This window comes from Raphanus sativus, chromosome 8 (assembly GCF_000801105.2).
Source record: "Raphanus sativus cultivar WK10039 chromosome 8, ASM80110v3, whole genome shotgun sequence".
In the NCBI taxonomy this organism is placed as follows: domain Eukaryota; kingdom Viridiplantae; phylum Streptophyta; class Magnoliopsida; order Brassicales; family Brassicaceae; genus Raphanus; species Raphanus sativus.
Genome location: NC_079518.1, coordinates 15,629,366 through 15,696,858, shown reverse-complemented (window position 1 = coordinate 15,696,858; position 67,493 = coordinate 15,629,366). Strand labels below are relative to the sequence as shown.

General features: G+C 34.8%; 12 protein-coding genes and 1 long non-coding RNA gene across 24 annotated transcripts; 5 read left to right on the top strand and 8 right to left on the bottom strand.

The window, feature by feature from the left end:
• Positions 1 to 734: 734 nt before the first annotated feature.
• Positions 735 to 2,421, bottom strand: LOC108835428 (UDP-glycosyltransferase 75C1-like). The gene is made up of 2 exons (XM_018608686.2): positions 1,370 to 2,421; positions 735 to 1,242 (listed from the first exon to the last, which is right to left on the bottom strand). Exons 1-2 carry the CDS (start codon positions 2,352 to 2,354, stop codon positions 845 to 847), a joined length of 1,383 nt encoding a protein of 460 aa, XP_018464188.1. The 5' UTR covers positions 2,355 to 2,421; the 3' UTR covers positions 735 to 844.
• Positions 2,422 to 2,942: 521 nt separating this feature from the next.
• LOC108835427 (COP9 signalosome complex subunit 8) lies at positions 2,943 to 4,469 on the bottom strand. Its single transcript, XM_018608685.2, has 5 exons — positions 4,311 to 4,469; positions 4,131 to 4,210; positions 3,777 to 3,958; positions 3,374 to 3,481; positions 2,943 to 3,251 (listed from the first exon to the last, which is right to left on the bottom strand). Exons 1-5 carry the CDS (start codon positions 4,392 to 4,394, stop codon positions 3,112 to 3,114), a joined length of 594 nt encoding a protein of 197 aa, XP_018464187.1. The 5' UTR covers positions 4,395 to 4,469; the 3' UTR covers positions 2,943 to 3,111.
• Positions 4,470 to 5,044: 575 nt separating this feature from the next.
• On the bottom strand, positions 5,045 to 6,274 carry LOC130499238 (xyloglucan endotransglucosylase/hydrolase protein 15). The gene is made up of 3 exons (XM_056993296.1): positions 5,894 to 6,274; positions 5,620 to 5,813; positions 5,045 to 5,531 (listed from the first exon to the last, which is right to left on the bottom strand). Exons 1-3 carry the CDS (start codon positions 6,170 to 6,172, stop codon positions 5,132 to 5,134), a joined length of 873 nt encoding a protein of 290 aa, XP_056849276.1. The 5' UTR covers positions 6,173 to 6,274; the 3' UTR covers positions 5,045 to 5,131.
• Positions 6,275 to 17,705: 11,431 nt separating this feature from the next.
• LOC108827062 (uncharacterized) lies at positions 17,706 to 20,026 on the bottom strand. 11 transcript variants are annotated; one of them, XR_008938121.1, is made up of 6 exons: positions 19,749 to 19,982; positions 19,477 to 19,670; positions 19,249 to 19,348; positions 18,691 to 18,855; positions 18,483 to 18,595; positions 17,706 to 18,400 (listed from the first exon to the last, which is right to left on the bottom strand). It is a non-coding gene; the product is annotated as an uncharacterized LOC108827062 (long non-coding RNA). The 11 variants fall into 11 exon arrangements; XR_008938123.1 differs by having other exon boundaries at positions 18,691 to 19,377; positions 19,749 to 20,026; XR_008938125.1 differs by having other exon boundaries at positions 18,691 to 18,826; positions 19,040 to 19,670; positions 19,749 to 20,022.
• A 1,206-nt stretch (positions 20,027 to 21,232) lies between these two features.
• On the bottom strand, positions 21,233 to 22,486 carry LOC108838287 (uncharacterized). The gene is made up of 4 exons (XM_018611244.2): positions 22,280 to 22,486; positions 21,791 to 22,003; positions 21,557 to 21,683; positions 21,233 to 21,469 (listed from the first exon to the last, which is right to left on the bottom strand). The coding sequence occupies exons 2-4, from the start codon at positions 21,976 to 21,978 to the stop codon at positions 21,392 to 21,394; spliced, it is 393 nt and encodes a 130-aa protein (XP_018466746.1). The 5' UTR covers positions 21,979 to 22,003; positions 22,280 to 22,486; the 3' UTR covers positions 21,233 to 21,391.
• A 749-nt stretch (positions 22,487 to 23,235) lies between these two features.
• LOC130499001 (uncharacterized) lies at positions 23,236 to 25,215 on the top strand. Its single transcript, XM_056992882.1, has 2 exons — positions 23,236 to 23,770; positions 23,867 to 25,215. The coding sequence occupies exons 1-2, from the start codon at positions 23,236 to 23,238 to the stop codon at positions 25,213 to 25,215; spliced, it is 1,884 nt and encodes a 627-aa protein (XP_056848862.1).
• A 2,548-nt stretch (positions 25,216 to 27,763) lies between these two features.
• Positions 27,764 to 30,435, bottom strand: LOC108851166 (uncharacterized protein At3g43530-like). The gene is made up of 4 exons (XM_056992881.1): positions 30,199 to 30,435; positions 29,117 to 29,836; positions 28,881 to 29,048; positions 27,764 to 28,774 (listed from the first exon to the last, which is right to left on the bottom strand). Exons 1-4 carry the CDS (start codon positions 30,433 to 30,435, stop codon positions 27,764 to 27,766), a joined length of 2,136 nt encoding a protein of 711 aa, XP_056848861.1.
• A 6,516-nt stretch (positions 30,436 to 36,951) lies between these two features.
• Positions 36,952 to 39,685, bottom strand: LOC108820137 (DUF724 domain-containing protein 2). The gene is made up of 5 exons (XM_056992880.1): positions 39,622 to 39,685; positions 38,602 to 39,056; positions 38,082 to 38,495; positions 37,916 to 38,000; positions 36,952 to 37,804 (listed from the first exon to the last, which is right to left on the bottom strand). The coding sequence occupies exons 1-5, from the start codon at positions 39,683 to 39,685 to the stop codon at positions 37,137 to 37,139; spliced, it is 1,686 nt and encodes a 561-aa protein (XP_056848860.1). The 3' UTR covers positions 36,952 to 37,136.
• A 949-nt stretch (positions 39,686 to 40,634) lies between these two features.
• Positions 40,635 to 41,863, top strand: LOC108822655 (acyl-CoA-binding protein). Its single transcript, XM_018595789.2, has 4 exons — positions 40,635 to 40,786; positions 41,151 to 41,268; positions 41,390 to 41,452; positions 41,601 to 41,863. Exons 1-4 carry the CDS (start codon positions 40,775 to 40,777, stop codon positions 41,684 to 41,686), a joined length of 279 nt encoding a protein of 92 aa, XP_018451291.1. The 5' UTR covers positions 40,635 to 40,774; the 3' UTR covers positions 41,687 to 41,863.
• A 119-nt stretch (positions 41,864 to 41,982) lies between these two features.
• On the bottom strand, positions 41,983 to 45,344 carry LOC130498924 (protein LUTEIN DEFICIENT 5, chloroplastic). Of its 2 annotated transcripts, none has more exons than XM_056992770.1 (15): positions 44,997 to 45,344; positions 44,556 to 44,772; positions 44,396 to 44,467; positions 44,197 to 44,307; positions 43,925 to 44,116; positions 43,667 to 43,828; positions 43,498 to 43,593; positions 43,322 to 43,423; positions 43,207 to 43,239; positions 43,043 to 43,123; positions 42,884 to 42,966; positions 42,658 to 42,789; positions 42,528 to 42,588; positions 42,384 to 42,449; positions 41,983 to 42,282 (listed from the first exon to the last, which is right to left on the bottom strand). In XM_056992770.1, exons 1-15 carry the CDS (start codon positions 45,233 to 45,235, stop codon positions 42,145 to 42,147), a joined length of 1,785 nt encoding a protein of 594 aa, XP_056848750.1. In that variant the 5' UTR covers positions 45,236 to 45,344; the 3' UTR covers positions 41,983 to 42,144. The 2 variants fall into 2 exon arrangements, with proteins under 2 accessions (XP_056848750.1, XP_056848751.1); XM_056992771.1 differs by having other exon boundaries at positions 42,658 to 42,747.
• Positions 45,345 to 52,640: 7,296 nt separating this feature from the next.
• On the top strand, positions 52,641 to 54,323 carry LOC130499000 (uncharacterized). The gene has a single exon (XM_056992879.1). The coding sequence runs from the start codon at positions 52,641 to 52,643 to the stop codon at positions 54,321 to 54,323; it is 1,683 nt and encodes a 560-aa protein (XP_056848859.1).
• A 3,539-nt stretch (positions 54,324 to 57,862) lies between these two features.
• Positions 57,863 to 59,885, top strand: LOC108839081 (uncharacterized). Its single transcript, XM_056991857.1, has 6 exons — positions 57,863 to 58,061; positions 58,280 to 58,486; positions 58,555 to 58,687; positions 58,761 to 59,060; positions 59,145 to 59,378; positions 59,449 to 59,885. Coding segments are annotated over exons 1-6 (1,143 nt in total). The 5' UTR covers positions 57,863 to 58,059; the 3' UTR covers positions 59,716 to 59,885.
• Positions 59,886 to 60,476: 591 nt separating this feature from the next.
• LOC108821262 (glycine-rich protein A3) lies at positions 60,477 to 62,331 on the top strand. Its single transcript, XM_018594308.2, has 3 exons — positions 60,477 to 60,637; positions 60,750 to 61,018; positions 61,924 to 62,331. Exons 2-3 carry the CDS (start codon positions 60,751 to 60,753, stop codon positions 62,160 to 62,162), a joined length of 507 nt encoding a protein of 168 aa, XP_018449810.1. The 5' UTR covers positions 60,477 to 60,637; position 60,750; the 3' UTR covers positions 62,163 to 62,331.
• Positions 62,332 to 67,493: the final 5,162 nt, after the last annotated feature.

Here is a 67,493-nt window from a genome sequence, read left to right as displayed (position 1 = left end):
TTTTTGCAATCTTGGTTTTACATTTTATTTATTTATTTTTTGCAACCTTTTTTATGTGTTACAAAAAAAGGTTTTACATTTAATTTTTATTTTTTTGTAACACAGTTTTACATTTTACTTAATAATTATTATTCAATGTTTAAAAGATAGAAAATTGAAATTTGCAGTGAATAGAAAAGTTGGAGAAGAATGAAGAAGAGATTTTTGAACAAAAAGAAAAATGAAGAAGAGACCATATGTTCTCATCTTTCAACACATAGTTTCCTAAACTTTTTATCAAACCTTATACAATCTAAACAGAAGCCAATGGCTCTTCAATAAATTCTTGAGATTCGAATCTGAGTGTCCATGGAAAACTATTGATAGAAAAGAAAAAGAGAAAAAAGGAGAATAAAAAGATTTAGGATTAGTTGGGTTGGATTTCGGGTGGATCGGATTCTAAGTCAGATAGTAATGACATGAATTAGTAAATATGTTTTCTATAGATTTTTTTAGTTATTGTTTTTTTTTAACGCTGATTTATTATGATATTACAATTACAATTATTAGAATATTATATAGACGATTCGACAACCTGGATTTGAGAAAATCTACAATAAATTGCATAGTCTGGGAATCGAACACCAGATCTGGGTGTAGAAGACTTTAGACCTTAACCATTAGGCTAAGGTGCTTCCACAATTTTTTTTTTTAAGTTATTGTATCAAGATTTTAATTTAAAATTAATTGTAAAATAAAAAGGAAAATGCATAGGTCTATTTGATATTTTTTTCTTGGCCATTTGGTCTTATTCTACCATTTGATCCTTCAAATAGTTCTTAAACTCTTTGTTAACCTTATATAATTAAAAAGAAGCCAAACTCTCTTCCATAAACCCCTTGAGATTCAAATCCGACGGTCCACCTTCCTTCGCGGCATCAACGGCCAGCGTCTTCCACCTCGCCGCATTCCTCCTCATCTCATCCGCGTCTTCTCCGCCACCCATCACCTTCTCCAGACACCGTCTCATCTCATTTCCATCCACGAGACCTTCCTCATCTCCCTTCACTCTCACTCCGATCCCCCACACATCCTCCACAAGCTTCGCGGTCGTGCACTGATCCGCGAACTGAGGAAACGCCACCACCGGAACACCGCTCTCTAAGCTCTCCAACGTCGAGTTCCAACCGCAATGAGTCACGAAACACCCCACCGAGGGATGCGCCAAAACCTCCGTCTGAGAACACCATCCCACCACCAAACCTATTAGAATAAATAGGATACCGGTTAACATATTGATTAAACCGGGTCAATTACTAAATCAGTTACTATAAATGTAAAACCATATTGTAAGTTAAACCGGGTCAATTATTATTTATTCTAATAAAACCTTTATCATCATCTCCTCTGATCAAATCCACGAAACAACTCTTCTTCTCTTCATGTTTTGTCTCTTTCACCACCCACAAGAACGGTCTCCCCGTTCCCAACACTCCGCTAGTGAGCGCCTCCATGTGTTTCTCCCACAGACCGTCCCCGTGCGAGCCTAGGGACACGTAGATCACGGACTTCTCCGCCTTCGAGTCTAGCCACTTGATGTAATCCTCGTCCGATGATCGGAATAGATCGGCTTTATTGTTGTCGGAGGAGGAAACCAACGGTCCGACCGGAATCATTCTGAGTTTCTCGACGGAGGTTAACGCTTCCGGTTCAAGTTCGGAGAACGTGTTCACCAAGATTCTCGGGTTCGACTCCTCCGAGGAGTCGAGAGCTTCGATGTGTTCTCTCAGCGTTACGAGAGCGGACGGTAACATATTCGACGGCTGGAGAAACGACGGGAGGTCTCCGGTGGATAACGGGGGCAGTTTCGGTAGTTTGATCGGTTCTTGTTCGAAGAGGTTGTTGTGAGAGGCGTTGAAGTAGTAGTAGTAGATGTCGAGTACAGTGGCGGGCTCGATCCAGAGAAGCGTACTCGGGAGGTGAAACTCACGCGCTACGGTAGAAGCCCAAGGGACCAGCACCGAGTAGATAACGCCCGTGAATGTTGGCTCTGTTGTGTCGAGGTTGGATCTGATGATGTCGCTCAGGGCGTCCGAGCCGCGGCGTTTGAACTCGGACATGTAGTTTTTCTGGTCCTCCAAGGACTTGGGACCTTCGTCGAATCCGTCCGAGAACCAGGCGTAGGACAAGCCTTCGGTGGAAGGTGGCTCGCCCATGCGACGGAGAGCTGAGATGGTGGTCGCGTATGTGATGGTTGCTCCGTGGTGGATGAGGCGGTTTGCTAGCTTTAGGGCTGGGTTTATGTGGCCTTGCGCTGGGAAAGTTACAATCAAGTAGTGAGGACGAGGGCAACTATTTTTAATGGAGTTGGCCATTTTAGTGTGTTTGAAGATGTTGAAGTTTTAAGGAACACACGAAAGGCTTTTTATAGATAACTAAGAGTATGCAAACTCTATTATTTATAGCAATACAATTATTTATAGTTAATCAATGATTAAGTATAAAAACGGTATAGGATTATTATGACTAACTAATTGATCATCTTTACACTGTTCTGTCCTGGGACATAACCGGTGGTTGAGAAAATTCTCTTTGTAACGACCGATGAGTAAAAGAGCCAACCGACGCGACAAGTAAGAAGAAGGTATAAATAATAATATCTCAACCTCCACACCCACCAACCAGACCTTTGTGTAGTATCACGGGAGATCGCTTCATGCAAAAACTATATCGACAATATTGTTAACTAAGATAAACCATGTTAAATTAATAAATTAGTGAAGAGAATTCTCCAAAAACTGAAACTAGTGCCGTTGTTTCGAGATCGATTTTGTTAAGTTTTCGAATTCACTAAATCTAAAACGCCTAATAAACAGCGTTATTTCAATTCACTTAGCATGCCCGGTAGATGAGAAGAGAGTCTTTGTGATGAGTCTAACTACTTTTAGCATGCGGAAGATCAATTTAACACCGAAATCAGCTCATCATATCAGTACCAGGGTTTGGTAAACTACAAACTTGTCAAAATAAATCTCCCATAAAAAAAAACTGAAACTAGAGCCGTCTTGAAACAGAATCTGGTTTGGTAATTTTAGTTTTTCGCTATCTGAAAACCCTCTAAAATAGGAGAGCTTAGTGTTCAAGGTGGAACACATACTCTGTCAAGCGTTGTAGCTTGGATGAATCCACCTTTTGCTCTCTTTTAATCGCTTGCTTCTTCACAGTCACCATTTGAGATGCTGCATCCACTGTCCATCCTTTCTCCACAACATCTGTGCATATCCAACATACAAAAATACAATTATAACTTTTTGAGTCTAGTTTTGTTATAAGGATGATTCAGTTGAAATCTGAGAACTGATGAGGCGGAGGAAATTGAAGAAATAGAGCTTACAAGTAGTGGCATCATCTTCTGTCATGCCTAGGAAAAGAGCCAAATCAGGGATGGCAATTGTGGAGTAGGCAGACAACAAAAGCTGAAACATCCTTTTTGTGTAAACATCTTCTCAACCAAAACCAAAACACAGAAATTGTTAAACACCACAAATCGAACAATCAATCTCCTTAAAATGTACAACTTTAACACAAATCCGATCAATGTTGGACAAACTCTAACAAGACAAATCCTAAACTAAGGTCTTACAAGATTAACACGACAAGACAGCTACTCTCAATCAAAGTTCAAAACTAGAGAAGAGGAATAAACAAATCACTAAACGTTTTGTTTCTAGAGTAGACAGCCAGATAAGACCTCAGCAAGCTTAGTAGTAGCTAAGAGTAGTGAAGACAGCAGGTACCTGAGAAGGCAGCAACCATATCTTTAGCTTCTTGACTCCAATCAAAACCACGGATAGCTTCATAGACACCAGAATAGTCACGTGTCCAGAGCTTCTGACCAATCCTCCAAGCAGCAGCAACTTCAGGCTTGCTCTCCTTCACACTCGTAGGTATTGTTTTCCATAAGAAACGTGCACTATCACTGCAATTGTTTTATCAATTCCAGAATTATCCAAACAAGCAACAATAATAACACACATCAAAATCAACTTTAAGAAAGTCATGTACAGCAAAAAAAACATAGCTCTACATCAAAATCAACTTTAACGGCGCAGACAATATTAATCAAAGAAGGAAAAGTAATTTGAACAGACCAATCGTCAACGAAGAAGTGACCGAGGAGATGGATTGCGTAAGGCCAGTCTTCCTGGAATGAGATTCCTTCCGCAGCAACCTATTTGATTATTTATACTCACGAAATCAACTCTTAAGATTAAAACCCTAGCGAACCCCCCAGTAACATTGATAATAACAGAGAGAGAAAAAATTGGGACCTGAAGCATGAGACTATCGCAGATGTCAGCGATTTTATCAAAGGACTTGACGGCTAAAGCATCGGTAACAGGAGAGAGATCCATGACTGCCTGCTCTTGGAGATTTGCGAAGGGGAGACGATCGCTCTTCACAAACCCACTGCAAGGAAAAAAAAATTGTTCTCTACATGTCTTTATTTAAAAAATTTCAAAACGGTTTAGTTTAAACCGATCCTAACCCAATTTAAACCGTGTCAAAAAGTTGAACTAAACCAAAGTGATATACTATACCATGGCGTGGATATATATGAACTATGAAGCAACTAGAGCGATTAGGAAACATGGGAAGACAGTTAAGCATTGTACTCACTTTAAATCATTGTTATCCTCAGAACTTCATGTTCTGTTATATCACTTAAATTCAACACAAGATACAAGTAATATGAAATGAAACATACTGATCAACATGTCAAATCTATTTAACATAAAATAAAATGTAATTTGATACAAAACATTTAACTTTCAAAAGCAGTGGACATCATCATCATAAGAGTCTTGTTCCTCCAAGACTAAAGTAGCAAGTGCGAGTCTATAAGCACAAGATCTTAGGTTTCTAACCAAAAGCTGAGGCTGTTAAATGTTTACTACACATGTTTGTTTGTTTGTCTTCTGTAACTTAATATTCGGTTTTTTATAGTTTAAAGTTTAAACGCTGGTAGGAGACTTATTGACCTTGAGAATGTACAACGGAAGAATAACAACAGAGAACAAAACAAATCTTATAACTCAAAGAAAGGAATTACAACATTAAGCATACACACAATCATATTGGATGGTTTCCCTTAGACTCTTGACCTCCTGCACTCAGGAGGGAATCCTCGAGGGAACCTTTTGAGATCAGAGCAATAATTATAGATCATAAAGTACTTCTGCACCCATCTCAGCCTCCTCCTGCCATATGCATTGAGCTCATTTGCCGTTTGCAGCTCACTATCACTTAAAGAAGTCTTGAATTTGGGATCACAGCCTGAAGAGACGGTGCAAGCCGCAGCGTTGAATCCTCTGTAGTAAGCTGTGAAAGGAGCCTTGGACCAGTCAGTCTTTACAAGACCACCTCTCGTAGCCCAATCATCTGCATTCCACAGGCTCGAGTAGATCCTCATTGGTTGGTTCTTTGGGAAAGGAACACCAAGCTTCTCTGCATTGTTGAACACTCTTATAGGCAAGTTGTCCACCAAGAATCTGCACAGAGAGAAAGAGTAAGAAACTCAAGATCTTTTTGTATATATTATCATTGCATTTAGAAACAAAGTGTTGAATTATTAATTACATGATGTGTTGAGGTCTCCAGACAATAGAGTAAGTGTGGAAGTTCTTGGTTGGATCGAACCAGAGATAAAACTGTTGTTCTCTGTTGCCTTTCCCTTGAGCAAAGACATTGGTGTGAAGAACATAAGGTTTACCTGTCTCGTTTCCAAGAAACTCGAAATCTATCTCATCATGTGTTGCTCCTTGCGACGACAACTGCAAAAATTAATTTAGAAAATATTTAGAAAAAGTTTGTTCATGTTTTTGTTAAACAGTGCGAGTTTTGAGAGCTTTACGTAGTAAGCAGTGACGGTGCCGGCTGAGTTTCCGGCGACGAGTTTGAGCTGCATATCGATCCGTCCGAATAGATACTCTTTCTTGGATTTGAACCCCGATCCGGAAACCCTGTCCAGAGACAGGGACAACATGTTTCCTCCGTTGAAGATTTTACCCCTGTGGTCACCCCACGTGAGGTCGAACTCGTCGAAGAAGTTGCCTGAGTAGGCTGAACCGAACATCATTACCAGCAGAACAGCTGCCACGATGGTGATGGTGAGGCTCGAGCTTCGACCCATTTGGGTTTAGATGATAGAAATGAGATTTAGTAAGATTTGAAAGTAAGTTGAGAAGATGATGAGAGATTTATGTATTAAGTGTGAGATGGTTTTTGAGAAGAGGATATGAATATCTATTTATATAGCTGGAGCCTGAAGAAGTCTTGGGAAGCTAACTTATCTACAGTTTTTAATACTTACACACTCTATGATTTGTTTGATTCACTGTTACAAATGGTTGATGCAAAGTCCATCATTGGTCTCTACGGATCTAAGTTGATGAAGTATTGTTTGAGTGCCATGATGGATTTGCATGTGTAGTAGTAGTAAACTCAACAGGTTAGACCAAAAGTGTATAGACCAATTACTAATAATGTATCATCATATTCTGAAATGTCATGTCTTTTTGTAGATATGTTTCTTATACAAATTATACATGAACGCTGCAGATTAGACTTCAAAATGGGAACTAACACCACTGTTCTACCATAGTGTTGGACAAATTTTTGTAGATGTGAATGAATTGACTTTTGAGTTTGAGGATACAGTTGAGATCGGATCATTTGTGAAACTATCCTAGTTACTTATGGAGTTCTTTGAGGGCTTCTTCAAATGTTTATTGCATTATTTATACTATTATTTAAGAAATGGTTTTGTTTATTTGTCAGTTTCTCTATAGTATTAGGTGAATTTACTTATTTTTTTATTGTTTATTTGTCATATTTTCCATAATTTAAAATAATTTGTTTATTTTTTTTTATAGTTTTAGTTTTTCTTATTTTCGATACTCTCTGTAATTTAGGTTATTTATTTATTTGTCATATTTTTAATTATTGGTAATTTTATTTACTTATCACCTTTATAAATAATTTTAGGTGGTAACTTTAATGTATTTTAATTTCCATGTTCTCTGTAATTTTATATTATTTTGCTTATTTAACATATTTTATTATTTTTAGAATCTTAGTTCTCATATTACATGATTTAGATTGAGTTATTAGTTTTAATAAATAACTTTTTGAATTGCTAGTATTTCTTGTAGTCTCATGAAAGCCGAGTATATAGGATATGAATGGATTTACTTGTTGTACTGAAAGGAAAATATGCCTTTTAAAAAAAACCTTATTGAATTGTTACTTTTTAAACATTTGTATTGATTATTAATAAATATTTTTATTATATTTAAAGATAAATTATTATTAACGAGTATTATCAAACTTTAGCATAATTTTATATTTTTATCTTATTTTTATTTTAGTAATATTAAATCGTTTCATATTTTTTATTTATTATTTTAGAAATAATTTTTGTTCTTTTTTATGCCACCAAATTATCTTACCAATTGAAAGAATGCAATCTCTTGTTGTTATTAAACATACTTATCTGTTATTATAAATTATTAATAAACTTTTTTGGTTATTACAATGATGATATGTTTACATGTGTGGTTTAGTGGTAAACTAGATTACGTTAAAACAAAAAAAAATAGAAAACAAGATTTTATAAGTAGCAAACCATTATATATGTTACATTAAAATAGAAAACTAGATTTTAACAAGCACATCTGTGCAAATATTTCCATTTGATATAAGTGTTTGATATTATTACAAATGTTTTAAATATGTAATTTTTATTTTAGTGTTATATATTGTGTAACTATATGATATTATCATTTATATTTTCTAAATTTTTACTTTGTTACTAATTTTTATTACTTAATAATATATTTTCAAAAATATGAAGTAATCATATAGAGAACCTCCTTCAAAAAAATATTTTTAGTTTAATTCATACATTTTGCATATAATATATTTTAAATTTATTTATTTACATTACATAAAAGAAATATGTTTAAGATAATTTATACTTACATGTTGTGTTTAAGAAATATACTTTAACATATATCATTTTAGTATTTTACGGGATTTATAAGAAAAAATCATTTTTTTGTTTAAATAATATAACCTTAGTATTTTAGTAAATTTTATTAATATAGGATATTTTTGATGTAATGATATTAAGTTTTATTTTTTTTTAAATCAAGACTTCAAATATTAGATTGGTTTAATTTTTACAACATGTAAAGTTATTTTCCTTGGTGCATTTTAAAAAATTATTCTTTATTATCTATGATTTTATCTTTTGTAAATTTGAAATATTATCATTTTGAGTTTGAATATTTATTTTCAAAATTTATATTTTTTGTTAAGAAAACTTTAAAAAATTACACAACTATTTTTGAGTTTGGAACATTACATGAGTTTTGATTTTTTGATATTATTTTATAAAAAATTCGAATTTTAGGTAATATTTTTAAAAACAATTCTCAACAGATTTTATAACTAAATTAAAAATAAATTTATAATTAAAAATTTTATTTTTATTAATATTTAAATGAATTACTAAAATTTCAAAGTTCTCTAATAATATATTTTTAAATAGTTTATGAGCTAAAGGTAAACAACATATTGTAGAGATTTTTATAATAAATAGAAAGATAATATATAGTTGTAGATATAAAAGTTCAACATATGTTAATACATTTATTTTGTATAAAAAATATTATATAATTTAAAAAATTTAACTAATTTAAGATTTTTGTTAGATTTTTGTCAATAAATTTTGTTATAATTAAAATAAAATAAATTTCAAATTTTTAGATGTTTTATTATAAATAGAAATAATCAAATATGTCATATTAATTATTTCTTTAAGCGATCCTACAATGACTTGTTAATAGTAGATAAAAATATGATTATAAATTAATAAATTAGAAGGTAAATTAATATTTTGATTAATTTAATATTTGAAACTAATTAACTAATTAAGATTATAATTCAAAAAATTATGTTAAAATTTGATTTAATTGAATACTCCCTCTGTTTTTTAAAGATGTATGTTTTAGAGTTTTCACACATATTAAGAAAACACATTAATCATGCATTGTTTTTAGAAAATATCAAATTTCAATGCATTTTAACCAATAGTCTTTCAATAAATTCAATTAATTTTATTGAAAATTGCAATTTTTATATAGAAAACATAAAAAATACATCTTTTTGAAACAAATATATTTTCTAGAACATGCATCTTTTAAAAACAGAGGGAGTATATATTAATTCACACAAGACGTAGAACACAGTGCCGGTCCTGAAAATAATAAGACCAGAAGCAATTAAAAACAATCAAGGCCTGTTAGTTGATAAAAAAAATTCTAAAATGTAAGTGAGAAAATGATTACTGACGTTTCGAACCCCTTACCTTTCCCACAAAGGCACAGCTACTTAAACCACTGGACTACTAAAGAACTTTAATTATTTAGTGGCCGAAATATTATCTATAAAAATAAAGGCCGGAAGCCTGAGCTTCCTATGCTTCCCCTCAGGGCCGCTACTGTAGAACATCATCTAATCTGATGTCATCATTAGCAATTTAGTATTTCTCATGAAAGCCGAATAAATATGATATGATCGGAATTTTTAACTTTTATAATGAAGGGAAAATAGAGAGAATGAAAGCTGTCTAAAAGAAAGACAACAAAAAGAGTATGTGAGACAGTGAGAGTACTTGGTGACTAGTGAGTACGACGTAATCACTCAGTGGATAGCTGTTGCCAGCTCTTCTGCTTCACCAATTAAACCTCGAGCCACCGTTGCATTTATCTTTTATATTACTTTTACCTTTTTTTCAATCTACATTGAAATGGATCACCAAAACATTTGTCTTTTAAATTCTTTTTTTTTTTTGAGAAAATTGTCTTTTAAATTCTTTCTCAATTAAAAATGATTTTGTAAACTTTTACACATTAAAATCTAATTTTTCTTGTTATTTCCAGTTTAGTTTTAATTAGTTATAATTTTATATGTTTTCCGATAAAGTTCTACAAACCATATTTTACATTATAACATATGATAAAAAATGCATTAAGTGAAATCTAAGCATTAATCTAAAACCAAAAAGTTATAACATCCTTCTTTTAGTTATACAGGAAATATATATATTTATATAAAGTTTGAAAAATTAGTAGTAATAGCATGCCGTTTAGATACATATTTGGATTCAGATGAGCACTTTTAGATTTTTGAATTATTGAGTCCCACCTCGTAGGCTCCTCTCCACTCAGGTTCTACATATATTTTGGTCGGATTCAGTTAATAATTTTTCGGTTTTAGATAATTTTATAACCTTTTTGAGCAATATTTTATTTTTACATATTGGATCAAAATGATAATATAAATCTGATTATTTTTGAAATAATTTATTTTAAATTTAAAATATTCATTTTGGATGCTAATTTGGATCGTCAAGATCAGATTTTTTTTTTTGAATTCTTCTGGGTACCGCTATACAAAATACGTTTAAGCAGTTTTACAATTTAGTTTGGATTTCGGGTACAATTACAAATGCCTAAATTAATATTTTATTTAAGGAAGGGATACGACTTTTTTTTGGCTAAGAAGGGGATACAAAATTCAAAACAATCAAAACCCATTATGTTGCTATAAAGACGAGGACACATGTTTATGGAGAACCATAAATGATTAGTTCATGCCTCTTGTTTTAGGCTCTAATTACGGATTCTCGATTCTGCAGATTGCTAGAGCTTTCCCATGCATTAAAAATTGAAATCAATCAAACCCACTGTTCTGTATTTAACTCTCTTCTTATAAAAAGCTTATAACTTCTTGGAAATGAGAAAGTGAACAAAACTAAAAGGCAAAGAACGAATGGGGTGACAAGCTGGCATGGAAATGGTGTCTCTCTGTCCTTTGGATTTATATCTCGTCTCAGTTTTGCCACGTATCACCTCCCTCATACCTTCTTCACGTGTGACTGTGACCTAGCGTTCTCTTCGATCTCTATCTTCCAGCCGCATGGGCATGCCCATCAAGTAAAACTTGTTAGAAAGCTGGTTGTATATTCAAGAATATAACGATACTTCACATTTCCAAACAAATGTCTTGAGAAAGTAGAAACTGTAAAGGAATAACAATTAGCGTCTTACATAAATTGCCTTAATCAACATTTACTTACTTTTAAGTTACAAAAAAAAAACATTTACTTACTTTTCCATTTAGCAGTCTACTATTTTCACTTTAGCATATGTAACATTTCATAGGTTTGTTAATAAACATCGAATACACGAAAAATGCACACGAACTGCTTTGTGTGAGGCCATTGGATAAATTATTGCCAAACTGTAAATTGTAGTAGGCCAATGGAGTATTAATTCATAGAGCATATAAAATTTCATGCATGACGGGTGGATTTTGTTTGAATGTGGGCATTTAAAGAGGCAACACATTCTGGTTATTAAAAAAATTATGTGCAATTTAAAAATTATATGGTTCCTGAAATAAATAAATGAATAGATAGCTGGCAAATAGAGGAATATGGATAAGTTGGTGTGGTGTGGTGTGGTCCAATCAATCCTTCTCAACTCGAAATGCATGCAGATTCATGGAATTGGCAAGTATTCGTATATATATATATTTTTTGATTAACTAGGTGTTGGCCCATTCGGGATCCACCACCTAGGCCCGGCGCCAACCTGCATCTGTACCGGTTAAGACCCTGGACACGTTTCCCCGTCCGAGTTTCGAACCCGCGTTCCCTCAGCCGAAGCCTCGGAGTACCACTGGACTAACTCGTCCGGATTGGTATTCGTATATTATGTGTATATATTATATACTGAGAGATTCATGATCACACAATTTCTTTTTGGATAACTGATGTTATACAAACATATTGTATATTTTCTTTTTTATCAACAACATATTGTTATATATTTAAAGTATTGTTATTGATGTCAATCACCACAATTTTATCATTAAAAATAAAATATATATTTTGAATCTATTATCATTAGAAATATAAATAGTAAATTTGACGTATTTTGGTAGAACTTATCAATTGAAATATCAAAATAGAAGAGTTTAAAATATTTAACTTAAATCTCAATTATCATAATTAACTTAAATTATCTAAAAAATTTCAATAATAATTTCAAATGTTATATTGAATACAATTTCCTTGTACATATCCCAAATTTAATTATTATTTTAAAATTTATACCTTAATAGAATACTAGATCTTGATTTCAAGTTTTATATATATATATATATATTTGTTTATATAATAGTATATATTTTGAAGGTTACTTATATATTTAAATGTGTATATAATTTTTCAATATAATAATTTTATATTTTTCATGCTGTAAATTAATTAAATATTTCAAATAATAACATATATATATAATATATATATATTTATTAATATTGTTTAAGTTTTTTTTTTAATATGTTGGGTTTATAGTCGAAAGTTAATTTGGACTATATCTTATACCAAATGTGATAAGTCGATTTTAACAAAAAGATACACCACTCACATTTTTTTAAATGGTTAAAGCAAGTAGATATAAAATATATAATTAATATTAAGTTAGTTATAATTTAATTAGAAAAAATGAATAAACAAGGGAAAAACACTTCCTAAATCTAACGATGAGAATAAATAAGAGAATTGAAAATATTGTTAGGATATTATTATGCAAATACAAATATATTTATATATATATATATTTATATAATATTTTTATTGTTTAATTTTTTTTATTGATATGTTGGGTTTATGTCGAAAGTTAATTTGACTATATTTTAACCATATGTGATAAATCAATTTTAACAAAAGACACACCACTCACATATTTTTTTTAAATGGTTAAAGCAAGTAGATATAAAATACAATGATTAATATTAAGTTAGTTATAATTTGATTAGAAAAATGAATAAATAAGAAATAAACACTTCCTAAATTTAACGATGAGAATAAATAAGAAATTGAAAATATTGTTAGGATATTATTATGCAAATACAAAAAAAAATGTAAATAAATTTTTAGAGGAAAGTCAATTTTAAATATCACACATAAAAAAGTCATGACTTCTCTTTTAATATAATAGATAATTTAACTAACATCTAAAAACTGACATATTTATGTTTTTTTAGTATTAACATATTTATGTTTTGGCCCAAATTCTTCTTTCTTACCATTTACTACCACTATTTGGTTATATATATTGGGTTTTATATATTTTATAAGACTTTAACAATGCATATTCTACTAAATAAATGTGCGTAAAAAATAAAATAAATAAATGTGCGTTTAGTAATGAATCCGAATATAATCTGCCAATAGTCTGAGAAGATTTAGCTTGTAGTATTCATATCTTATTCGTTCAAAAACACTTTTTCGATTTCATTTTATTTGTTGTTTTAAATTTGCACTGATAAATAAAATATATGTTAATTTTATATATATTTTATATAAAAAGTCATATTTTATACACCTAATTTTATTTCAACTAATAAAAATAAAATAATATATTTATTAATAAATTTTACAATTAAATTATAAAATAACATTTATTTAAAACATAATTTTCCTATATAACGAAAACTAAATTAAAATAGAAAGAGTATATAAATCCAGTCGACAAAGAACCCATAATGACCACAAGTTTAAGCTCACAAAGTGTGTAAAATTTTATTTCCATGAAACTTAAATAGATGATGTACGCTTTCTAACGTACAAGTTTATAATACTAGGGTCGGCCCGCACTACGGGCGGGAAGTTATATTTAAAAACTATTTTATTATGTTGAATAGTATTTATCTTTGTGTTTACAAACTATTTTTAAGTTAGAACTTAAAGTTTTGACCTAAAATAGTATTTATCTGATAAGATAATTCTATTTGTAGTAGTTTTATAATGCTGTGATGATTTTATATTAGTAGTTTGATTATTGCTGTGATTTGTTTAAAAGAGAATTATTATTAGAATAGTCTCAACACTTTTGAGAGTTACATATTTAGTTCCCATTAGAAATTCTATAATATAGGTGACAAAATATTATCCCTTCTACATTATTTGCGAAGTGATTTGACACATGTCACTTCTACAATCACTTTCACCGAAAAATATGACATGGCAAAGTATAATTGATGACATGGCTAATGAAAAATATGACATGACAATTACATTTAATGTCGGTTTTCTATTTTTGGTAAACTTTATAGAATATGGAAATAACTCTTAATCATTATAAAATAAATATATTTACATAGGATATTAAATAATGTAATGAGTAAAAATTGTTTTGTAAATTTCGAAATATTATTTAGTTTATTTTGTATTACATTTAATGTCGGTTTTTTATTTTTGATAAACTTTACAGAATATGAAAATAACTATTAATCATCATAATATAACATTAAATAATGTTTTATTATATTTTATAAATTTTATAAACAAAAATATTTTATAAAATTTAAAATAGTATTTATTTTATTTTTATAACCAAGCAATTTTTTATTACTAAAAAGATTTACAAAATTTTATACAATTATTTTTTTTCAATATAAACGTAACACAATTTATTTCATATATATATTTATAAATTTTAAATTTTTGAAATCCTATTTAATTTTTTTTATACATATAAAATATCATATCATTTTTAAAGAAAAAATACATATTGATTTAATATAAATGAACAAAAAGAAATAATGAAATTTATCAAATATTATAATTTTTAATTATATATTTTCTTAAATATAATTGAATAAATCTAAATGTTATTTTATCTTAATTTTATGTTTGACTAAACTAAAATTTATATTAAACTACTGATAGAAAAAAAATATGGAATATTGACATAATTTTTTTTTTAATATAATTTTTTTTATAATTTTTATTCCTGCACATGGTGCAGGAAAACACCTAGTTTATTGATAAATGCAACGTGCATATATTTCTTGTGCAGCAAACAATGTAAGTACTATTTGAAAACATAAACGGACTGGCTAATAGAGATACAATTAAATATAAGAACTTAAAATCTCAATGGCCTGGAGGCAATGTTGTACAGTAGTAAAACAGTACTAGATTTGACCCGCACGCCCGTGCGGGTGTATATTTCAAAAATATATTTCTATTTATTTTTTATGTCAATATTAAAGTTGGATAAAAAATTCAAATATGAAGAACCAAACCGATCACGATCCGAAATAGTAATACCAAACCCGAACCAAAATTGATTAAATATCTAAATTATTTAAAATTTTGATATTTAAACAACTGAAACCATAACCAATTCGAACCAAAGTATTTTGAATATCAAAATGTATCCAAAAAAGATTTATATACTTATATATTAAATATTTTTTGTTTTAATGTATATAAAAACATACAAACTATATGTTACTTTTTGATTGGTTTAAATACTTGAAAATATATAAAAATAGTCAAATATAAATATCTAACATAATGGAAGTACATTCAAGACACCAAAAAATAATTGATTTTTGATCCAAAATTTAAACCAAACCAATTTATATGTTAAGTTTAGGTATTCTGACATATGTTATTCAAATTTATATATAATATATTATTTTATTTATAGATTTTAAGAAATTCACAATATATATAATGAATTTAAAAAAATAATTTAAATGGATTATCCGAATCCGAACTTAACCCGCAAAGATCCGAATTTTATTCGGGCTGAAGTTTAGAAATATCTGAATGGGACTGAAATATTTGACCCCGGAAACCCAAAACCCAAACAGAACTGAAATGAATCTGAATGGATACCTGAACGCCATCCCTAGTCATAATTCGAACTGAAATTTAGAAATATATGAATGGGTTGAAATCTTTGACCCCGGAAACCCGAAATCCAAACAGATCCGAAACGAACCAGATTGGATACCTGAACGCGCAACCTTATGATATGCCATCATATAATTAATTGTATTGGTCTATCATATAAATAATCATATAATTAAAAGTATTTTATATGTACCATCTTGTAAATAATCATATATATTATCTTCATGACATACTTTTATCCATATTTCAAAATTTTAATTTTTTTGCATTAGTTTTCTCTGAATTATTATTAATTTTATGATTTTTTTTGAAAATTGAACTCTTGATTTTTTATATTTGACTAAACTAAATAAGGTAATAATATTGTTTATAAAAATGTTTTATATAATATACTATTTATATTTCAGTTTGTGTTTTTATTTTCACCATAAAAATTTGTAAATAAAAAGAATTATAAATATAGTGACAGAATTGTAAATAAAAAGAAATATAGAAAACAGTTTGTTTAATTTATTATAAAAACAATGGCTAATATTTAAATAAAAAGAAATAATAAATATGTTATTCATGTTTTTAAACAATTCTCATTTGTTATTAATTTATTGAAAATACAATGGCTAAATGTGTAAATAAAAAAAAAGTATACATCTCTACTATCCATGTTTCCAAACATATCTCATTTATTCTATTATCCTTGTTTCAAAACAATTTAATTGTGTAGTTCAACTTTAATAATATAGATATTCATGTTGCCAAACAAAATCTTGACCCGCACAACTGTGCGGATGCATGTTTTACAGTATATACAAATTTTAGAAAGTTAAAATTTTACGGTTTCAGTTTTACTACTTTTATTTATTGTTTAAACTATGTATTTCATTACTGTGTCGTGTAATAGAGACGTCTGTAAAATATTGTGAACCGTAAACATTGTAGTAAGAATTTTACAAATATATATACTTTTTGTAATTTAATAATTTTGTAACTTCATAATAATATATCATTCTTAAATACACTTAATAGGTGGATCACTATATAGTTATACTGTATTTGTTAAATTATATATCAAGAAATTTTGGGAAAGATATTTAAAATATACAAAAACAGAAAATAACAATATGAAATATATATTATATAGATTATATTATGTTCTTTATTTATTAAAAACCCCCTTAGAATGAAACTATAAATAATTCTAATATTTTTTTTAACAAATTAATAACAATCATCTGAACCCCAAGAATAAATATTAATTGTACTTTGGGTTATAATAATTTATGATTCAAGATAAGTCTATTATTTGTTCTTTAATATAGTGTTATCTATGTTTCCAAACAACACTATTTTTTTTACTATTATCATTGTTTCCAAACATTTCCAAAAGGTACTTCTACTTTAATAAGATAGATGTGTATATTTGAAAACACTTGTTACAATGTCTTTTTAAAAAAAAAAATCATACGCAAATTAAAAAATTATTGTTAGAGATTGGAGCTGAGATTGGAGCTGGTTGATGGTTAGACATAAGGCTACCCAACTAATTGTTGATCGATTTTTAATATGAAATACAGAAGATAAATCCTTTTAACCATAATATTTTTGTCGACAGCATAATATAGCCCATAAAAATGTTGAAAAGAAAACGTATTGGGCCTTGATAATGAGAGAATGCAAGATGAATATTTAATCAAAACTCAGAGTTTAATGCTAATGGCATTCTGTTGTAAATAATAAGAAGAAATCAGGGTAATTTCCTATTTGTACTTCACTTTTAATAGGATAGATACTAATTTCCTTTCCTATATCTATATTAATTTGGAAGCCAAAATGATGATTGTGTTATTGAAAGTAAAGAAAAGGCAACTATGTGGCTCATAAGTGGAGCAAAATATCTTAAATATCAACTAAAGAGTTTATGGAATTATTTAAAGGGAAAAAGACTTGAAACAAATTCTAATAGGATTCACGAACTTCACGGTTATAGAAATTATCGAAGACACAGAAATTATAAAAAGATGACTTATTCCCAAAATAGCTGCGACAATCAGAGAAATTTAACTCAGCCCAGCTCTGCTTAGCGCTAGGTGCTTCCTCTTCAGCTAACTTCTTTTCTCCAGTGTCACAGTCAGTTGCAGGATCCTGATACATTACATTATCAGAGACAGCTTGGCCATCAACATTCACATTAGCTGTGAAGTTGTTAGTGTTCATTCAGCCGTTCAGGTGAGGATCAGAGTGCCCACAGGAGCATGTGTTTTGCTCCAGCACCGGGCATATCATCTCCAGGGTTGTCATGTCCTCCTTGTGAAAGTGAAAACTCAGTCAAGAATACTTTGCAGAGCAGCTAAACCTATCATCAACATTCCTACTCACGTTTGCGTCAAAATTAGGTAGAGGAGGGAGCTGGTCGCATTCAAAGATGGGAGCTGGTTGCATCAGCTAAGCTCTGATGTTTTCATGGGAAGTTGAATTGGGTGGGAGCGCGAGATGGAAGGTTAATGTGCTTCCAACAATGTCTTTGAGGTATTGGGGAAGTGCTAATTCTTGGATGTCTTGGTCGCTCTCGCCCTCGCCCTGTTTCATGGTTAAATATTAGTTAGCTAAAATAATCCTTCTACCACTGGGAGAAAGGAACAGACAAAATTGTAAAGCAAACCATTAGCTGAGATATGTCTGCTGCCCTGAAATTTGTAAGCTTGGTCATTTCACTGTCAAAAGCTATTATCTTAGCAGTTATACGCATCCAACACATTCATTTGCACACGGTACCTAGGCCAAAAAAAAATATAAGGCAACGGATGATAAGTGTGAGGAGTATATAGTTTGGGTTTGCTGTCAGCACAATTTTTAGCCTACTAAATTACCTTACAACAACCACTGCATTGTCAGCTTGATATGCAGAGCATGTGAAAGCTGAGAATCCACGTTGGAGCTTTCGGTAGCACTTCCAGCATGAAATATAGCTCCACCCATTTCCCGTCTCAATACCATTGACAACAGCTGTGCAAAGGAACTCTACTTCCTGAGAGCTATACAATGCAATCATCTAAAACAACCAAATGATTTGTATTCATTCGTTGACTAAAAAGTGAATAAAAATTTGGTTGTGTAATGCTTCTTTCTCAACAATAATAAAGCATAGAAAAGAAACGAATTCCACTAATTCAATATGACCTATGATACGTGTATACGAATGAATACGAATATATATACCAGTTTGAACACTGTTTACATTTTTCTCTGGCTCATAAAAGATCAAGCAATTTTGTGGCAGTTGTATATCTGACTGAGAGTATTGGACACAGCTACAAACAGGTGTGAGCTTATTCAATGATTACAATACCACAAAGGTTTTGAATTTAGCAGCAATATGAGTGGAAGAGTTTAAGAAATATGAAGAGTAACAGAGATAAGTAAGTTACCTCCAACTAACTTTGGGTTAATATTGGTTGCAACTACTACCTTTAGGCTTTGGTTCAACACCAGAGGTTAGCAATTTTTTATCCTGAGAAGCATCAAAACCTTCAAAAACAGTAAGGCAGACAGAGTTCCTAATTTTTAAATTATTAAAATGCATATCATCGTGTGAGAAATAAGTCTCATATTTGTTTAACATAAACACTCAAAGAAGAAGGTGATTTGTGAATTACCTGTCAAGCTTACTGGTAGCCATGAGGCGTCGAGCCGTAGCTTGACATTCCAAGACCATCAGATTTTTCTCCTCCAGCACCTGCCGGAGATCCCTGAGCGGCCCATCGGAAGACGGTAGCTTGACATCCCTGAGGAATATACTGACCCCATCGAAGATAAGGTAATCTGAAGTTATGGAGTCGTTTCGATCTCTCTGGCGGAATGAATTCCATTGATTGAAGAATTATAATGTATTGAGAGTGAGAAACTGATGAATTTTACATATACTTACCTCCTTATTTATAGGTTAAGTTTCTCAACCTTTTAGAACGTCAGGTTTCATTGCGAGTCAGTGAAGCTCGTAAATTAATGGAGTGAATAAGGATGTAAATGATGCAGATTGAATGAAATCATAGACTGTTGCACTTCTGTACGGTAAGAGGCGGCTTAGGGGCCGAGATTTAGTAAAGTTTCAGCCCAATAAATAAGATCGACTCTTTGTTTTAACGCCGAGTTTCATTGATCAATGACACGTGTCAACGTGAGAAAGTTTGAATTTCTTAGCTGTCATCCTAGCTGGACACTGTGGGAGGGATTGAAACCCTTCTTTATATAAATAGAATTGTGGTGTGTATCTGTACATGTTGAATACGACTCTATTAATAAAATCATTATTATTATCAATAATAATGATTTCTGAATAACACAAAAAAATAAACAAAAAATCGTATATTAATTATCAAAGTATGAAAAACATAGAACTCTCAGCTATGTTTATACAACTTTTCATTTAGACAAACCCTAATAAGAAAAAGAAAATATAAATATATTCTAAAAAGAAAGTAAAAGCTTAAAAGGAAAGACAACAAGAAAACCAAATCATATTAACTAAAGAATTTTGAATGCATATGATTGCGCCAATGAAGTAAGATTAATGTTTATGGAGTAAAAAGAAAATGAAAATAAAGACAATGATCTGAAGCGTTCAGCATAATCTTTATCTTCAGTTCTCGTATATAAGATATAATGATGTGATGCTCACTGCTAGTCGCATGAATACTCTTAAGAAATGGCTATAGGATTGAAGACGGGACAATTTGAGGTTTAAGGCGATGCTTTTACATGATGGTTTAGAAAAACTACATCACTAACACAAGTAATGCGTTATCATGGTACATAAACCAAAATAACATATCGTATTATGGTATAGAAATGCGCTCTACGTTGAACAAAAAAAAAAGAAATGCGCTCAACATGTCAAATCTAAAAAGTTCAGTCTTCTTTGATATATTCATCATGAAGTAGCAGGAGCTTATACAATTACCTTAAAACAATATGAATTCACAATCAAGAGTTAGATAAGGCGCTTGTATCAAAATAAAAAAGTAACTTGATGTTTTACATAAAGCTTCATCGGAAGAAACTCATTTGTAATTCCAGAAACCCTCTTAAAAAAGCAATTGATGTTTTCAAAATGAGGACACAGAAGCTTGCGCTTTTTTATATTGTCTATGAAAATATATCTCCAGAAGTTAGATTAAAAATGGCCGTTGGGCAGCATTATTGTAACAATATCGTATTATGTTATAGAAATGCACTCAACATGTCAAATACTATAAAAAGTTTAAGACATCTTTGATATTTTCATTATGAAGTAGCACTTGATATTTTCATTATGAAGTAGCACGAGCTTATACAATACCTTAAAACAGTATGAGTTGACAATGAAGTGTTAGCTAACTTGATCTTCTTTGCTTGAATAAAAAGAATCACACATGCAGAGAACTAATAGTTATTTAGATATTGTAGATGAACACAAGTATTATTATCAACCCACATCTGTTAATGGTTTAGAAAGGCCAAAACTAATACAGTTTATGTAAAGAGTTCTTTAAAAAAGCTAAAACAGAAACACATCTAAGAAAAGACTTCAACTCAACTCGACTTGCCTTCGTTTAGCTTTGGGATTTTCTTGTATTCGTACGAGTTTATGTCCACCTTCCCTTGCATAGCCTGCAGTGTGAGAGTAAAGAAAAGCCTGTCAAGATTAAAGTGTTCTTTCTAGATCTAACCTCGTTGTTAAATCAAAAAGTAACCAACCTTGAGTTCGTCTTCGATGGAAGTGTTTTTAGGTTTGTAAGCATCGACAGGTCCAGTTCTAGAAAGAGCCTTTCTCGTCTCGATAATCTCCCATTCCTGGTCGTCTTTTACCTTTGCAATGTCCTTACTGAACAAACCAAAATAAAACCAATCATGTAGAGAATTCTAAACAGATACATTGATAGATTGAGAGCTTCATAGTAGTCAAGAAAAAAAAGAAGAAGGTAAGCAGACCTGCCTTGGAGGAGTTGGCTGAGTCCAAGGGCTCCAAAAACAGTGAGAGAGATCATGGGAAGTCCGTATCTAACAAAAGGGTGTCTCCTTCCCCACCTTTTAAACGATGAAGAAGAAGATGGTTGCTTGAGAGTAGTGGTAGGAGATGATGGCTTTTGAGTTTTTGGACCTGTTTCGATTGTTGTCATCTTTGTATATCCACAAAGAAAATGACTGCAAGTGGAAACTCAAGAGTTTAAGACATAACACAACATAAAGCTATAACAATAAAATAAAGTAGCAATTGCACATTTTCTTATGCTGAACTATGCAATTTTGTTAAGAAGAAACAGATTACATGACTTCAATTGATTCCAAGAATTGGTCAATCACAACAAATCAGCCAATCAATTTAATCCTATTTTTTTTTTGGAAAATCGCAGCGTAGAAATCGGAGAAAGCATCTATTGAATCAAAAGCAAAAGCCCTAAAACAATGAAATTTGCATACCTTTGCTTGGCGTCTCAGAGAGAGAGAGAGAGAGAAGAAGAGAGTTCGAAAGCAGAATCGGAATTAGAGATCGAAGCTATTACATGCATACAACTAGTCGCGATCGCAAAACAGAGATCAAGGGGGGGAAGGCGGCGGAGAAGTGAAATCCGGTCCAGATTTCGGGACTAAACCGGATGCGACCGCTATTAAATTGGAGTCGAGTGCTCAGGTACTCTTAATGAGGGAAAAAGTGATCTAGCATACTCTCATGTAATCTGTCATACTCTTATTTGTTTTCATACTCTTCAATCTGATGGTGAAAGTCGAAAGTGCCCTTCTCTACTTGACCAATGAAAACCCTCTCTATTTGACCAATAAAAACGTTCATTTACTTGACCAATCAAAAAAAAGCGCGGTTTATCTCTCTCTCCTGTCCAGGTGGATTTTCTCATTTTCTTAATTAGTTTTAATTTTTCTCTCTCCTCCCTAATTCGAGTCTCTCTCTCGACGGACGATTGACGAAGAAAGCGAATGAAAGCTAGAGCGATCATTGAGTGAGTTTCGATTGTAAAGGAGATTGCGGCTCGCTTGGGTGCTGAAATTGACCCCCAACCCAGGTCAGATAAAGTTCAGGTGAAGCATTGTCTTTCTCTGTATCGAATGAATGAAGTCAATGCGGCTCGTTAGGTTGGGATTTTTAGACAGTAGATTTCGAATATATGGGTCTTTGTGTTGTCAATTGAGAGCTGTATGGTGTGTTTGTTATGGAATTGGATTATGAACAAGAAATGTCGGGAATCAAAACTGAAATCCGGAATGAAAAGGGTGAAACTAGTAGACTATAAAAGTGTAAATAGGTGAAATTTACTGTTGAGAAAAAGTGTAAACAAGTATAAATTAGTAGGACTATAATAGCAAAACTGTATAAGTAAGATTAACTTCAATTGTATACTTTTTATTTGGTACAACAGATAATGGGTTATTCTTCTACAAACATACACTTTGACTATGATGGACAATATGCGAAATCAGGAGATGATTATGAATGGATTCCAAGCGATGGTCGTTTGTATGGTATATCCTTTAAGACATCATCATTGGATGAGATCACTTATTCCTGTTTGAAGGAGAGGATATGCAAGAAGAAGAGGATAGATCCGTGTTTAAAGAGGATGAATCTGAGTTACATTCCACTGGTAGTAGAACCTAAGAGGCAATCATATATTTTGGATGATGAAGATGTGTATGTGTATCTGACATCAGTGGATAAAGAGGGAAGAAGAAGTATTTTGCATGTAGAGGTCATCGAAGAAATGGAGCAACAATCAGTAGTTGAGAAAGAAAGCTCATATGGTGGGAACTATAGTGAGCTTGCGAGTGGATTACCCGAAGTTGAAGGTAATCCGGGTGCACTCACTCTAGTTCCTCGCATTGAAGAAGCAGAACTATATCTGCCGGGGGCTGAACGGGTGGAGAATGTTGTTATAAATGGAAAAGCCGAGGAAAGGGGCATTAATGTTGTTAATGGAGAAGCCGAGGAAAGGGGCATTAATGTTGTTAATGGAGAAGCCGAGGAAAGGGGCATTAATGTTGTTAATGGAGAAGCCGGGGAAGGGGGCGTGGACAGTGAGGGCGACGTGGATAACTCTATGGGTGTTCGTCCTAGTTCGTACTATGTTGAGCTCCCACGTGTTGCAAAAGAAAAACCAGTGGTTAAAGAGTGGGAAGATGGTTTGGGTCTTCAGTTGTTTCAAGAATTTGAGAGTAAAGAAGCTGTGAAAGATATTATTGATAGAGCATCACAAGAGAACTGTTTCGGAATCAGTATTTGCAACTCGGACAGGGGTCGATATGTGGTAAAATGTCGGGGAGCAGATGAAGGTTGTAAATGGAGTGTGAGAGCAACAAAGATAGATAAATCTGAAGCGTTCTCGATTAGAACATACAGGAATATGCATTCATGCTCTCGCGTAACTTCAAGTACTGGAAAGAAAAGGAAAGTTACACCAAGATGTGTTGCAGCTATAGTGCACAAGGATTATCCGGGACTATATGAGACACCAACAGCGAAAATCCTGGTCGGTCTGGTGCAAAGGAAACTGGGTGTGGAAGTGTCGTATACGACATGTTTGAGAGGAAAAAAACAAGCTGTTGCGGATATTCGTGGTGATCCGGAGAAGGGATATATAATATTGCCTGCTTATTTGTATATGTTAGAGAAGGCGAACCCGGATACAAAAACAAGTTTGGTAGTGGATAAAAACAACCGGTTCAGATACCTATTTGTTGCGTTGGGAGCCTCCATTGAAGGGTTTGAATACATGAGGAAAGTCATCACTGTGGATGCAACTTTCCTGAAGACTGTTGAAGGTGGTTGTTTAATTATTGCCACGGCTCAGGATCCAAACCTTCACCATTATCCAATAGCTTTTGCTGTGGTTGATGGGGAGAAAAACGAAAGCTGGAAGTGGTTTTTCACGACGCTGAAAACTGTTATACCGGATTCGACGGAATTGGTGTTTGTTTCAGACAGAAATCCAAGTCTGATAAAAGCTGTTGGTGAAGTGTATCCGATGTCTAAACATGGGTATTGTATCTGGCATCTATCGCACAATGTGAAAGCTCATGTCAATCAAGGCAGGGACGAGGTTGCACTACAATTCCGAAAAGTTGCATGTCTTTATTCAGAGCATGAGTTTAAAAAGCAGTATGACGATTTTAGGGAGAGGTATCCATCGTGTGCTAGGTATCTTGATAAAAGTGTCGAAGTCAAACGGTGGGCGAAGTGTCATTTCCCCGGTGCTAGGTACAACATAGACACCTCTAATTGTGCGGAGTCTTTGAATGCGCTATTTGAAAAGGCGCGAAGGATGTCTTTATTGCCTATGCTTGATACAGTTATTGATAAAATGTCTGAGTGGTTCAACAGACATAGGAAGGATGCAGCAGAATGACCGTCATCTCGAAAATTGGTTCCTTTGGTGGAGAACAAATTGCATAAGAGAACACCGAAAGGTTCAAAACTTTCAGTGACTGTATTGAACAGTTTTCAGCTTGAATACAGTGTTATTGGAGAAGACGGGAAGACTTATTCTGTGGATTTGCAACAGAAGACGTGCAGTTGCAGGAAGTTTGATATAGATAAATACCCATGTAGACATGCAATAAGAGCTATCATTAAGTGTTTGCAGCATGATAAACCATTACAGTTGAGTGACATGTACGATTTCATCTCGAATTATTACTTCATTACAACATGGGCGAAAGCGTATCGAAGGACTATATATCCAGTCCCTCATATAACTCATTGGCTGGTTCCAAAAGAAGTCGCGGCGGCGAAGTGTCCTCTACCTCCAGACTACAAGAAAAAAAAGGAAGACATCAGGAAAAAAGGCATCCTTCGGCGGGAGAAAGTCGGCCCCGTCCCCGTCCTAATAAGTATATCCCGAATAGGGGTCTGGCTAGCTATTTCAACTGCTCGCAGGGTCCTGAAGGAACTGAAGGAGCTGAAGGAAATGAAGGAACTGAAGGAGCTGAAGGAGCTGAAGGAGCTGAAGGAGCTGAAGGAGCTGAAAGAACTGAGGGACCTGAGGGAACTGAAGGAACAGAAGGAACAGAAGGAACTGAAGTGTTATATGAATGTGAACCTTAGTGAAACCTGATTAAAGTGATTTCGTTTTATGATTGTAAAACTTGGTGAAACTTTCGTTATGTAACCTTTCGTTAGTTGATGACTATGTTTTTAGCTATGTTTTTAGCTATGTTGAGAAATCCGAATACATCAATGTTAGCTATGTTTTTAGCTATGTTAGCTAACAATGTCACGATTTTGATACTTTACGAAATGTTAACAATGTTCTGTCGAATGGGAAGAGAATACATCATTGTTAGCTATGTTTTTTGTAAACACTACCTCGTGGGATTAGAAAAGATACATATGTCACAAAATCAAATTTTATCATGCATGAGCACATCTAAAACGTTGATAGAAAATAGAATATATCAGGTGTAACCATAAAATCAATCATCTAAGTACAGTAAAACCAACAAAATCGGAAAAATCAGAAAAGTAAAACTTTAAAGGTTTTTGTATAACTACAAACTAAGTGAAACTATAAGCACGAAAATCCTACACGAAAAAATTCCCGCCCATTTTTTCGAATTTTGACTTTCCACAAAATCGATGCGGAGGCGACGTAGAGGTGTATTAAACCCATTATTTTTAATGTTTTCGCCATTTACCTCAGCCAATCTCTCTCTCTACTATTCAATCTCTCTCTAGATCTCTCTCTACAATCGGTCGCTCTTATTTCTAGATCTAGGTTACTCAAAATCATGACTCATCCAGACGAGGAGTATAGCCAGATGAAGGCTTTGAAGAGAGACATCAACATGCTTGGCTGCGTGGCGGATGCCGGGTGTGGGATTCCGACCAGATGCCCTTGTGGGGGGACAATCATCAACGAGGTGGCTCGGAACCTGAAGTATCAAACCGATTTTGATACTTTACCGGGGAGAAAATACTTCACTTGCAAAAATTATGAGGTAATTTATAGAAAACGCCCAGATTTATAGATAACGCCCAGATTTTTTATTGATACTTTCGGATTCTGATACATTCCCGTTTTACGTCTAGAATGATGGCTTCCATTTCCGTCAACCATGGGTCTTCGGAGTCCAGGAAGAGGTTGAAATGTTAAGGAAGCGCGTGGATGCGATGGCTGCAGAGATTGCTGAACTGAAGTATAATCTAACCCGTCAGAATCCCACCACTCCATGAGATGCGTCCGGTCCATGACATTAGTCTACTATCTGTTGTTGTTGTTTGCTTGAGATTATGTTCCCTTGTTGTTGTTTGCTTGAGATTATGTTCCCTTGTTGTTTGCTTGAGATTCTGATTTACCAAGACTCTTCGGATTTACTTAAGTTACACTAAGTTGGAAGTGAAACTTACTAAAGTTTCCCTATTCTCCCTCCTTCACGATCTACGAAATATCATAAATTCACGAAGTTACACTAAGTTGCAAGTGAAACTTACTAAAGTTTCCCTATTCTCCCTCCTTCACGATCTACGAAATATCATAAATTCACGAAGTTACACTAAGTTGCAAGTGAAACTTACTAAAGTTTCCCTATTCTCCCTCCTTCACGATCTACGAAATATCATAAATTCACGAAGTTACACTAAGTTGCAAGTGAAACTTACTAAAGTTTCCCTATTCTCCCTCCTTCACGATCTACGAAATATCATAAATTCACGAAGTTACACTAAGTTGCAAGTGAAACTTACTAAAGTTTCCCTATTCTCCCTCCTTCACGATCTACGAAATATCATAAATTCACGAAGTTACCGAGAGAAGTTACCCAATATATAACATAAGTCTTAAATACCAGTCTTCAACATCAAACAAGAAAGTCACGGGAATTTAAAGTCATACAGACCGAATAATTCGAGTTCATCCACATTAAAACAACCACATACTGGGAATTCACTCCGTCTTCTTACCTACTTTTTTTTGTCTTCGGCTTCTTCTTAGCCGCCGCCTTCTTCTTACCTGCTGCCTTCTTCTTACCTGCTGCCTTCTTCTTAGCTGCTGCCTTCTTCTTAGCTGCTGCCTCCTTCTCAGCTTCTGCCTCCTTCGCTGCTGCCTTGCTTCTTAGCTGAATGGGACTCCTCACAGTTTCACCAACCAACTTAACCTTTTTCACAGGAACTGTTTCTTTCCCATCATCTTTTCTCGACCTCTTTTTTTTCGTGTTTACAGACATTAATTTTTTTTCGACCTCCGCAGCATGGGCATACATCTCCGCATCATCATCATCCACGTCAACATCACCATATTCCCTCTGTACATCCTTTGAAATTTCGAGAATGGCATCTTCAACATTATTGTCCTCTTCCTCCGGCTCGTTATTGTCACCACCATCCTCTTCCTCCGGCTCGTTATTGTCACCACCATCCTCTTCCTCCGGCTCGTTATTGTCACTACCATCCTCTTCTTCCGACTCGTTATTGTCACTACCATCACCATCATCTTGGACCGCCGGATTGTCACTTCCGGGAACACTCAACCTAAGACTTTTCACTTCCTCTTCTAGCAGACCTAGCTGCGTAGACAATAAAGTGACTTTTTCATTCACTCCCTTCATAGCATCTCGAACTGCATCTCTGACTGCATTCATAAGCCGACCTTCCATAGTTTTTAAAGCCTCAGCTCCAGGAGTAGCTCCACTAACCTCCACCGAATCAGCATTAGCCTGACCAGATTGTGCATTATTCGATGGTCCTCCGATAGGATTGGTGGGACCTTCAATCTGACCTGTGCGAGACTCTAAATCCATGCGGAACTGTTCTTCAAAGAAAACTTGTTTCTTCACTTTCCGTATTATCTTCGTCCAACCATCAACTGCTGCATCATCGGCGTCATCGGCCCAACAACTCTCCTTGTCCATTCCTATGGTTTCCAGAAGTTCCTCCTCAGCTGCTGTTGCTACCAAGATACTCTCAATATCCTGTGGTAAAACACACAAAAATACTAATTACCTTAGTTTCACCAAGTTTTCATAAGTCTCATAAGTCCCTTCTCTTCAATTCGATTCCACATAAAACATCAATTACCTTTGTATTATTACCAAGTTTATCGTTCACAGCTTTCAGACTGAATTCCTTGGTTCCACTTTTCCGTTTGTACTGCATCTTGCACATCCGCGGGCAACTACTATTTGCACCATTCACATCTTCTCGGAAATGGTTCCTCAAGCTTGGAATTGCCTCAAAGGCCAACAACTACCAACACACAACAAAAAGACATTAACATCAATTAAACAACTATGTTGAAGAGAGCTTGAGAATACCTCCAGAAGGATAGGAAAGCTTGTAAAAACCCAACTCGTCAGCGCAAGCCCGTCGCATTTTTCCAAAAAGGTAGAGACATCCTTCAAGTTATGTTCGAATGCATACCGCCCCAAAGGGAACGTTACACACGCATCTAGGTCATCAACAACACTCAGGAAGAAACTGTCCACAGGTGATGCTCCCTCACCACTCTTTCGGCCTCCGACAAGGATGCTGGCTAAGAAGAACAGAACGGCCATCTTCTTACGATCCTCAGATGGCTTTGATTTCATCGCCAACATCTGCTTCTCCAGGTCAGCGTATGTTACCCTTTTCCCTCCAAAATACTTGTTCATGAATGTTGTACCACCCAACCTCTCATGGTTGGGGGGATACTCATGGCAGTATAGTCCAGAAATGAGTCCTAATTCTCTAAGAGAATATCGGATTGCGACGCCATTAACGACAAACCATAACTCATGCTTCTTCGCAACACAAGCTGATCGCAAAACGAGAACCCACATTCCCATCCACTTCTGCTTTCGGTTTTTAATATGGAAGAAATGCTGGAATTGTGGGTGCTCTATGAACCATTCCACCTCCTTCGCTTTCAGGATCGTTTGAATAGTTTTTATCTCCGAGTCAATATAACATTTTCCTGAAAGCTTTAAAGACTTTTGATATTGGCTTGAAGGAAAGTGTAGTTTCGGTAGCATGCCCTTTTCTTCGTCATCTACAACCTGCACTCAAGTGAGAACCGGATCACGTACGACATCTTACAACCATCAACATATAGTTTCACAAACTTCGACTTAGTTCAGCAATCACTAACTCTAAATTCCACTTAGTTTTCCACACTTATCTAATCTTTCAAATCATCTATGTAAAAAATTTCAATTTCAATACTTACCGAATCTGCATGCGACTCAGTTTCATGATGTCGTCCAAATAGAATTATCTCCCTTTCATCAGCTTCTTCGTCGTTTCTTCGGGGTTCTATTTTGTCTCCGGGTTCCTTCTCTTTTTCTCCTTCGTCTCCGACTTCCTTCTCTTCATCTCCTTCGTCCCCGACTTCCTTCTCTTTTTCTCCTTCGTCTCCGACTTCCTTCTCTTTTTCTCCTTCGTCTAATTCTCTTGATTCCTCCCCTTCATTTTTCTTACTTGATTCTTCCTCTTCCCCTTTTCTATTTCCACTGGCATTGTCTTCGCTTTCATTTGCATCTCTGGGACTTTGGTCGGTTCCTGGGCCGACAGGTTTCTCGATAATCCTTGGGTTTGCTTCATCTCCTACTACACTACTCGAGCCGTCTTCTTTTGCCTTCGTAACGTCTGGATTCATCATGATTTGTGTTTTTGATTGTCGATTGAGGATTCGAATTGAGTAGGGTTTTCAGATAACTCGAATAAATTCTACTTAGTGAGAGACGGTGAACTTTATGTCTTTTCAATCAACCAATATGGGGAGAGAGGGGAAACGTATTAGGGAATTCAATTTCTGGAAGTGGATATCCGATTTGTTTGGGTCGGTTCTGGGCCCGGGTTTGAATAGTCCTAGGTAGAGTTGTAATTATAGAAGTTTCTCTTGGTTTCGTTGTCCTTTTATAAATTTTCGTGTAAAAATAAGGATAAATGAATTTTTAAATCCGGGCAGTTTCGGACATGAGTATCTCAGCTCTTTTTTTTTTCGGGCAGGAGTACCTGAGCTTTTGATTCATTAAATTGCTTGTATCGTTTCCGGACTAAACCGGATACCACCGGTTATTCTGCCTGTTTGGTTGGAAATCCGGTCCAGTTGCAAACTATAACTCAAATGTTCAATTCGCTTATTGGGCCCAGCAATAATGTGTTATGTCCATCTCTTAATTTTTTAAAAAGAAAAAAAATTAGTTCTTATATTAATATATTTTCATAAATTTTTAAATATAAGAATTACCTGTAACTAATTGACTTTCCCATACTCAATTCATATTTTATAAATACTTATCAAATAGATATTTATAATAACTAATCAATATCTAAACTATATTTAAATGATGTTACACAGTATTCGTATAAAATATTATTTTAAATAATAGATTTGTATTTAGTTCGATGTGTGATTTTATGTAAGATATTTAGTTCGATGTGTGATTTTATGTATGATATTTAGTCATTTCGGTTATCATACATGATTTATGTAGTTATTTATATCATGTGTATATTATATTGTAGAACATTTTTTGTATTAAATCCAATTCTTTTCTAAATATTCTAAGATTACTGCTGTTAGTTATTATAAAAAGACTAGTATTGCTAAGATTAATGTTGGTTTAAATCTATATATACTAAGATTTATATTTGTTTTTTAGTAAAAATAGAAAAGAAGATGAAGTATTGATAGGTTCAGAGTTTGATAACCAAACCAAACATACAATCTAATATATTTCTTAAATGGTTTTTTATTTATTAATTTTATAAAACTAAAATTTTAAAATTAAATTAAAAGTATTAAGCAGAAAGTATCATTTTAATTAATGACATAATATTGTATTTTTAGTTATTAAAATATCTCAACTTATGTTATCTAATTAGTTATATAACTATGTATAGTAGTTTTTGTTCACTAAAACTATTAGCTTATGTTATTAGAAGATTTTCTTCTCTATTTTATTAAAAGTACTAGATATGAGCCCGTTACGTTGCAACGGGTTTTGTCTGATGTTTAATTTAATAAAGAACATAAAATAATAATCAATTAATTATAATTTTATGATTGATTTGCATATATTTTGTGAGATTTATTCTATATTTAAAAAATTATTTTCATACATAAGTTCAAGTCAAAACTTGTATTTTATAATCATGGTACATAGATGAATTTTATTTATTTATGTAAGAGATAGTTTTTATTCATGATTTTTATTAAATAATTTATTGTACTTGTTGCATTTTATAATTTATTTTTGTTTGATATTCTTTTCTTAAAAATTGTTTGGTTCTTCAAAGTTGATAATTAATATGATGGCGACACATGACAGTTATATATTTAAAATATGACTTGTGCTAATATATCTCATAATTAAAAGTATATATACTAAGGTAATAACCAAAACAAATTTTGTTAAAAAGTAATTATTAATATTATTTAATAGTAATTTTCCATTTTTAAAATCTTAATCAAAAGATAACTGCAAAAGATTATTTGATAGTAATTTTTTTTATAATATTGTGATATGTGTTTAAATATGTAATGATTAAAAATATATGTACCAAGAAAATAAAAAAGTGAAGTTTGAAACAATTAATTTTAAAATTAATTAATACTTTGTAGAAGTTTTCCTTTTTCAATTAACAAAAAAAAACAGATTTGAAAAATAATTTATTTAGTACTAATTTTCTTTTTCTAAAATCTTAATGAAATGAAATCTTATTATAAAAGACTATATTGAGCTTAGTTCTTCAAATTTATAGTTAACATAATTGTGATACATGATAATTATATATTTAAAAATGGGATATGCATAAATTATCTCATAAATATATATATATATATATATATATATACTAAGATAACAAAAACAATTTTTTGTTAATGATAAATCATAAATATTATTTAATAGTAGTTTTCCATTTTTAAAATTTTCAACAAAATATAATTGCAAAATAAGAATATTTTATGATTAAAAATATATATACTACGAAACTAAAATTTAATTTATTGAAAAAATATTTCAAAATTATAAAATATTATATTTAAATTGAGAAATTATTTAGTAGTAATTTATAAGATAAATTTCATTTTAAAAATGTTTAAGAAAAATATTTCTAAAATAGTTTCTTTAATAATAGTTTAATTATTTTAATTAAATAATATTTTTCTATTTACTATATATTTTTATTCTAAATTTTGTTAAAGTAATGTCATTTGCTAAATTATCTTATTCTCTATCTTCTTTTCTTTCGTCATTTTCATCTCTTTTGAACAGGTTTTTTCTAATACATGTTACTAACATAAAACAAAAAACTATTAAATATTAACTTTTAAGAAACAATTACTAGAAGCAACTTTTAATGATATTTTGTATTTTGTAATTATCTTAAACTTTATTAATAATTATTTATATAGAAACATATTTTTTCTTTTCAGTTTTTTTTTGTTTACGACTTTTAAAAAAAAACAAACTACTTAAATTCTATTGGTTTAAGTTAAAAAAATTGTTATTTAACACATATGATAATCATAAATATATAATTACCATGTGTCATGATTATGCTTATTAGGATCTTTGGGTACCAAATTTTATATAACATAAAGCTCATCTTTTAATTATTTTGTTACTAAGAAAATTCTTCGTATTAAACCAATGTTTACTGATTTTGTAATTATTTTAAATCCATATATTTTATTCGACCTTGAAAATAAAGTTCTTTAACAAATGAATATTATAATTAAAATAAATTTATAGGTTTTATAAATTTTTAACCCAATACTTTTTTGTTTAACTTATACGCTTTTTTACTGTTCTCTTTAATTTAATATTTTTAACATGAAAAATACTATTAAATATTTATAAGAAAAAATATTTTAATCTGTAACAAATTATCGTACAATATTTTTGTATCTTATAATTATCCTAAACTCACGTTTGCAAAAAAAGAAATACAATAAATAAAATAATTATTTATATGGTAATATTTGTTTCTTTACAGTTTTTTTGCTTAAGACTTTTTTAAAAAAGGAAAGTAAGTTTTAAATTATTTTGGCTTAGTTATTTAAAAATAAATTTGTTATTTAACACATGTTGTATCAAAATATATTGTTGCCATGTGTTGTGATATCGAAAACTTTGAAGAATCAAGCTTTATATAATAAGTTTATTTTGAAAAAATATTTTAAAAATATTTTAATCTGTAACAAAATTATCTTACAACATTTTCTGTATCTTATAATTATTTTAAACCCACTTTTTAAAAAAGATATTATTAAATAATATTTATATGGAAATATTTGTTTCTAGTGTTTTATTTAAGACTTTTTGAAAAAAAGAAAACTAACTTTTAAAATTCTTTTGATTTATTTTTTAGAAAGAAAATTGTTAGTTAACACATGTCACAATCTTAAATATATAATTGACATGTGTCGCGATCTTGTTAATTACTAACTTGAAATATTGTTTTCCTTATATTTTTTTATTTAAGATTTTTTGGAAAAAGGAAAACTAATTTTTAAATTTTGTTTGCTTTATTTTTTTTATTGTTACTTAACACATATCACAATCATAAATATATAATTGACATGTGTCGCGATCTTGTTAATTACTAACTTTGAAGAACCAAACTTGTTTAAGACTTCTTTAAAAAAAAAAGAAACTAAGTTTAAGACTTTTTGGGTTGATTTTTTAAAAAGAAAAATTATTATTTAACACATGTTATATCTAAATATATAATTGTCATGTATCTTGATCTTGAAAATTTGTTTTTTTAAAGACTTAAAAAAAAAGGAAACTTGTTTAAGACTTTTTGGCTTATTCTTTTTAAAAGGAAAAGTGTTATTTAACACATGTTATATCTGAATATTTAATTGCCATGTGTCGTGATCTTGAAAATTTTGAAGAATTAAACTTTATATAATAAGTTTATAAAAAAATATATTTTTAAAATATTTTAATCTGTAACAAAATTATCTTACAATTTTTTTGTTTCTTATAATTATTTTAAACCCACGTTTAAAAAGATATTATGAAATAGTTATTTATATGGAAATATTTGTTTCTTTACATTATTTATTTAAGACTTTTTGAAAAAAAAGAAAACTAACTTTTAAAACTCTTTTGGTTTATTTTTTTAAAAGAAAATTGTTACTTAACACATGTCACAATCCTAAATATATAATTGACATGTGTCGTGATCTTGTTAATTATTAACTTTGAAGAACCAAACTTCATAAAGATAGTTAGTTTTTCTTCATGATTTTTATTAAATAATTTATTGTACTTGTAGGATTTTATAATTCGTTTTTAAATATTTTATTTTCTTAAAATTTAATATTTATCTTTTATAATTCTCTTTCCTTAGTATATTTAAAAATCTATTTTTGTAAAAAAGAAAAAAACTTACTTTCAAATAGCACTTTACAATTTTATTTGTTTAGAATGAAAAAAAATTACAATCAATTATTTTTAAAATATATAATTGTACAAGATTACCTAATAGTAATTTTTTTTTCTAAAATCCTCTAGAAAATAGTAATTTTATTTTTCTAAAATCCTAAAGAGAACCTTAAAATACTATTTTGTAATGGAAATTTTATTTTTAAAAATAACTTTTAAATTCTAAAAAAAGATCATTATAGTATATTTTTGACATATGTCGTAATCTTAAATATTTATTGACACATGTCGTAATCATATTAATTAATAACTTTGAAGAACCAAACTTTATATAATAAGATTAGTTGATATAGAATTTATTTTAGTGCTTTTAAATTTTATCTATTATATTCTTTGAGATTGTGTTTCAAAGTAAAAATATTTATTTTGTAAATTGTTATTTTCTTTCTTGTGAAATTTCCTTTTTAGAAAATCAATTATATATATATATATATAATAAATCATATTTTATTTTTATTATTTAATATTTCCTCTTTGTGTATGTTATTTGGAACCCATTTAACAGAAAAATAATTTAAAATTAAAATTTAATTTGAAAAATACCTCAAAAATATCCATTATGTTTAAAGGAAAATTATATATCTTAAATATAAATCTTATTATTATGAAATCTCCTATATGTGATTTGAAAACCAATAAATAAATAAAAAACTAAAATAACAAAGATTATGGAAAAAGAAAAAAAATGTTAATGATGACATTATTAATGTTAGAAAATTAATTTTTCAAATAATATTATAGAGATTTAAAAGAAATAGGAACTTCCTAATTCTTAAAATCAACAACTCTGTAAATTCTGTAAATTCAACTTCCAATAACATCACTAGACCTGGGCGTTCGGATACCCATTGGCGTTCGGATCGGGTTTTTCAGATTTTCGGGTTTTCGGGTTTACACCTCTAGGTCCCATACTAAAATTTTATTAGTACGGGTCGGGTTCGGATAATAACACTTCGAATTCGGTTCAAAATTGTATGGCTTCCTAAAACCCATAAAGTAATCATATATCGTTCGGGTTCGGATTATATCGGTTCGGTTCGGATATAACCAAAGTAAAAAATAAAAACTTAAAGCAAAACATAAAAAAAAACATCTAAATTAAATAAAAATTAATCTCTTACATATAAAATTGATAAAATAATAACAAAATATTAGATCAAGCATGAAAACAAACATCTTTTATAAACAATATACATTACCTTATAGAGAGTAGACCTATTATTTCAGTGAGGAAATTATAAAGTATTTATTTATAAATGTACTTAAAGCATTTACAATTTTTTTTTAATATTTATTATTATATAGCATATTACCATAAATATTGAATTTAATAATTAAAATACTTATATATATTTATAAATATTTATATTAACTATTACTTTTGGATTTTTCGGATTACCCGTTCGGATTCGGTTAATAACACTCCAGGTTCGGATATTTTTTGTACCATCCTACAAAATCCGTTAGGATATTTTTACATTTCAGGTCGGATAACGGGTCGGATTTTTCGGGTTCGGTTCGGATTTCGGGTTCCGAATTTTATGCCCAGGCCTAAACACCACTGTGCAACTACATTACTTCTATTTAGTCAAACTTTAGGTTATCGTTTTCTTAGTCAAACTTTAGGTTAACCATAATCTAATTCAATACCATCGTTCTGATCAGATTAGTAATGGCTCCAAAAGCCTTTTTAATTTACTAGTTAGTTAGCTTCAGCTTTCATTCTTAGTAAGACACTTTTTAAGTCATCACAAGTCTCCATCAAAATCAACAAAACATAAATAAAGATCAACCATAAATCCACAAGCGACAACGATCTCAGCCAAATCCTTGAGTCAAGAAGAAAGAGCTCTAGAGAGCTTATCATATATACCTTTTGTTTTTCTTTGCCTTACCAGGGAGCAGACAAAAGTGTCTCAAAATCAAACTCAACATCTTCAAGCTTTACAGCAACATCTCTAGCACATGACTCCACCTTCCATATTTTCCTGCAGGCTTGCTCTTTCTGTTCTTCGGCCGCTTCCTTCTTCTCTATCAGAGCTGCTTCTTGCCTCTGCAGGTCGCGAATCTTGTCTTTCACCTCAACCATCTTGCGCTTCGTCTCACCAAACTCTAGTTCAGCCTTACGCCTTTTGTTAGATTCATCCATCCTCTCTTTGTCCAGACCTCTACGTTGCTCCAATATTTTCAGCTGTCTATCCTTGAGAGCCAGCACCTTGTTGATCCTTGCTAAAGGCCTTGTAACATCAAACCCATGCTTCTCTAGCTTGGTAAACGAGTCTTTGAGGCTATCTAGTTGGCTTACGGACACGTCCGTCTCCAGGTCTTTCAGTTTCTCTAATAATCCAGAAAAAGTCGCCATCATTCCCAACGCAGACCCTTCACGGAAATCTTCACTTGTCGACTCAATCAATGGACTGAAATGAGGATGTTGTGGTAGTGTCTTGAAGACTTCCATTGTTTCGTATATCTTCCACAACGGTGACTTACATGCAAAGGGCAAAACCATCATTGTGTCCTTCGCTTGAGTGTCCTCAACATTAGAAGCAGGGGTTTGCACTAAACAGATCCAAAACAATGAAAAGAGAAAGACATATTCTTTAGTATATGTATCTACAAGTTACAGTTTAATACTTGTTTCAAAGATGTAAGCTTTTAAGACATACGTACCAGTATCATTGAGGTCTGAATTGTTTTCTACTTGTCCTCGTTTCCTCTTACGACTGTAACACTTGCCAAAGATTTTGGATTTTGTCTGAAAAGTGGAAAGTTCATTAGAGTTCAATGATAAATATTTTTTGCATTTAGATAAACCAAACCAAACCAAACAAATCACCTTTGATCTTATGTGCCAGATCCCATCTTCCCACTCCATTGGAGGCCTAAGATCAGAGCAACTGACTTGCACAGAAGCCACTTTTGTTTTCCCAAAACTAATCATGTAACGTCCTTTGAAGAGAATCCCTCTCACCACACCTTCAGACCATACAGAACCACAAACCACCTCGACATGATCCAACAATTCATACTCTCCAACAGAACAAAGAGGCGGCTGTCTTGGCCTGACTTCTCGCGAATCCACGACAGTTATTCTCGATCTCTGGCTGCGTCTGAAGGACCTATCATCACAGTACTTGACAATGAAGCTCTCCTCATTCTCCACCTTTTTAACTATCACTGCCGTACGCCAAGCAGAAGACAATCTCAACTCAACCATGGTCCCTGGACTAAACAAGGACTTGGCCACTTCCTTCAAAAACACATCCAAAGTTCAAAACTTTGATATAAGTCTTAACAAAAACAATAAAGTTCAAAACTTTGACATGCAACACAAAAACCCCACAACGGTCATATACCTTGGTTTCTGGTCGGAACCATTTCGAACCTGACCAGTCAAGATGAGCCCTAAGCTGCTTTCTCTCAAAGTAACTGATGTCTGGTGGTGAATCGAAAGAAACAAGATATGTACCATCCTCCTCCGTCTTTTTCACAACCAGACCACTCCACCAACCACCTTTGTAATAAGCGTCGACGACCGAGCCTTCACCTAACACGGCTCCGTCATCCTTCGGTGGGACAGGTCGGATTAAGCTATGATCCACGATTTCGGACAGGTGAGACGAACGGTCTTCTTTGAGCAGCGTTTTGTAACGGACTCTGAGCAACTTGTGTTCTGATTTGGTTGGGATGTCTTCGAGAATGGCTCTGTACCAAGCGCCTTTGACGCCATCCTTGTCGTAAGAGACTTCTACTTCACATTCTTTTGTAATGGATTGCATTTGTTCCTCCTTTAGTACAGAAAAGATTCCGCCTTTTTCTCAAACTCTCTCAAACTGAAATGATCACTGAGAGTGAAATTCTAATTTCCTCAAATGTTTTCACCTTTTCAGTTCCTTTTAGTAAAGAAAACACTTTGTTGGTAAATAAACAATTTTTATTTCTTCGTTTGGTAAAAGAACATCCTTTTTTACTATTGATTTATATACATTTACTATTTTTTGACATTTCAACTACTATTCTCCTCTCAACCTCTTAACCATAATCAACCCAACCAACAAAATTAAAATCTAATTAATATTTAACTGAAACTACAAAACTCTCATTAAATACAAATCTCATTCAAATTTTTTCCCGGCAAATCAGTTAAATCATTTTTTCTGCAACAACTACAAAATCATTTTCTCTGCAACAACTACAAAATCATGCTTTCCATTTAAAAAAACAACAAAATCATATTTTTCATATCAAATACAAAATTATATTTTTGTGTCAACCTGTAAAATTAAGTTTTTTTCCGCCAAAAACCACAAAATCTTACGGATATTAATGCATCAAAACTCCAAAAAGTAACTTACGGATAAAGGTACAAAACCTACTTTGAACAATAACTACTGTTTTCTCACGGACTAGAGAATTTAGAGAAGTCCAGTTTGTAACCATTTTCAAAACCAATTTAATTCTTAATATAATTAACATCTGCTAAATATAGTTAACATCGTCTAAATCATGTTAAACATAGTTGATGTCTTTTAAAACAATGTGTAAAATTTTTAAATTTCAAAAATTTGTGTATTTAATGGAAAACAAAAATTAGTTTGTGAACTAAGCATAGATCAAAAATAGTTCATGTATTTTATGAGCAAATGATATTAAAAATATATATATACTGTATATATATATATATTGGATGTAATCTATACTATTATTTATGAAGTGATTTTGCTGATTTATCACATTCTCCACGATTTTAGCTAAATTTGCTTAGTTTTCATATTTTTATTAGTTTTTAGATTAAATCATCAATTTATTAATTTAGATAATATAATATTTTGAACTTTTTAATTAATTTATTAATTTAAATAATATAAATATTTCGATTTTCTAATTGGAATTATGATTATAGTTATTTTAATTTTCACAAGATTCTTATTAGTTTTTAACTTAAATCATTAATCTATACTATTATCTATGAAGTTATTTTACTGATTTCTCATATTCTTTTTATTTTTAGTTAATTTTGTTTATTTTCATATTCTTATTATTTTTAAGATTAAATCATCAATTTATTAATTTAGATAATATAAATATTTTGAACTTTCTAACTAATTTATTAATTTTAATAATATAAATATTTCAAAAATTTTAATTGGAATTATGATTATAATTATTTTAACTTTGATTTTTATTAATTTTAGTTTAAATCATTAATTTTATTATTAGTTCTTACTTTACTTTTTGTGTGGAATATTTAATATGTAATTATCCTCTTATGGTCATAATTTTATAACTTTCTTTTTTGTTAAGAAGAAGTAGACCAAAATAAAAATCAAAGAAAATTAAAATGATTAAAAAAAAAGTTGTTATGATGCTTAAATCATAATACATATATATTAATAATTATTAGTTAAAAATATATTTGAGAGTGTGTGCAGGCAATATATAAAACCCAACACGCGTAGTCCTCGTCTTCTCCCGTCTTACACTGATCTATTTCCGCTGCTTATACCAAACGTCTAACTTCTTATCATCATGGGTTTGAAGGTACGATCAGATCCTTTTTCGACCGATTTAGGTTTCGGATCTACTGTTTGCTTAGCGTTTCAAATTTGATCAGACAAAGTATGTAATCGCGCGATCTTACCGTTTAAGTTTGTCTTCTCGAATCCGCGATTGAATTCTAGATTTTTCTGTGTAATTGTGAACCTGTTTGCTGAACAGATTTGGGCTGCGAAAATGTTTTTTCTTGTTAAGCATATCTTTGTATCATGTTTTGTTCTCATAAACATAGCTTCATGAAGATTCGAATCTCTTTTTTATTAGGTTCGAATCTTTGTCTGTAGTGACGCATCACGCATGTGTTTTACTGTTTAAGGTAATTAAAAATTGTGTTTCTTGATTTGTGAAGGAGGACTTCGAAGAGCATGCTGAGAAAGTCAAGAAGCTCACAACGAGCCCCTCGAACGAGGACTTGCTCATCCTCTACGGACTCTACAAGCAAGCCACTGTCGGACCAGTCACCACCAGTTAATATTACCCTGCTCACCTTAAGAAGCTTCACGTTAAGACCCTTGCGGTTCGCTTCTTGGTTCAACTTTTGCTCTGTTTTAATAACTTTTTTTTTTTGTTCTTCTGATTGACTCGAAGGTCGTCCTGGAATGTTCAGCATGAAGGAAAGAGCCAAGTGGGATGCTTGGAAGGCTGTTGAAGGTAATTTCTTTTCATATTTGACTTGCTAACTGTTTCCTTGTTACCCAACGTAGTTTGCGGTTCCTGTCTGAAGTTCAACACTCTCTCCCGTGATTCGAGAGGTTTTTTTTTTTTTACTTTTTCTTGGTTTTGTTTTTTTGGATGTCAGGTAAATCGACTGACGAAGCTATGAGTGACTACATCACTAAGGTGAAGCAACTCCTTGAAGCAGAGGCTGCCTCGGCTTCAACTTGATGAATATTTACATAAATGATTCATCCTCTGTCTGCAGTGGTTCTATATTTACATAAATGATTCATTCTTAAGACTTGTTCTTCTTGCTTCTTGTGTTTCTATCGTTTATGAATCTGTTATTTTACTTTGTGAACTTGATCTTGATTTTAAAATGTCATATGGTTTGGACATACCAAACACGAGCAGAAGAGATCTTTCCTAGATCATAGGCAACTTCGATGATGGAAGTATAAACTCTCTATGATTATCACTTCATTGACGTAAAATCAGAGCTACGTGTTTATGTCCTAGAAAAATATTTGAAACTTGTTTATCTTTTTTCAAAGAATAATATAATTTTCTTTACATTCTACTTGTCTGCATAATATAACGCGGAGAAACAATCATAAGCATTTGTTGTTCTTCTTCTTAGTCTTCTTTGGGCTTGTTTATTTCTTCAGTTTGGCAAAGATGAGGACTCAAGAGAGAGCAGAGGAAACTTCATCTCGAGGAGCTTCCATTGGAAGGATAGGAACAGAGAGAGGTGGTGTTCTCTTCGTTACAGTCAATTTCAGTCCTTCTGTAGTATGTATTGTAGCTCCCGTTGTCATTTTCACCTATCCATCCACATAAACAAATGGTCAAAAAGACTTTATCTTAGTTCAGGTTTTAAAATCTTGACACTAAAGAGGAAGAGTTTGATTAATGACTACTATACCGGAGGAGCTCCTGGTGCAGTCTGAAAGTTAAATCTTCGAATAAGCATTGCGATTGCTACCACATTCTACAAAAAAACATACATATATCCCAGTTACTATAAGAACATGTAACAAGTATCGATTGATATCAATTGTTTCTCTACCTCAAACGAAGCAAACATGTCGCCTATGCATTTCCTTGGTCCTCCACCGAACGGTAAGTAACTGGAGAAGAAAAGCTGCCAAGATATAAATCAACTCAAAACGATAAGCAAAATAAAGGGATCTTTGTACCTGAAGTTCTGGTTTGTCTCATTTGGGTTTGGTCCATCAAGAGGCCATCTCTCTGGATTGAACTTTTCCGCGTCATCCCAATGAAGAGGACTTCGATGTAGATTCCAAACAGAAATGAAGATATCCTCATTTCTTTTAGTTTTTTTTCCAAAACACAAATCTTCAGAAGTTGCATTCTTTGCTATTTACCAAAATTGTATACAAATGGAAAACCATAATGTTTGACCTTTTGATGGGATAGGGTCCAAGCGTATCGTTCTCCAGAGAACGACGGATCAGTACTGGTGGTTGTGGATATAATCTCAATGACTGCACCAACACCAAAGTCAATGGTTAAACCAAATAGCACAAGATATTCAAATTGCTTTTCTTTTTCTTGTTTTACCTCATTCATAACTCGGGTAGTGTATTTCAGCTTCTTCATATCTTCTAAGGTTGGGAATCTATCTCCAATAACAGAATCAACCTACACAAAAAATCAAACTGTCTTTTTTCTAACATGTCAATGTTCTCGTAAGATCATTTTGCAAGAATGAGATGTATCCGTACCTCTTCTTGAAGTTTGGCCACTACATTGGGATTCTGCAATTATCAAAAAAAGTTATAAAATTTCATTTGGGAGCAAATTTACTGGTTGTGAATGTGATATGTCCATTCTCATTACCGTTGTTAGAAGATAAAAGGTCCAAGTTAAAACCGCAGCTGATGTTTCATGTCCAGCAATAAGCATTGTCATCAAATCATCACGTAGCTGCTTGCTAGAGACCTGAAACAAAGTCCAAGGAATCAAATTAAGAAGAACCCATGAAGCTGATAAAACACAGATAGATAGATTGTTACATCGTCTCCTGAAGCCAAAAGAAAGTGAAGGATGCTTGGATCTCTTTCGTTCATATACTCCTCGTGAAACTGAAGCTCCTCTTCCTCTACCATTCTCTGTTAAAGACAACAAACTATATAACAGGATGAGGATCCAAAGAGAGAATGAACAATTCTTGGGACTTTATACCTTGCACGTTGCGATCAAATCATTGAGTGTGTCATTGATCAACTTGAGAGAAGTAGCAACTTTCCTCTGACGTGGGGAAATATCTTTCCAGATGGGTATGTCCCAAACAGGAATAGGTGAAACACTTCTATCTTCAGCTTCCCTTAGAACAGTGTAAACTGCCTAACAAAAAGATAACACAAATAGCTTTCATCTTTGCTAATCCAACAACACACAAAGACAAAGGTAACAAAACTGAAAAGCAGAGGAGAGTAGAACCTCGATCACACCGGTGTCATTGGTTAAGGAGTCAAAGTCGTAATTAAAAACCGCCTTGCCAATAATATCAAGAGTCAAACGAGAGAAGAGTGATTCCATCTCTACTTCTTCCCCTGTAGATGCAGCGGAATCAAGCTTCTGACAAAGCCTATCTGAAGCTTCTCCAAACAAACTGATCATAGCTGCTACATACTAAACAAAACAGAGCAAACGTTAAAACAAAATGGCTATACACATTCTCCACCGTCCATTTTTGTCATCAATTTGGTTACCTTCATATGCAATGCAGGGACGATGGCACGCCTTCTCCTACGCCATATCTCCCCATCAGCAGGTATGAGTCCTTTGCCCATCACAAAATCTAGAATTTCAGCTAGAATCCCCTAAGATTTAACAAGTAGACATATATATAATAAGGAAACATGACCATTGGTTGCTGCTACATTGTTAAGTTTGTGTTGTTTTGTTCACCTTGGAGTAAGCTTTAGCGTTGTCTTTCAATATATGCTTAGCGATAGAAGGATCCGAGACGATCAAGAACGACTATAGACAAAACCAAGAACATTTTAAGTGGATTTGGATTGACAAAACTATCCTCAACCAATATAAAGCACAACAAAACACAACACACCTTTGGACCAAAGGTCAACCTGAAGATACCACCGTAAGTAAGGAAAAGCTCATAGAGAGGGATGAAGAAAGCTTCGTTGCGGACAGCCTGAATGGACCCTTTAGCCTCTGGAACCTTGGGGTAATCTTCGCTAGCTCCGGTCCAATCAAACACCAAATCTAGAACATTGCTGGGAACTCCAAGCTTAGATAAACCATTCTTTACTGTAGATGGGAAGCTTTCACAATGAACAAGCAAAAAAAAAAAAAAAAAACATAAGCACATGTCATTTAAAACAGACCAGTAACAGAACACATGGTTGTGTCTAACACTGATTTGCAACATAAGAATTATCTTTTTAAAAAAAAAAAAAAACATAAGAATTATCTTTTCTTTTTTTTTTGGAAACATAACAATTATCAATTTGTAATTTAATGTCTGATTGTTGATTTGAAAAGTCACCTGGATTTGCGTACAGTGAAGGCTCCAGAAGCAATTCGAGCAGATAACTCAGCACGACGCTTCTCCTCCTGAAGCTTCTCGATGCTTTTAACTCCATTAGGAACTGAGTTCTCCTCAGAGGGTGAGGGATCTCTTCCATTAGAAGACGAAGAAAAAACTACGAGTTTCGATCTCCGAGAGCAAGCTACTGGTTTAACAGAAACGGGCGTATACGAAAGAGGAAACGCCATAGCCGCCATGAGAAGCTTCAGTTACAGAGCTCACACGCAGCATATGAAAGCAATTCAAAGTTTTGCAGAAGATGATGAGAGAAGTGACGTGTCGCTTTTACTAACGTGTACTCATTATCTCTTTTTTTATAGTGTTGTTACCACCAAACTCTTAAGGTTAATGATCTTTTCTCCTAAACACGCACGCGCGCCTTTGAACCACAAAAAGACACAACAAACCTTGTGTAGGTGTTGCACACGCGCAAAATCGCGCGTATGTTAAAATTCTTCACGTCATTCTCATCGTAGATTAGTCAGCGTGAATGGCCTCCTATTCTAGGTCAACAAAAAAACCGACCTAATTCATATCTCAATCGAGCCGGTTTATGAACAATGAACCGAACCGGCATGACTTGTTTTTTTGTTCATCCTCAACTTTGACGTTCCTCTTCTTGTTAAAATCCTTCTTCCTCTACAAAATGGTATTTTCTTAATGATAACTCAGCTATACCTCTATCTCTCTCGACTACTCCACCATACGAAGCGAAATGCCGTCAAGACTCAAGACTGTAAGTTTGGTAATCCTTCATTATCATTCATTCATGTTAATGTAATGTCCATTATAAAGCCTGTTCGGTTAAAATATTTCAGGGAGATTCTAAACAAACTGTACAAGATTTCCTGAACAATATTAAAATAATATCCCCATCGTCTTTCACCCTCCCTCAGTTGAAGCTGCGATGGAGCAGACAGTTAAGCTGTCTCTGAAATGATTAAACAAAGTATATATTGGCTACTGAAGAAAGGAAGGAACGTGAATCACTTGGAATTATTATTTAAAATTTTAAATATAAAAATCATAAACTCACTCTCAAAATTCACCTTTCAAATCTAAACACTTAGTCTATATTAATTAATCATAGGAATATAAATGTATTTTACTTATTTGATTATATGTTTTATTCATTTTGATCTCTGTGTGTTATGTTTATGATAAAATCTCAAATCTCTTTTAGCCAAGAATTATTTCTTTTTTTTGAAAATTTCCTTTTTTGACATCAGAAATTATTTTTTGAAACTCTTTTTAAAATTTTAGTTTAAATTTTAAATATTAGATTATTAAAAAAATCCTAAAACATTTTTCAACATTCTAGAGTATATAAGGCTTGACTTTGCCATAATGTTCCACCGCCTTTGCTTTCACCTATGCTAGTACCGCCGGCAAAAATTTGAAGGTGTATGGGAAGACGATGCTGTAGTAGAGCTGAAGTAGTTCATGAAGTGTGACATGAACTACTACATCAGAGAGGTGGTTCGTGAGAAGCATGTATCAAGACCGATGTTTTAAAAGAAGATTTAATGAAGAGGGACATTAAAGGAAGACTTGAAGAAGAAGCAATCGATCTAAAAAGAAAAGGAAGATTGGCTTATTCGCTGAAGTAGAAGAAATGGAAAGTTTCCATTAGGTAGATAGATTAGATCTAGGGCTTCCTCAAAGATATATAAAGGAAGCGTGGGCACTGTGTTGCCGTTTAACACACAGGGAGAGCTTTTAGCAATAGAGAGTTTTGTACGTCCTAAGAAGGAGAAGCAAAGCATCTAGGGGTTAAGAGCTTAGGTGGTTCAGAGTCTGTCTTAGATCTCTGAACGAGTTGACTAGCAAACAAGTCGAGGTTTGTCTTGAGCTTGTTTGATTTATTACTTTTAAGAAGAAAGTGTAAGAGCTTTTGAAAGAATAAATATAGTCGTATTTCTTGGAATTGAATAACCCTGTACTATTGTGTGTTCTACATAGCGTAGCTTACTTATCTTACATTAACAATTGGTATCAGAGCAGGTATCTGTGCTTTGTTTATTTAAACAGGTAGATCCTGCGGAGTAAGATGGATAGCTATCGCGAGTTGGTGATAAGCTCCAAGGTGATCCTTGAAGTAGGAAACTATGGATTCTGGAAGGCGCGCATGAAGGCTACAATCAAGGGTATTGACCCATTGGCGTGGAAGGCTGTGGAATCTGGTTGGAAATCACCTGTTGCAAGAGCCGAGGATGGGACAGACGTTCCAAAACTGGAGGAGCTCTGGACTGATGATGAGAACAAGATGGCTAAGTTCAATGCTCGTGCACTAACTGTCATACATTGCAGTGTAGCAAGGAAGCAGTTTGAACTAATTCAAGGATGCGAGGCAGCAAAAGATGCATGGGATATTCTGCAGAAGCATTTTGAAGGAACCTCAAAGGTTCAGAGTTCTAGAAAGGATATGCTTGCAACAAGATTTGAAGAGCTAAAGATGGAAGAGAATGAATCTGTTGGAGATTTCAGCTCAAAGATTAGCTCACTGGCACAAGAAGCACTTACGCTTGGGAAGAAATATAAAGAGAAGAAACTTGTGAAGAAGTTCCTGAGGTGCTTGCCGTCTAAGTTCATGGCATACAAAGCAGCTATGACCGTCTCCTGTAACACTGACGAGATGACATTTGATGAAGTGGTTTGAATGTTACAAGCTCATGAGATGGAAGTGGCTGGTGTGTCTGGTGGAATGAAGGAAAAAGGAATTGCGCTTGCATCAGTTGAAAAGGAGCATACGGATGATAACGATCCTGTGAGTCTTCTGGTCAGAAGGTTTGATAGAGCTCTACGAAAGGTGGAGAATGGGCAGAAGAAGTTTGGCCAAGGTAGGAAGACGTCTGAGCCAGAGAAGAACTACAGGAAGAATGCAAGGGGTATGGTCATTTTCGAACTGAGTGTCCCACAGTGAAAAGAAGAGAGATTCAGTGTCATAACTGCAAGGGATATGGACACACTCAAGCTGAGTGCGAGTCGGATGGTAGAAGAAAGCCAGAAAAATCCATGATAGGAATCAATGACAGCGAGTCCGACAGCGAAAGTGAAGAGGAAGTGAACAACTTTGTGGCGTTTCTAGGAATCGTGGAGTGTGACTCAGGATCTGAGAGTGATGCTGAGCAAGAAAATGACTTAGATGAAAGCTACAAGGAAGTTCGAGAGACGCTAGTGAAGCTGGGAACGGAGAATTTGGCATTGGCTAAAGAGAAGGCACGGCTGGAAGTTGAAGTACAAGTGTTGAAGGATGACCTTAACAGAGAAGCTGAGTTGGCTAAGGAAAGTGTGAATCTGATCAAAGAAAAATTGGTTCTATCTAAACAAGCGGACGAGCTCAGAGAAGAGTTACTGGCTGAAAGAAAGAAAGCAGCTGATCTTCAAGCTGAATTAGATCAGCAATATCGGAAGATTAAGATGCTCACGGGAACCAAGCAACTTGACAAGATTCTGAGCAGTGGAAGAACTGAAAACTCATTGATGGGACTTGGTTACACTGGAAGACAGAGTAGCTCAACAGGTACAACGCGCTTTGTGTCTGGAGGTTTTGCGTATCCTGAAGAAACTAAGACACAAACTACTCCAGCTCAGATGAGTGGATGTTTCTTCTGTGGGAAGTTTGGTCATTACAAGAGATATTGCTACAAGTATCTGGAACGAGTCAAACAAGTATGGAGACAACACAAGTTTTGGAGAATAGGGAAGACTTCTCGAGGCTGGATGAAGAAAACCGACTTGTATCCTAAGATAGTGACTGAACCAAGAAGTACCATACGATGTAACATGGCGCGAGTGTCAAGTGATTCTGAATCTGAGGAACCATGGTACTTCGACAGTGGGTGCTCTAGACACATGACGGGAAACATTGAGTATCTAGACAAAGTGTCAAAGGTAAAAGGAGGAAAGGTAACCTTTGGAGATGGAGGCTGTGGTGTCATTCAAGGAAAAGGTACAACGTGTAACTCAGAAGTACCAAAATTGGTGAATGTCTACTTTGTCAAAGGATTAAAGGCTAATTTGATCAGCGTGAGTCAACTGTGTGATGATGGACTTACGGTGTGCTTCTCAGCAATTGATTGCCGTGCCATAAATCAACATGGTGTAACAGTGCTACAAGGTGTGAGATCTGGCAATAACTGTTACATGTGGGAAAAGAAGGTCAAGTGCTTGTCAGCTCAAGGGAATATTGATCTATGGCACAGACGTTTGGGACATATGAACTTCAGGAATCTAACGAATCTAGTATGCAACGACTTGGTTCGAGGAGTACCCAAACTCAAGATCGATGACAAGATTGTGTGTGGTGCATGCAATGAGGGAAAGCAAGTCAAGATACAACATAAAAAGGTACCAGATGTTCAGGCAAAGGCACCATTGGATCTAGTTCACATGGATCTCATGGGTCCTATGCAAACCGAGAGTATCGGAGGAAAGAAGTACGTGTTTGTACTAGTGGATGACTACACCAGGTTCACTTGGGTTCGTTTTCTCAGAGAAAAGTCAGAAGTGTCTGAGAGTTTCAAAATCTGGGCGCTTCAACTCATAAATGAAAAGGGAGGAATCAAGAAGATACGCAGTGATCATGGAGGTGAATTCGAGAATGAAGCCATGACTACTTTTCTTGAATCAAGAGGAATAGCTCACCAGTTTGCAGCACCTTGGACACCTCAGCAAAATGGAGTGGTTGAACGAAAGAATAGAACTCTACAGGAAATGGGAAGAGCAATGCTCCATGGTAACAAGATAGCCAAAAGGTTCTGGGCTGAAGCACTCAGCACGGCGTGTTACACAATCAACCGTGTGTATGTCAGAAAAGGGACAACAAAGACACCGTATGAGATGTGGACAGGCAAAACTCCTAATCTTAGTTACTTTCATGTTTTTGGATGCAGGTGCTACATACTGAATGATAAGGACTACCTTGGGAAGTTTGACTCAAGAAGTGATGAAGGATTCTTTCTGGGTTATGCACAGTCTAGTTCAGCATACCGAGTTTACAACAAGCGGACAGAATCAATTAAATAATCAGTTAATGTTGTATTTGATGATTTGTCTGTGGTTGTAGGTGATGACATGGGATCAGATGAAGAGGAAGAAGGTGGATCATCCGTAGCTGCTACTGAAGCCATTGAGGAAGGTCCGATCTCAGATACAGTACCGCAACCAGTGATTCAGCAAGTTCATCGCAATCATTCGAAGTCTGATGTGATTGGAGGGATTGAAGAAGGACGAAAAAACGCGTGGAAAGGTGATCAACTTTAAAGAAATGGTGCAGTTCGCATGTTTCGTTTCATCAATAGAACCTAAGACACACACTGAAGCACTACGTGATGAATATTGGATTGTCGCAATGGAGGAAGAACTTGAGCAATTCACTAGGAACGATGTGTGGGAACTGGTTGCTAGACCTAAAGGAGTAAACGTGGTTGGCACTAAATGGATCTTCAAGAACAAGACTGATGAGCATGGAGAAGTAGTTCGTAACAAGGCAAGGCTTGTAGCTCAAGGATACTCACAGATTGAAGGAGTAGACTTTGAAGAAACCTTTGCCCCAGTTGCAAGATTGGAATCCATTCGGTTGTTTCTGGGAATGGCGTGCATTCTGAACTTCAAAGTGCATCAAATGGATGTGAAAAGTGCCTTCCTCAATGGAGTCCTTCAGGAGGAAGTCTATGTTGAGCAGCCAAAGGGATTTGAGGACCCAGTGCATCATGATTATGTGTACCGACTGAAGAAAGCACTATATGGGTTGAAGCAAGCACCGCGTGCATGGTATGAACGACTCACAAAGTTTCTGTTAGAAGCAGAGTACATCAGAGGGAGTATAGACAAGACGCTGTTCTTCAAGGAAGTTGGAAACGAGATAATCATTGTTCAAATCTATGTGGATGACATTATCTTTGGAGGCACGTCACAGAAGCTGGTAGATGAGTTTGTTCAGAATATGACTCAAGAGTTTGAGATGAGTATGTGTGGTGAACTGAAGTACTTTCTTGGACTTCAAGTGTCTCAGTCAGAGAAAGGTGTCTTCATCTCTCAGAGTGCATACGCTAACAGTTTGGTAAAGCGATTTGGTATGGAGAACTCCAAAACTTCTAAGACACCCATGAGTACATCACTGAAGCTGGCACGAGATGAAGCAGGAGAAGATGTGGATGTCAAGCTCTATCGAGGGATGATTGACAGTCTATTGTACTTAACTGCGAGTCGACCAGATTTGTCATTCAGTGTCGGTGTGTGTGCACGATATCAAGCTAAGCCAAAGGTATCACACCTGAATGCAGTAAAGAGGATCATCAAGTACGTCAAAGGAACAGAGAGCTTGGGCGTGTATTACTCGAAGAATTCCAACAAAAACTTGGTGGGATACTGTGATGCTGATTGGGCAGGATGTGCTGATGATAGAAAGAGTACCAGTGGAGGATGTTTCTTTCTTGGAAACAATCTTATCTCGTGGCTGAGCAAGAAGCAGAACTCTGTATCACTCTCTACGGCGGAAGCAGAATATATTGCCATGGGTAGCTGTTGCTCACAACTTATCTGGATGAAGCAGATGTCAGCTGATTATGGAATGCAATCGGGTCCCTTTCTTGTGTATTGTGACAACAAAAGTGCAATTGATATCTCGAGGAATCCTGTCCAACATTCAAGGACGAAGCACATTGACATAAGGCACCACTTCATCAGAGAATTAGTTGAAGACAATCAGGTAGTAATCGAACATGTAGTCACTGATTTGCAGTTGGCTGATATATTCACTAAATCTCTCGAATTTAATCGATTTATCACATTAAGAAATGCAATTGGTGTGTGTAATCTTGATTGTTGAGTCAAGTTGTGCAGAGAGTAGTGCAGGTGCTGATTCGGGATGTACATATGATTCAGATTGGTTTTGGAACCCGAGAACGCTGTGGAAAAGAGCTGCTTGATATGCCGTCAATGTTGTAATGGTACAGGTTTCACGTCAATCTGTGCCCCCCCCTCTCAATAAAAAGAGCCAGCAATGATACAGAAAGATGCTCAGAAAATAAAATAAAAAGGGTTTTGATACATTCGTGATGGGAAACAACAGGGGTTTCACAGCACGAGAATAAAGAATGAAAACCGGCAACATTGATGAAGGCATATCAATGTGAAAGCTAGCCATAAAAAGACAATCGGCTGCACCAGAATATAAGATCTAGGAAGAGTTATATGTGCAGCTTGAATCAAGCACTGAGGCAACTCGTGAAGCACTTCACACAAATGGTAACTGAACTAAATTGATCTAATGCTTTATAGTAATCTTGATTCAGCCAATTGTGAGTTGTGACTTGTGTTTTATTACTATCTTGAAAGTCTGATGATACATTAATAATTTACGAATGTGCCTAATGGTTGTGTGTTTGGATGAGAGAAATCAAATGTTGTAGGCATGCAAAGGAGAGGATAAAGAGTCAGGACCAGATTTGCAATATCAGAAAAGTTGATTCAGTTTTATTCCGTTAAGGGAAGTAGTGGGGAACAAGCCCTAGAAAATCTCCATCGTGCTTAAGAAGTTCAATCTCGCAGCCTCTCTTCATCTCTCACACGATTCTCACACAGAAACCATTATCTATCATGGTGAAAGCAAAGAAAGCAGCTCAACAAGCCGAATCATCCAGGGAAGAGAAGCATGCAGAGGCTGAAGGAAGTCGGAGGTCACTCTCTGATGGCGAACCTGAATCGCCTCCGCCGAGAAACGATATGCATGTTTCTGATGTACTTCCTGAGGTGACTGAGGAGCTTGACTCGTTCAACACTGCGAATGAGAAAGCTGCTTCAGAAGATAGCGATGAAAGAACTCCGGGTCTTGGGGAGGAGCCATCTGCGAAAGTGCCTGAAGCAGATCTGCAACCACTAATCGGATCCTCTAATGCTGACATTCAAGATGTTCCGGTCACTGATAAATCGTCGGAAGAGAAGGTTGAGTCTGCTCTACAGATGGTGGTTGTTGAAGATGAGAAGGAACAGAGTGGAGCTGATGTTGAATCCGGCAAGGCGGGTGATGACGAACCCAAAGATGATGAAGCTTCACAGAAGGAAGTGAGAAAGAAACGAGTGCTGCAGCGATTAGGGTTGCGTTCCGCAAAACAAAGGAAGACAGGGGAGTCTAGTACACCAACTCAATCTCAGTTTCTCACACCAGGAGATGCAGCCAAGTCTCCATATTTGGCTAAGGAAGCAGAAGCCTCACCTCGTTTGAGATCGAGAAGGTCTGGTGACAAAAGTGCTGAACCAATGCCTCCTCTCATCAAGAAAAGGTATGATCAGTTCCTTAAGCGTAAGGTACTTGCTGAGCGTTCGGTAGATTTGAAGGAGGCTGATCAGTGGGGGTACTTGGCGGTTATTAAAAAGGGGTCTATGGAATCAACTGTCTCGAATCTTGCTGTGTATGTTGAGCAAGTTGTAGCTGAGTTCTATGCAGGTCTGCCGAGTACCAAAGCTGAAGCAGATGTTGATGAAGTAATTGTCTCTGTGAGAGGACAAACGTACAAGTTCTCACCTGCGCTCATCAACAATTCCATAGATTGGGAACCACTTTCTGAGGATGAAGTGGAGGAAGATGCAACTTTGGATGAAATCTCAGTAACCGAGTTGGCTTCATTCATCACTGGAGATACGAGGACAGAATGGGAAGGTCTCACTACAGCGGATCTTACTTCATGCTACGGTGCTTTGATGATCATAGCTGCCTACAACTGGATTCCCTCTACTCACAAGACGTATGTCTCACTTGAGAGGGCAAGGTTGATATACAAGATGGCTCATGGAGTCCGTGCTGATTTGGGTAAGATGATGTTCAGACAGATTCTCAATCTTGGAGTGACTCAGGTCAATGATGCACGTTGGTTGATCTTCCCTCGCTTGATCATGGCACTTCTCCAAAGCCAGCATGATGTTCCATCTTATCCCAGTGACAAGCTTCAACGTCCGGTTCCTTACAAGAAGGATAAACGAGTGGGTGAGATCTATGAGCAGAGACTAGCTAAAGGAAAGGCACCATCTAGAAGTGAACCAAAGAGAAGCTCTGCCAGGACAACACGTCAGTCCTCTCCTGCTCCGATTCCTGCTCCACGAACTGCTACACCAAGCTCCAGGACTGCACCACGTCGTGTATCTCTTTATGAACTTGGATCAGTTGCCATCCCTCAAGGACCACTCAGCCGTGTTGATTTGCAAGTGGCACTACAGGATACAACACGAGCTCTTCAAGCGCTAGCTGAGATAGTTCAGGATCTTCAGAGCGCTGTAGCAGGTTAGTATCTCTATCCTTATGAATATGTGAGGTATTTTTCTTGGTGTTTTTAATCCGTGTGCTCACAAGCAGGGGGAGAAGAAGAAGACTAGGATGTAGAAGACCAAGATTGTGGGGGAGCTGTGTTCTGTTGCTTTGTTGTTATGTCTATGTTATTTCAATTGCACCACTTGCTGCAATTCTTTGTTATCCACGTTTTCAGACTGACTAAGATTATGGGGGAGCATTTGCATATGCTATCTTTTGATATTATGTATTAATTTGCTTGAACCCGTTTTAGGATAATATAAGTATGTTCTTAATTGTCTTGAGTTGGTTGAATTAACGTTTAGACATATGTACTGGTGCTGTTGTGTGTGGTTTGTTCTTGTCTTCTATCTCAGGTACTTGTGAGACGACGAATTAAAAAGGGGGAGATTGAAGGTGTATGGGAAGACGATGCTGTAGTAGAGCTGAAGTAGTTCATGAAGTGTGACATGAACTACTACATCAGAGAGGTGGTTCGTGAGAAGCATGTATCAAGACCGATGTTTTAAAAGAAGATTTAATGAAGAGGGACATTAAAGGAAGACTTGAAGAAGAAGCAATCGATCTAAAAAGAAAAGGAAGATTGGCTTATTCGCTGAAGTAGAAGAAATGGAAAGTTTCCATTAGGTAGATAGATTAGATCTAGGGCTTCCTCAAAGATATATAAAGGAAGCGTGGGCACTGTGTTGCCGTTTAACACACAGGGAGAGCTTTTAGCAATAGAGAGTTTTGTACGTCCTAAGAAGGAGAAGCAAAGCATCTAGGGGTTAAGAGCTTAGGTGGTTCAGAGTCTGTCTTAGATCTCTGAACGAGTTGACTAGCAAACAAGTCGAGGTTTGTCTTGAGCTTGTTTGATTTATTACTTTTAAGAAGAACGTGTAAGAGCTTTTGAAAGAATAAATATAGTCGTATTTCTTGGAATTGAATAACCCTGTACTACTGTGTGTTCTAAATAGCGTAGCTTACTTATCTTACATTAACAAAATTGCTTCATCTAAAAACGTCCTTAGTGCTTTACACTGTCTAGTTCTTGTATTCTGCATTGTTGTCGTTGATGCCTTTCGCTAAAGCTGAAACTATTAACCAGAAAATCTTGATACAGTGTGAATAAAACCAGAAATAATTCAAGTTGAATTGAAGAAAGATTCTTTGTTAAACCACATAGAGCGTCAACTCTTCTGAATCTGATTCATAATGACCTAATGTATACCATCAAAACTCAACCTCCTTTAATCAGAGAAGGCCTACCATAAAACCGAACACGAAAATCTGAATCGTTAAAGACTGATACTCGTACAAGGAGGTTTAGTTGAAATATTGAATAAGGTTTCTGATTGATAGTTGTCGGGATGAAAGTATAGAACCACAAAAGGCAAATCTCTTCTGATTACAAGATCATAACTTTATTAAACAGAGCCAATAACAAAAATAGAAGAAAATCATTAAGCAAAGTTCTGTCTTTAGTCGATTACACATCAAAAATTGATAAACCGAAATAAAGAATCCGTCAAACAGAAGAAAAATTGGATTAAGCCGAAGACAAAAAACAAAATAAAAAGTTATCTCTACATTTCTTAGAATATGTGAAAGATATGTACGTTGAAACCGAGAAGAAGAAGTTAGAGAGAAATGTTGCCAGATTTTCGGCATCCTATAAGTTCGCTTCTGGTCTTTCCTTTAAGTTAGGTTTTGGTCTTCAGTAAACCAGGACCTATGCTGCTTAGGTATAATAGTATCTTCTTTTAGGTGGTTTTGGATTGAGCCATCTGCTTCTCTGTTTTCTTAGTAGGGATGTCAAAAAGCTCATGAGTTAATTCAGCTCAACTTAATTTTTTATGAGCATGATCTCTATTTTTAAGTTCATTTAGTGAATGAGTTTAATGATCAAGTTTAAATTAGATCACGAGTTATATGAATGATCTTTATGAACATGAGCTAACTTATGAATTTGGTTGTATTTATTCTATATATATGGATGACTTGTATTTCTTATGTAAGAAAATATCGATATCAATCCTCATATCATATATTTTTAGAATTAAAATGTAAAACAAAATATCCCTAAGACTCTCATGCGGTATATATCATTATGATTTGAATAGATGAAGACTTTGAAAATAAATCTCATGACTCTTATATGGAATAGATTTTAGATTTTTGGATTATTGATTTAGCTTTGATTTAATTTACTATTAGGTATTAGTTTTATTCAGTATTTAATATTAATGTTTTGGAATTTTAGTGTTTAAAATTTAAAGTATATTATGAAACTTATTCATTTTATATTTTTTTATAATTTTTTTTATATATTTGATCACGAGTTAAGTCATTTAATTCATAATCTAGATAATCTGAATTTATGTTTATATACTGAAATTCATATAATAAATGAGATGAACTAACTCATGAAAAATTCGAACTCGCTATGAGCTGAGCTGAGTTGAGCGTGGTAACTCATTTTGACACCCATATTTCTTAGTTGTCTATTTTTGTCTAATCCACGAAATAGTCTGCTTTCCTTTCTTCGTTTTGGTATATATATCAAAAAGGCTAAAACTATGCTTAGTTCATCGGTTAGGGAACATCTTATGTATTCTGACAATTTTATCTGAGTGTTTTATAATACTGGTTGTCTTTGGGCTTGCTTCCTCTGTTCCATGATCCCATCTATTTCTGATCATATTTATTTGTTTGAAGCTAAAATACAGTCGAATATGCCATTGATGATGGATGTATCGTGGAGGAAACTAACTCGCTAAAATATACTTTTTATACTATTCGGTGATTTCGTTGTTACATAGGAGAGTATCACGACGACTTTGATTCAACCTCTGCAGAAGATTTATCTGATTCAGAATAATTAATAGCTTTCATGTGTTAAGAAAATATTTATTAATTTGTAGTATTGGAAAATCTTATTATATAAAATTTGGTTCATTTTATTTGTCAAACAAAGTTTGGTTTTTTTAAGTTACTAATTAACAAGATCGTAACACATGTCAATTATATATTTAGAATTGTGACATGTGTTAAACAACAATTTTCTTTTAAAAAAAAAACTAAAAGAATTTTAAAAGTTAGTTTTCCTTTTTTCAAAAAGTCTTAAATAAAAAATGTAAAGAAATCAATGTTTCCATATAAATAATTATTTAATAATATCTTTTTAAAACGTGGGTTTAAAATAATTATAAGATACATAAAATTTTGTAACATAATTTTTTAAAAAAAATTCATATCTAGTATTTTATAATTTGTAATATTTTTAGTAAGTTTTACTTTTTGTTTAAAATATTAATGTTCCCTGGAAAGTTTTAAGTATTTTAGTAAGTTTTACTATATTTTTTTCAAAATTAATTTTGCCTGGAAAATTTTAAAATGTATAATCGGTCAAAACTTTTATAAATAAGCATAGCAAATCTTATTTGATAAAAAAAAAAAAAAGCATACCAAATCTTCTAGTTTCTTCTAATTAACCGTAATATTGGTCAGAAAGTTTTATATATAAGCACAGCTAATCTTCTAGTTTCTTCTAATTAACCGTTTCTAACCCTAATCCCCTCTTCCCCTCTTCCCCTCTGCGCCGAATCAACCTAATCTTTTAGTTTCTTCTTCACGCCGGCGTTCTTCGATCTCACCGGCTGTCTGCGTCGATATTTCCTCCGGTCTGCGTCTCTCTCAGTCTCCCTATCTCTCTCGAAAATCTTACCCGAAAACATGTAAGTTTGAATCTGTAAAAAACGATTTTCATTGTAATGATTCTTTGAAAACAAAATTTAATTGGTTTTTGGAAAACTGTGAATCCTTTTTTCTCTTGAAACGTTTTCATGCTTATAGATTAAGTTGTTATGAAGTTGAAAGCTTCTTGTTCTGCTTCGTGTGTATGTTTGGTATCAATTAATTCTCAGTATCAATTTTTTTTTCTTATTGTCTGTAGGTCTTATGCGGATTTTCGAGCCAGTTCTCTCCCATCTTCTTCATCTCATGGGTTTGGTTCCCCGGTTACCCAAAGAACAAGTGTCCCTCCTCCACAGCCAGCTCCCACATCAAACATCGAGGATAGGTTACTGAACGAGCTGTTGGTGGCACCAGGACGGGAGTGTCTTCCTAAGCTGAGCCCATATAGAGAACCAGATACTAGCTGGTAAATTTTTAATGTTTTATCTTATCATTTCTATTTTACAATGTGCTAATGTTTTCATTTTTTTAAAGGTTTAGGGAAAGAAACCGCAATTTAATTTGCAAGTCCATTTTGAAATGCTTTCACACTCTGCTTGAAGTGCCTTATCCAACTTATGCACATGTTCCATTAGAAATTCAGAAGATGTGGCTCCGTTCATTTGCGGTAAGATGTCTTTTTGTAATTAAAATTTGGACTGTTTATTTATCAATATGATTTTTATGTTTGTTTATTGCAGCAAGAATGGAATTGGGACCCTGCTATCACCAGTCAGGTGCGGTCAGCCTTTGATTTGCAGGCTAGAAAACAATACAAGAGCCACATGACTGAGTGGAAGAAAAACTGGAGGCTGAAGAAGGGTAAACCCTTAGGTCTGAATCTTGGTGTGTGGGAGGGGTTGCAAGTTTATTGGCAGCTCGATGCTACTGCATCTATTGCAGCTACCAATAGTAGTAATAGAAGAAGCCAGCGTGGTGGAAAAGGTCAAGCAATACATAATGGTGGTGCTAAGACAATAGAGGAACGTGAGATAGAAATGGTAAGTGTCATCAATTTTTATTTAATATTATTAACTTCTTATACATTGAACTGGGTCCTTATATTATTTGTGTTTTAATGGTAGACTGCTGAAAGGGGTGGTGTGCCACCAGATTGGTTAGAATTGATGAGGGATATGCACACCAATAAACAAACCGGTGAGGTGCAAGATCCTGTTGCTAGAGAGATGTTGGCTACTCTGACTAGGCTGAAGGAGGGGAAAGAAGCACAACTTCAGCAGTCTCAATTGGGTGGCAACGATGGGTCCACAGCTTCCAACGTACTGTCCCGTGAAGAGATCAACCAAATGGTTCTTGAGGTATTTCTTGTTTATTTCTTTAACAAGTAACTAATGGTTTTTACTAAATTTTTGTGTTCTTATTTTGTAGCATGTTCCTGTAAAGAAAGGTCGTCGTTATGGTCTCGGTCGTATCTCGGAGGGGATCTCAACCTCGTCATCTCAGTCCTCTTTTGTCCAAGATATGGAGCGAATGAAGGCAGAACTTGTTAAAGAGCAGGCATTCCGAAAAGCTTTGGAGGAACAGCTTCGTAACGTCACCAATTTCATCTCCAATCTTTACCCATCTCAGTTCTCTGCAACACAAAGCCAAACCGACTCTGTGACTCAAAGCCCCGACGACCATGTTTCTCAGTAAAATTTAGTATTTTATCTGTCTAAATTAAGGATGTTTAAATTAAAAATTTTCATATGTAAATTAAGGATGTTTATTAAATTAAGGATTTTCAAATGTAAATTAAGGATGTTTAAAATGTAGACAATGACTATGTAGAATTTAGTATTTTATCTATGGTCTTTTAAAAGGAATTTGATTTTAAATTTCAAAAATTATTCAATTATATAGCATTTTAAATAACAATTCTTATTCCAAAATAAGCATAATTTTTTTAAAGCAAAAAAAAATAAACAAAATTTCTGACCGAACAACCCGTCAAAACATTCTGACCGAACAACCCGTCAAAACATTCTGACCGAACTATCCGTCAAAACATTCTGACCGAAATACCCGTCAAAACTTTCTTACCGACATTTCCGTCAGAAGTTTCTGACGACTAATCTGACGAAAAAATCGTCAAAAATTTCCGACCGTTAATATCGGTTACAATTCGTCAGAAACTTCCAACGGTTTTCTGACCGATTTTTTATTTCTGACGAAATGGATCTGACAGTACTGTCTGTCGGAAATCCGTCACAACAACCCATTTCTGACCGTTTTCCTTCCGATTCGGCCGTCAGAAGTTTCGCTTTTTCTTGTAGTGCAAAAGAAAAATATCATTTGCAAATGAAGTTAAAAAAAATAATAGTTTGCAAATGAATTGGTCATCACTATTATTATTTTAAATTACAAATGTCGTTTACGAACGCAAGAAGATGAAATGCGTTGTTATAACGAGCATACATCAACGCGTCCATTTCGCTTCAAATCAATAGCCAAGAGCCCTTTCCGCTACATATACACATTTGTGTATCTATATGTCTGTACACTATATAGTTATATTTTACCAAATCTCGTGTTCATATAAATCTTCTTATCTCTCGGCGTCTTAATTTCAAATCAGGTAATTTCAAAAGCTTGTGTAATCGTGTCTTGAATCTCCTCTACTAATGTTTTAGTTATATGAATCTAGTTTGCTTTTAAATTTTTTAATTAAAATCTTTATGATATTATAGAATGGGTAAGGACAAGCATCACGAACAAGACAAAGGATTCTTCTCACATCATAATCATCCCGGCCACGGGTATCCACCGGGAGCTTATCATCCTCCGCCGCCGGGAGCTTATCCTCCTCCGCCGCCGGGAGCTTATCCACCACCGCATGGTTACCCTCAGCAAGGGTATCCTCCACAGGGTTACCCTCCGCAGGGCTATCCACCTGCTGCTTATCCACCTCCACCTGGTGCTTATCCTCCCGCCGGTTACCCTGGTCCTCACCGTCCAGGTTTTTTATTTAATTTAATTTCTGTCTCGCGTCTCTTTAATTAACCTCGCCTTGGAATTGAAATGAACAGTTTAGTAGTCCGATCGATTGTGGGTTCTAGTTGTATGTTTTAGGTGTAGTCTCATCCAGTCTTTTTTTTTTGTCGACCAGGCTCATCCAGTCTAGGTCTCAAAAAATTTGCACTTAATTTAAAAAGACAAATGTATATCATTTTCTTTTACTGAATCTTGCTTTGTTAATCCAAAGAGAATAGTTTCTTAGACTATATCTTAAGGAATGTGGATTCAAATTTTGTATATGGGGTACGTGCATAGTCTTCTTTTGTTCTTCGTTGGTAAAGGTCTATAGCCCATTATGGTCCATTTAAGTTATTTGAAAATTCCAAGAAGTAAAAATGAGTTTAAGTACTTAACGTATGAGTTTGATTCTCTAAATTATATAAGAGAGTTTATTGATTTGGAGTCATACGAAAGTTTTATGTGTATTTGAAGGTCACACACCTTTTGATTATAAATTGAATTTTGGTTGAGTTGCTTACTGGTTAGGAGTCAGGACTTTAGCAGTAGATTAACTGATTTAGCACACGTTTGCTTGATGCTACGGTTAATTTTCTTAAAATTCGAGAATTCTTTGTTTGAGTGAATTTCGTTGACAAATTGGGTTTCGTCATATCAAACCTAAGAAAACTTATTCTGACTCTTTTTGATGGTAATTACTTGTTTATTATTCAAATATAAATTTGTTGCAGTTTGTGTTAACATATTCAAGTAACATGTGAGTTTGGTTTAGTTTGGTTTCGAGATACATATATGAAACCCATCTGTTTAGAAATAGTTTCGGTTTAGTTCTGGTCGGTTCTGGTCGCTGGTCGGTTCACACGAATCATTTGCACATCTTGGTGACAGGTTTCGGAGGAGGAGTCGGGGGTTTGATAGCTGGAGCTGCAACTGCTGCGGCGGCTGCAATGGGAAGTCACCACGCGGGCCATCACGGTGGTAAGTACAAGAAAGGGTTTTTCGGTGGAGGAAAGTACAAGCGAGGGAAGCACAGCATGTTTGGAGGGAAACATAAGCGTGGCAAGCACGGTATGTTTGGAGGCAAACGAGGCAAACATGGCATTTTCGGACGAAGGAAGTGGAAATGATCATATGAATATGATCTTCCACGATCTGTATGATTTCTCGATATATATTATCATATCGTATACGTAACTACTTAATATTAAGCTTAATATATATGCGTGTGTTTATTATTTGTCTTTTCATGTATCTCTATATATTTATGAAAGAGTGCCATTAATTTGGTTTGAGTTATGACTGGTATATTAACGTTGAAAGTAGATTGTTTGTGGCTAAATATTTTTTTTTGCCGGCTGTTTGTGGCTAATCATTTTTTTGCCGGCTTTTTGTGGCTAAACACGTAACAAACCCTTCCCACGGGACAGTATGCTGTATGGGATTGGTTCTGTAGAGCACTATTGGGAAATATGAGGACTTATTATGTAAATACGGAACATTGGGGTTACTCATATGTAAATACTAGTGAATACTAGGTATATTGTCTTGTATAAGTCAGAACCGTTTGACGGCAGATCAATCTAAGAAAGTTTTTATCGACTTGAGTTTTCTTGTCATGGTATCAGAGCACTAACCTAAATTTTTTAGGCTATTCGATCCTTTTTTCTGTTCTTCTTCGTGTTCTTCTCTTTGATTTTTTCAAAGTAAGATGGCAACAGAAACAAACATGGGTGCTGTTGACGCTCAAGGTAATCCGGCCACAACCACTATGCTGGAGAAGCCTCGTCGCAGGATCAATCCCTATGATCTTTCCTCTAGTGATAACCCGGGATCGATCATTTCACAACCGCAGCTGAAGGGTCCCAACTATGATGAATGGGCTCTGAATCTGCGGCTTGCTTTGCGCGCACGCAAGAAGTTTGGGTTCGCGGATGGGAGCATTCCCAAGCCCGGCGATGACTCAGATGACCTTGAAGATTGGTGGGCGAACAATGCGATGGTTGTCTCTTGGATCAAACTTACTATCGCTCCAGACATAAGCATCACTCTGTCTCATCATGAGGTTGCTTCCGACCTTTGGACTCAGATCCAGAAGCGTTTTTCGGTGAAGAATGGGCAGCGAGTTCAGCGTTTGAAGACCGAGCTTGCTAATTGCCAGCAACGTGGCACGCCTGTTGAAGCATACTATGGGAAATTGACGAAGCTTTGGACCAGTCTAGCTGACTTTCAACGCGCAAAGACAGCAGAAGAAATTGTTCGTGAAAGAGAGGAAGATAAGTTACATCAGTTTCTGATGAGCTTGATGAAAACCTGTTTGGAGCTGTTAAGTCATCACTTCTCTCTCGCGATCCTCTACCAACAATTGATGAAGCCTATCAGGTGGTCACACAGGATGAAGAGTTAAAGCGTGCCACTCGATCGATGGAAGAACGCAATGATGCTGTCAGTTTTGCGGTGCAGACGTCGACTCGTCCACGAGCACAAGCTGATCATCGTGATCCATCAGCTATCTGTACTCTGTGTGGGAGAACCGGCCATCTAGCTGCAACTTGCTTCCGGAAGATTGGTTATCCGACTTGGTGGGGTGATAGGCCTCGTTCCAAACTACCCTCTGCCACGGCGGATGTTTCGAAAGCTCCTGCAGTTTCTCGTGCACCAGCGACGCCGTCCCGGCGTACAGACACTGCTCGTGTGAATCAGATTTCGGCTGGTCCATCTGCAACTGCTGCACCTATGGTCTTGAACGATGATGACAGAGTTGGTTTCACAGGTTTGAGTGATCAGCAGTGGCATACTTTGGTTCACATGCTCAATGAGCGTAATCCGAATTCTCATGATCGGTTCTCAGGTACGTTCTTATCTGAATCTTGGATCATTGATTCAGGTGCTTCGAATCACATGACTGGTACTCTAGACTGTCTCTCCGATATTACTACTATAGTGCCGATTAAAATTAACCTTCCTGATGGTCGTATGACTACTGCAAACCGACAAGGAAAAGTTGATTTAGGCACACATTTACAGCTTTGAAATGTCTTCTTTGTTGATGGGTTACAGTGCCATCTCATCTCTGTTTCTCAGCTGACTCGAGAAAACAAAAGTATTGTACAGCTATCTGATAAGCTTTGTGTTGTTCAGGACCGCATCACACAGACGCTGATTGGAGCGGGTGAGCAGCTGAGGGGTCTGTATTTTTTTAGAGGTGTGGACAGTACGGCAGTGGTAGCGGCGCAGACTCAACACACAGTTTCGTCTGATCTCTGGCACAGTCGTCTTGGTCATCCAGCTTCTAAGACAATGGAGATGTTGCCTTTATCTATTTCTCGTAGTACTGGTTTTGTTTCAAAGACTTGCGACGTTTGTATTCGTGCAAAACAATCTCGTGATTCGTTTCCTTTGAGCATTAATAAAACAACTGCAGTTTTCGAATTGGTTCATTGTGATCTCTGGGGTCCGTACATGACTACTTCTCTGTGTGGTTCACGATATTTTCTCACGATAGTAGACGACTATTCTCGTGCATTGTGGATCTATCTGCTACCAAATAAAACTGAAACTGCTTCTACTCTCAAGAATTTCATTGCCATGGTTGAACGCCAATTTGATACAAAGCTTAAGATCATACGGAGTGATAATGGGACTGAGTTCATGTGTCTCACTGATTACTTTAAGCTTCACGGTATCATACATGAGACTTCATGTGTTGGCTCACCACAGCAAAACGGTCGAGTCAAGCGTAAACATCGGCATATACTTAATGTTGCTAGAGCACTTCGTTTTGAAGCTCATTTACCAATCGAATTTTGGAGCTTCTGCGTTCTTACTGCTGGGTACTTAATAAACAGAACTCCATCAACGATCTTGAAAGGAAAAACTCCTTTCGAAATGCTCTACAATAAGCCGCCATCTCTGGATAATCTGCGTATTTTGGGCTGCTTATGCTATGTCCACAACCAGAGACATGGAGGGGACAAGTTCGAGCCTCGTGGTACTCCATCTGTCTTCCTCGGATATCCGTTTGGGAAGAAAGGCTGGAAGGTCTATGACCGTGAGACAGGAATCATCTCTGTATCCCGCGATGTTATCTTCATCGAAACAGAGTTTCCCTATTTGTCACAGGCTTCATCACCTACCTCTGTGCCTCCTCCACAGGATACATCGCCGCCGTTTGATGATGAGGATGAGATTGAGGTTCCGCCACAAGCGCCAAATCCTCAGACTCCTCCGATACCTCCTGATACTGGATCTCCACCGGTACAAAGTCCTGCAACTAGCTCTGTTTCTCCAGCATCTTCGGTATCTACTCCAACGACATCAGCTAACTCTGCTGCTGATGATACTGAGCATTCGACTGAACCGTCCGATCCTTCTCCTACCATATTTGAGCCGCCTACGCCTCCTACAGAACCTTTACCTACCGTGGAAAAACCTGCAGCTCAACCTCTTGGAAAGGGATGTCGAACGAGAAAGCCTTCTACTCGTTTACATGATTTCGTTACTAACACCACTCACCAAGGTTCTGATAGTGATTTTGCAGACTCTTCGTGGTACCCACTTGATGATTTTGTGGCTTGCTCTCGGTTTTCAGAACATCATCGTGCTTATCTTGCTGCTATCACCGACGCCGTAATTCCTGCTTCGTATAAGGAAGCCTTTGAGGATGAAAACTGGCGCGAGGCAGTTCATGTTGAAATCGATGCTTTGGAAGAATGAGAGACATGGTCGGTCGTTGCGTTACCACCTGGGAAACATGCTCTTGGGTGTAAATGGGTTTTCACCTTAAAGTTTCGTGCAGATGGAACACTTGAACGGTATAAAGCGCGTCTTGTTGTCCTTGGCAATAACCAGACAGAAGGTATTGACTACGAAGAAACATTTGCACCGGTGTGTAAAATGGAATCTGTTCGTCTGTTTCTACAAGTTGCAGTTGCTCGGGATTGGGAGGTTCACCAAATGGATGTTCATAATGCATTCTTGCATGGTGACCTGATGGAAGAGGTCTACATAAAGCTACCACCGGGTTTCCGTACTAAAGATAAGAATCAAGTTTGTCGTTTGCATAAATCTCTTTATGGCCTTCGTCAAGCACCTAGGTGCTGGTTCGCGAAGTTGACGACCGCCCTAAAGGAATACGGTTTTGTCCAGTCAGTGAAGGACTATTCCTTATTTTTCTATAAGAAGGGACCCACTCGCCTACATATTTTGATCTATGTTGATGATCTTCTTATCACTGGTACGTCTCTGGCTGTTATAAATGAGTTTAAGGATTATCTAAGCTCTTGCTTCAGGATGAAGAACTTGGGTGTTTTGAAGTATTTTTTGGGCATCGAAGTTGCTCGGAACTCTTCGGGTATGTATTTGTCTCAACGAAAATACACTTTATATATCATCTCCGAAATGGGTCTTCTGGGTGCACGACCTGCTTCTCATCCCATCGAGCAGAATCATGTACTTGCAGCTGTTCAAGGTCCGATCTTGCCTAATCCGACTCAGTACCGTCGACTTGTTGGGCGTCTGATCTATTTGCGTACAACGCGACCTGAGCTCTCTTATGCGATTCACATGTTGGCTCAGTTCATGCACTCACCACAACAGGAACATTGGGACGCGGCAATGCGAGTTGTACGCTATCTAAAGAGCTCACCCGGGCAAGGTATTCTTCTCCGAGCTGGCCAGGATTTAAAGCTCACGATCTGGTGCGATTCGGACTGGGCAGGATGCCGCTTATCTCGAAGATCTCTTACTGGTTTCTTTATACAGTTGGGCGGGTCTCCTATTTCGTGGGGAACACAGAAGCAAGGCGTCATCTCACGATCATCTACTGAGGCCGAGTATCGTGCCATGGCAGACACGGTGTGTGAGGTACTATGGTTACGAGAGGTTCTCACGTCACTCGGTGTCGACTGCACAACTCCTGCGAAGCTATACTGTGACAACAAATCTGCGATCTACCTCACTGCAAATCCCGTATTTCATGCACGGACGAAACATGTTGAGGCTGACTGTCATTTCATTCGCGATGAGATTGTCAAAGGCGTCCTCAAGCCAGAACATGTCTCCACAACGAACCAGCTTGCTGACATCTTCACGAAAGCTCTCGGCCGAAAAGAGTTTGAATCATTTCTCTGCAAGTTGGGTATTTGTGACCTCCATACTCCAACTTGAGGGGGGATATTGGAAAATATGAGGACTTATTATGTAAATACGGAACATTGGGGTTACTCATATTTAAATACTAGTGAATACTAGGTATCTTGTCTTGTATAAGTCAGAACCGTTTGACGGCAGATCAATCTAAGAAAGCTTTTATCGACTTGAGTTTTCTTGTCAAGCACCGATCTTTAATCTCTTTCTACTACTAAATTTTCTAGATAAGTTATTGGTGCGTTTAGTATTTCTCGAACCCAAGATTTTATTCTTTTTAACAATTTTCTTTGGTCAATTGGTGACAACTTATT

What these genes read in the sequence shown, in the direction of transcription:
- LOC108835428 (XM_018608686.2), bottom strand. Translation starts at nt 2,354, where the DNA reads ATGGCCAACTCCATTAAAAATAGTTGCCCTCGTCCTCACTACTTGATT. An exon ending in CAGAGGAGATGATGATAAAG is followed by an intron (nt 1,243 to 1,369) that starts GTTTTATTAGAA and finishes TTATTCTAATAG; the next exon opens with GTTTGGTGGTGGGATGGTGT.
- LOC108835427 (XM_018608685.2), bottom strand. Translation starts at nt 4,394, where the DNA reads ATGGATCTCTCTCCTGTTACCGATGCTTTAGCCGTCAAGTCCTTTGAT. An exon ending in GCGATAGTCTCATGCTTCAG is followed by an intron (nt 4,211 to 4,310) that starts GTCCCAATTTTT and finishes ATAATCAAATAG; the next exon opens with GTTGCTGCGGAAGGAATCTC. An exon ending in AGAAGATGATGCCACTACTT is followed by an intron (nt 3,252 to 3,373) that starts GTAAGCTCTATT and finishes GGATATGCACAG; the next exon opens with ATGTTGTGGAGAAAGGATGG.
- LOC130499238 (XM_056993296.1), bottom strand. Translation starts at nt 6,172, where the DNA reads ATGGGTCGAAGCTCGAGCCTCACCATCACCATCGTGGCAGCTGTTCTG. An exon ending in GCACCGTCACTGCTTACTAC is followed by an intron (nt 5,814 to 5,893) that starts GTAAAGCTCTCA and finishes TAATTTTTGCAG; the next exon opens with TTGTCGTCGCAAGGAGCAAC. An exon ending in TGGAGACCTCAACACATCAT is followed by an intron (nt 5,532 to 5,619) that starts GTAATTAATAAT and finishes CTCTCTGTGCAG; the next exon opens with ATTCTTGGTGGACAACTTGC.
- LOC108838287 (XM_018611244.2), bottom strand. Translation starts at nt 21,978, where the DNA reads ATGACAACAATCGAAACAGGTCCAAAAACTCAAAAGCCATCATCTCCT. An exon ending in AGCCAACTCCTCCAAGGCAG is followed by an intron (nt 21,684 to 21,790) that starts GTCTGCTTACCT and finishes TGGTTTGTTCAG; the next exon opens with TAAGGACATTGCAAAGGTAA. An exon ending in CCATCGAAGACGAACTCAAG is followed by an intron (nt 21,470 to 21,556) that starts GTTGGTTACTTT and finishes CTCACACTGCAG; the next exon opens with GCTATGCAAGGGAAGGTGGA.
- LOC130499001 (XM_056992882.1), top strand. Translation starts at nt 23,236, where the DNA reads ATGGGTTATTCTTCTACAAACATACACTTTGACTATGATGGACAATAT. An exon ending in TGGAAAAGCCGAGGAAAGGG is followed by an intron (nt 23,771 to 23,866) that starts GCATTAATGTTG and finishes TTAATGGAGAAG; the next exon opens with CCGGGGAAGGGGGCGTGGAC.
- LOC108851166 (XM_056992881.1), bottom strand. Translation starts at nt 30,435, where the DNA reads ATGAATCCAGACGTTACGAAGGCAAAAGAAGACGGCTCGAGTAGTGTA. An exon ending in AAGGAGAAAAAGAGAAGGAA is followed by an intron (nt 29,837 to 30,198) that starts GTCGGAGACGAA and finishes ACTTGAGTGCAG; the next exon opens with GTTGTAGATGACGAAGAAAA. An exon ending in AACTTGGTAATAATACAAAG is followed by an intron (nt 28,775 to 28,880) that starts GTAATTGATGTT and finishes GTTTTACCACAG; the next exon opens with GATATTGAGAGTATCTTGGT.
- LOC108820137 (XM_056992880.1), bottom strand. Translation starts at nt 39,685, where the DNA reads ATGGTTACAAACTGGACTTCTCTAAATTCTCTAGTCCGTGAGAAAACA. An exon ending in GGTTCCGACCAGAAACCAAG is followed by an intron (nt 38,496 to 38,601) that starts GTATATGACCGT and finishes GTGTTTTTGAAG; the next exon opens with GAAGTGGCCAAGTCCTTGTT. An exon ending in TCTGGCACATAAGATCAAAG is followed by an intron (nt 38,001 to 38,081) that starts GTGATTTGTTTG and finishes TCCACTTTTCAG; the next exon opens with ACAAAATCCAAAATCTTTGG.
- LOC108822655 (XM_018595789.2), top strand. An exon ending in TGTCGGACCAGTCACCACCA is followed by an intron (nt 41,269 to 41,389) that starts GTTAATATTACC and finishes ATTGACTCGAAG; the next exon opens with GTCGTCCTGGAATGTTCAGC. An exon ending in TGCTTGGAAGGCTGTTGAAG is followed by an intron (nt 41,453 to 41,600) that starts GTAATTTCTTTT and finishes TTTGGATGTCAG; the next exon opens with GTAAATCGACTGACGAAGCT.
- LOC130498924 (XM_056992770.1), bottom strand. Translation starts at nt 45,235, where the DNA reads ATGGCGGCTATGGCGTTTCCTCTTTCGTATACGCCCGTTTCTGTTAAA. An exon ending in CCTTTTATCTTCTAACAACG is followed by an intron (nt 43,240 to 43,321) that starts GTAATGAGAATG and finishes TGATAATTGCAG; the next exon opens with AATCCCAATGTAGTGGCCAA. An exon ending in CTACCCGAGTTATGAATGAG is followed by an intron (nt 42,967 to 43,042) that starts GTAAAACAAGAA and finishes GTGTTGGTGCAG; the next exon opens with TCATTGAGATTATATCCACA.
- LOC130499000 (XM_056992879.1), top strand. Translation starts at nt 52,641, where the DNA reads ATGGTGAAAGCAAAGAAAGCAGCTCAACAAGCCGAATCATCCAGGGAA.
- LOC108839081 (XM_056991857.1), top strand. An exon ending in AGGAACGTGAGATAGAAATG is followed by an intron (nt 59,061 to 59,144) that starts GTAAGTGTCATC and finishes TTTTAATGGTAG; the next exon opens with ACTGCTGAAAGGGGTGGTGT. An exon ending in TCAACCAAATGGTTCTTGAG is followed by an intron (nt 59,379 to 59,448) that starts GTATTTCTTGTT and finishes CTTATTTTGTAG; the next exon opens with CATGTTCCTGTAAAGAAAGG.
- LOC108821262 (XM_018594308.2), top strand. Translation starts at nt 60,751, where the DNA reads ATGGGTAAGGACAAGCATCACGAACAAGACAAAGGATTCTTCTCACAT. An exon ending in CCCTGGTCCTCACCGTCCAG is followed by an intron (nt 61,019 to 61,923) that starts GTTTTTTATTTA and finishes TCTTGGTGACAG; the next exon opens with GTTTCGGAGGAGGAGTCGGG.